Source organism: Benincasa hispida, chromosome 6 (assembly GCF_027475165.1).
Source record: "Benincasa hispida cultivar pf3 chromosome 6, pf3_genome.v1.1, whole genome shotgun sequence".
Classification (NCBI taxonomy): domain Eukaryota; kingdom Viridiplantae; phylum Streptophyta; class Magnoliopsida; order Cucurbitales; family Cucurbitaceae; genus Benincasa; species Benincasa hispida.
The window spans coordinates 19,933,676-20,005,764 of record NC_143483.1 but is presented as its reverse complement, the minus strand read 5'-3'; the positions used below and the strand labels follow the sequence as shown (position 1 = coordinate 20,005,764).

The 72,089-nt window shown below is 33.5% G+C and overlaps 1 protein-coding gene across 2 annotated transcripts; it reads left to right on the top strand.

Moving 5' to 3' along the window:
• The first annotated feature begins 13,210 nt into the window (after positions 1 to 13,210).
• On the top strand, positions 13,211 to 50,202 carry LOC120080037 (pentatricopeptide repeat-containing protein At2g20540-like). Of its 2 annotated transcripts, none has more exons than XM_090314517.1 (2): positions 13,211 to 14,946; positions 48,091 to 50,202. In XM_090314517.1, exons 1-2 carry the CDS (start codon positions 13,380 to 13,382, stop codon positions 48,174 to 48,176), a joined length of 1,653 nt encoding a protein of 550 aa, XP_090170643.1. In that variant the 5' UTR covers positions 13,211 to 13,379; the 3' UTR covers positions 48,177 to 50,202. The 2 variants fall into 2 exon arrangements, with proteins under 2 accessions (XP_090170643.1, XP_038890502.1); XM_039034574.2 differs by lacking the exon at positions 48,091 to 50,202 and adding an exon at positions 26,145 to 26,675.
• Positions 50,203 to 72,089: the final 21,887 nt, after the last annotated feature.

The window sequence follows — 72,089 nt, the reverse complement described above, 5'->3', positions numbered from 1 at the left end:
TTCTGTTCATATAAACCATAATCAGTAAGTCGATCATTCACAAGTTGTTCGTAATTACAGTTGGGTCAAAATTATCGTTTTACCCCTGTAAATACATCTCGTTCCTTAAGTTTCCACTGATCCTCTAATTAACAATTCGATTCATAATACTACCTATGAATCATGTCCTTTCTCTATCATGAGAAGGCGAGGCCCCGATTGTTCAAAACCTGGAATTAGTACTTAAGAGAACAACCTATCTATTTACCCTAAAATGGGTAGGAGTGAATTCCATCCTGCAGGGTTATATCCCTAGCTATTCATCCTGTCTTATCCCTAAAATGGAAGGCTTATTGAGCAACACTATTGGACTACTCTCACCCATGCAGATCAAAGGATAATTCCGAATAAACAGGAGTTCATAGCTAGCTCAAGATTAAGATTGAGTTATCCTAGGTTACCTTAGGTATGAAATAGTCAGTTTTAACAGAGTGACTATTTCATGGTCCATTCTATATGTAAACCCATTGCATAGGACGCCCCTACTCACATGTCTCTACGTGAATGATTTGTGGATCACATCATTTGTATTACCTATATAAAATTGACCGCATCCAATAGTATTACAAGGATGAGATACCTAATCTCATCCATATACTTATAGACCATTTAGGTTATATACTATTAAATTGATCCTATTTTTGTCACACATAAAGTTAAAGTATTATATAGTCATGGATATGTTTATTGGATTTTCATAATAGAATGCAAAGTCAACAACTTTATTGAATAAAATACTCAATAATATTGTATTGATAAATAGAATGTTTAACATAAAATTTACGAACTGCAAGTTCTAGGACATTCTCAACAATTTCAATAAGTGTTATGATTGTGTTGCATTCATATTATCTTAATAACCCTAAATCTAATAAACTAACATCCCAGATTGTTTTATGAGTCTTGAATTGTATGTGGTGACATACAAGGATCAATGTTCAAGATATAGTATAGGGATAAGGCTGGGTACCTTATCCTGGTGACACTTTGGATACAATCCACTTTATATATGATACAAATACAATGATCCAATGCGTTGGTATAGCTGACATGCGAGTGGGGATATCCTATGTAATAAGTTTGCACAAGACCATATCGTAAAATAATAATCACTAGACATAACACTGTTGACTAGTTAGGTTTCTATTTCAATAGGATGACCTAGGCAACTTAGTCTTAATCTTGAGTGTATTATGAACTCCTGTACATGAGAGATTGTCCTTTGATTTGTATGGATGAGAGTGACTAGTTCACCGACTGAATAAGCCTACCATTTTCGGTACAAGACTAAGTAGAGAGTTCGGAACATATTAATACAAGATGAATTACACTCCTTCTCGACTTTAAGGTAAGTAGATGAGTGTTTCCTTAAGTGTTACTCTGGGACTTGAACAAAGGGCTCTACCCTCTCACTGGCTCGAGAGGGGTGTCTGTTTAATGGTTGGTCCATAAACAAGTTGTTCATCAGAGGAACGCTGATACTAAAGGATACTAAGGTAACCCCAGGGGAAAACGGTAATTTGACCCAACTGGTGTTACGAACACTCGTGAAGGACTAACTTGTTGTCATTGGTTTATATCTGAGAACACAGAAATATATCTGTAGTGAGAAGAGTGTAGTTGTGGGTTTTAGTGGAGTGTACCCACAGTTAATGAATATTGATTAATTTGGTTAATGAGTTTAGTCAATTAATCTCATATCGTTGGAGCTTCTAATATGTAGGTCCACGAGGTCCTCTGCCTAACTCGTAAAGGAAACTGAGGTAACTATATCTTAAATTGAGTTTGAAATGTTCAAATTCACTTAGGAAAATAATATAATGTACATTGATATATTATAATATAAAGTTTATATTTTACTTAAACTTTATATTTTATAAATTTAATTTTGGATATGATTCAAAATTAACTTATGGGAGAATTAAATGTTTGAAGGAGTTCATTTAAATATGATCCATAATTAATATTAAAACTATAGGCTAAAATTAATGTGTATTAGATGCATAATTAAACTATAGGTTATGAGAAAAATACATTTGAATATGATCCAAATGTAGGCTAAATTAAATATTTGATATTTAGTTAGATAATTTAATTAGAGAATTAAATAATTATTTAATTTAATTTAATTTAATTTAATTAATTGAATTAAAACTAAAGGTTATGTGAGAGTTGTTTCATTTAAATATGATTTAAATGAAATCATTAATTAAATAAAATTTAATTAAATATTAAATATTAAATATTAATTTAATTTAGTTTAAAGTTAATTCCCATGTAGGGAGTTAACAAAAAAACGTGGGATGATTCCCACGTTTCACGCTCTCTCTCTTTGATAAAACTCCTGCAAAACATATGGTTGTTGTTGCAAGTTTTTTCTTTTGCATAGAAGAGTTATGTACACAAGACTCTCTCTCTCTAAAATTCTTCCTACTTCCCAATTAATTTTGGTTCCCACAAACCACATACCTTAATTCTCAAAGAATAGGATTGAAGCCTTGTGATTGTATTGATTTCAATCAATTGGAGAAATGGTGAATTTAATCGAGATTTCTACAAAGGTAAGATTTCTATCTATTATTCTATAGAATTATTGAATTGCATGCTTAACCAAAGATAATTTTACAATAGGCTGTTTAATTTTGGTTTCTGTATTATATCTAGCTTTTTCTAGTATATGGGTATTTTAGAATCCCTAAATTAAATAACGAGTAATGGTCATGTGTCTTTCCCTACATTAGGACTTTCATCCTGCAGTCCCTACATTCGATTAGGCTTAAGAAATAGTTAATCCAAGATTGTTTTCATAATCAATCGATGATCCGATTTATAGAAAACCCTATGATCTTTAAACCAGGGAAGATAATCTTGTGTTCAATCTCTCTATTTCCCAATCTATCTTACTTTTTCGCATTTAGTTTTTCTTGTCAACCATAGTCAAATTAAGCTTTAGAGAGATTTAATTCTTGGTCTCTTTGTGGTTTGACCCCGTACTTTCTGCTTGTGCTACCCAGTAATATAAGTAGTGGTTTCAGTGATTATAAATATATTTGTTTGATTAGAAGTCATAGGTGACGACAATTGTCTGTCCAACAGTGTATCATTGTAATTGTTGTTTATATAAAGATAAGTACAACATTGTAATTGCTTGACATTATATTAGTGAAGTTATCTTTCCTGAGTACACTACATATCAGACGTGGGTGGAATTGCACCGAACTGGGTTACCAAATCTTGTGTTTGGTCTTTTATTGTTTTTATCTATGCTTTACTGTATGTCAGTAAAAAATATTGTAACATTGAGTCTAACAAGTTATACTATGTGACATATTATCCTTCTTTCAATTGGTATTAGAACGAGTTCCATTAATTTTGACCTATTCGATCGATGGTTCTTCTAATGGAACCTATCAACGAAAATAGATCTATCACACGTCCCCCAATTCTGGAAGGAATAAACCACTTGTATTGGAAGGGACGAAAGGCCACCTTCTTAAAGTCTGTAGGTCACAAGATTTAGAAAGCAATTGTACTTTAGTATAATTATATTTATATATTTATACATACATACATATATATATATATATAAAAGAAGTATAAAAATGTAATCAAACTCTATTTAAATTAAAGTATAAAAAATGTAATTACAGAAAAAAGATTTCAACTTTTACATTTTTTTTAGCATAGTTATAACTAAATGAAGCAACTTTAACATTTTTTTTAGTTTTAGTATAGTTATAACAAAATGAAGCATAAAAATGTAACCAAACTTATTCTTTCTTGAATTAAAGTATTAAAAATGTAACTACAAAAAAATATTAAAGAAGTTTCAGCTTAGACATTTTTTTTTTAGCTTTAGTATAGTTAAAAAAAAATGAAGATAAATCAAATGTAACCTAATTTATTTCTTAAAATGAAGTATAAAAGATATAATTACAAAAAAAAAAAAAAAATGAAAAATGTAAATTTTTAACTTTTTATGTAGCTTTAGTATGGTTAAAAGAAATGAAGTATAAAAGAAAAATGTAATCAAATTCCTTTCTTAAATTAATATATAAAAATATGTAATTACCCAAAAAAAATTAACTTTGACTCTTTTTCTAAAGTTTTAGTATAGTTATAGAAAAATGAGCCATACATGTAATCAAACTCATTTCTTAAAATTAAAGAGAAAAATGAAATTATAACCATGTAATTAAATTCCTTTCTTAAATTAAAATACAAAGAGATGTGAAAAGTTTAAAATTTGGATTTTTTTTATTTAGTATAGAAAAATGAAGCATGCATAAAAGATGTAATCAAACTCATTTCTTACATTAAAAAATGTAATTACAAAAAGTTGAAAGAATTTCAATTTGGACATTTTTTAGCTCTAGTATAGTTATAAAAAATGAAATATAAATTTTTTTTATCAAATTTCTTTCTTAAGTATAAAACAAACAATTATAAAAAAAATTGAAAAAGTTTCAACTTTGATTTTTTTTTTTTTTTTTTTTTAGTTTTAGTATAATTATAAAAAATGAAGTCTTAAAAAAATATATAATCAAACTTTTTTCTTAAAGGGCTAGTTATATAAATAGAATTCAAACCCAAAATAATAGAATATGTAGTACAAGGATAAAATAATTGCATACAAAAAATGATAAAAGACTAAAAATTATGTCTAGTCACCATTTTGCTCGCTTCTTCCCAGTTTTCTCAAATTAAAAGCTATCATTGATAGCAACTATCAGTGATAGCCATTGTTAACTGCTATCTACTGCTATCACTGATAGCAACTATCAGTGATAACCATTGTTAGCTGCTATCTACTACTATCGGTGATAGCTTCTATCAATTGCTATCGATGATAGTTGCTATCAGCGATAGCTTTCAATTTGAGAAAAATTAATACAATCTTGAAATATTAGCTTTTAATTTGCTATCAATTATCAGTAGCTATCATTGATACACTTTCATCAATTGGAATCAACATTGAAATATTAATACTTAAGGCTATTAGTGGCTATCAATGATAGATTTATAAATAGTAATCAACTTTGAAAGAAAACCAACAACTTTGATTACCACAGTAGCTATCACTAATAATATCTTTTATCATGACTATCACTGATAGAATCTACCAATCGCTATCACTGATAGACTTTCATCAATTAGAATCAACCTTGAAATATTAACACTTAAGGCTATCAATGATAGACTTCTATAACTGGTTATCACCTTTGAAAGAAAACTCGATATATAGGTATCACATAAGTTCTATCATCGATATCGCTAATATCACTCATATTGTGGTTATCAGTGATAGCTTCTTTCACTGATAGCATCACAGATAAGATGCTATCAATGATCTCACTGATATCATGTTATCAGCGATAGTTTTCTATTATCGATAACGTACTATCAGTGATAGCTTCTATCGGGTAGCTTCTATCACCGATGACGTGTTATCGAGTAGCTTCTATCATTGATAACATGCTATTAGTATAAGCTTCTATCATTAGTAACATGTTATCAGTAGTAGTTTCTATCAATCATAGCCACTGAACACCTTTTTGCCCCTTTCTTGTTCTTCCCAAACATTTATAAGTCTCTTTTCTTTTCGATGATAGCTTCTATCATTGATAAACATGCTATTAGTTATAACTTCTAGGAATTTCACTTACATTTTAGTTTGAGATTCAACTTTATTAATTAAATTCGCTAAGTTGGCTATTAATGATAGGTTTTTATAAGTGGCTATTAACTATGAAAATATAATCAAAGATTAAGTTATCAATGATAGACATTCATTTGCTATTTATATTTATTATTTGTTATAATAATCAAACTTGATGATTGACTTGTTGGGGTTAAGTCATTTATGAATTGAGTACTTTCAAGTCTTGGGTAGAAAAGAAAATAAAAAATGAGAAAAGGGGGGATAGAGTGATGTGTGTTTAAAGTGATGAAATAATGGTGTAGAATGCGGTGGTGGAATATGCGTTGTGCATGCAAGTTCTCTCAACAAGATCCAAGTATAAACCCTACTGAGTTACCTGGTAAGCCCAAGGTCGAACACAGGGAATAAGGAAATAGTATGTGATGGTAATTTTCGATTACTTTGCGGTAACAAATAAATCAATGCGTTGGTTGTTTTGTTGTTTGAAGTATAAAGTTTATGCGGCGGAATTGAGAAAAGAGTTAATAATACGAAAGATGCGATGAGTATGCGGGGGAACGGATTGAGAAGAGATTTAGCTAACACTTCCTAAGATTGCGTTCATGTTATGCGATCATGCTACATACATACAACAGGGAGTCATCTCTCAATGCAAATGCTATGACTTCTAGTTTTAGAATGCATGTGATGTATACGATGATGTCTATAGGACTTACACCTAAGCCTCTATTCTTGACTATGCGATGACGAATGACACACACATACACAAGGCAACCGCATACTACCATAACCTATCTCTAGGGTGCATGCTATACATATTGGCAAACAAAGCTTATCGCTAAGTCTCTATCTCTTGCTTATACAGATCTAATCTTGCTTTCTCAACTCTAGATTCTAATCTAGCTCTCTCAAGTCTTAGGTTCTTTCTTTAGACTCTTTCTCGAGTAGCTCTAAAGGGGTGATGGACGCAACATAAGACAAGATGATCGCATGCAATGAAGATCCTAGGTCATGCTAGCTAAGTACTTTTCAACCCATTCGAAAGTTTAGTTACTCATGCGTATTGTAAAGAGAGTGAACAGATGTAGAAATACAACTTCCATTCTATATATGAAATCAAAATACAGAATGACAATGTGAAATAAGATAAAGGGTCTGGTAGCAATTCCTTGCTTTCCAAGGCTTTTACACTGTTCTTCTTCACTCTGCTCAAAAGATATTCTTGCTCTCGCAAGAGTCGGCCCTCTCTCTGTTTTCCACGTTCCCTGGCACTCTCTTGAGCTGACCAGGACGATCTTCCAACGTATTTTTCCTTCTTTCGCTTCTGCTTTCTAAGTATAAGAAAACTACGAGACAACGATGGGTTCTCTGGCCCTGCGGGGATGGAGCGACAGAAGAACAAAGGCTAACTTTCTTCTATATGGCTCAGCTGGAATGAAAAACTAAACTAAGCGAACTCCTTCAATGAAGGTGGCCTTCGGTATTTATAGAGCTTCAAGGTGAAGAACTTTTTCTCTCGAATGATTACACTGATGGGATGTAATTAATTCTTCGTCTGATGCACCGAATAATTTTTACCAAAAAGTTGAGTGTACTTGCTATAGTGTCGTTAACGGCTTGTCAACTTAATTCGGAATCGACTGTCATCAGCTTTCTGTCCCATTGTTATTTATTAAGCTTTCACCTTGATGCGCCAGCTTTCTGTGGCCACCTTCTTGAGTAGATTTTCATGAACGCAAACGATCGCATAGCCTTGCGGTCGCAATCTCTTAACCCGCCTGAATGTTAATTTCTTTGGATCGCAATTCCGCCTCACGCCAACGCATTTTCTACACAAAATACATAAGTTAACTGTTTTTAATGCGATGGACGCATGCGATCGCAATGTTATAAACTTAATGCTTTTGCATTTCTGCCCGTTATCACACCCCCAAATTTAAAACAATGCTTGTCCTCAAGCATAAGCTAAAGTTTTTCTCTAGCAAGTCGACCGTCTTCTTCTTTCTTAGATTTCTCAAGGTTGCCTTATTTAAATCTTATGTACTAAAATCTCCTTAATTCTTATTCAGGTCTCTTCTTAAAATATTTTTGAAATTTAGGGACCGCAACAAAAAGGCTTTACTTGTTTCCAGGGCATCACATGAGTTATTTCATATAAAAAAAAAAAAATACTTTTTTCAACTGGGGTATTTTCAAATGATTTTTATCCTTGCATATTTTAGACATATATATTTTTTCTATGACCTTGCGCTGATCCGAGTGCCTAGCCTTCGTTTTGGCTTGCCCCCATAGGTGTCATGCGGACAACCAACTACGAGCAAGGCGCTCATTCTCAGTCTAAACTCATGCCCATTTGGCTGTGGAATTGCGGTCATTTATTTATGCGTTGATCACGATTCCTACCTTCGTTTGGGCTTGCCCCTACAGGTGTCATGCAGACATCCAACTACGAATAGGATCCGATTGCAACGTTATGATATATTTTTCTTTCTTTTTTGTTTTGTAATTCCTAAAAATAGCAAGGTTGAAAATGAATATCGCACCCCCAAATTTAAACACAGCAATGTCCTCATTGCTGAAAGATTGAAAGAAGTCATACGATGCTCTTAGGGAGTTTCATAAAAAATCAGTTTGAAAGAAACCTGACAGACCACTAACTTCTAGAAATATTTCATGAGTGACTGTCCTAAAATTAAGTTGACTCTAGTATATACGAAAAAATAGAGGCATGTGTTTCATCATTGAAATCATAATTGGCAAAGAGAAATAATGCGGTGACTTACTAAATTAATCAATGTTAAATGATGGTGCCAACTAAAGAGGATGCGATGATAAAATTTTCAAAGTTAAAATACGATGCGAGAGTGCAAAATTTGAAATAGAAAAAGTCAAGGAAAGATACAACGCCCACGGTCGCCCGCATTGGTTGTGATCGCATTCTTCCTTGCGATGAATTGCTTTCTTTGATTGCGGTGGCAGAATAAAGTAGTTGCGTCTTTCGTGTAGCTCCTCCGCAATCGTTTATCACGATCGTTGCAAAGAAAACATCGAGAGGTTCAAATAAAAAGACAAAGTTGACAAAAAAATTTTTGAAATAAAAAGACAAATATACGATAACAGATAAAAGAAGGTTAACAAAATTTCATGAATCATTGATAGGAAAAAGGATATTCCAAAAGAATTGCATCCCTGAGGAGTTTGAGTTGCATAGTAATGCAGGGACTGCTTATTTCAATCTGGACTTTTTACGTCCAAGGCGACTTTCTCTTCTTTTCTCAGTCTTTTGGGATCTTGATTGCCTTAATTCGGAGCTTTTCCCCATTGACGTTCATTACGATTTCTCCCTTGTGCACATCAATTTGAGCGCGACCAATCGAGAGGAATGATCGTCCCAATATGATGGGCGCATCTTTGTCCGCTTTATAGTCAAGAATGATGAAATTTGCTGGTAAGATGAATTTGTTAATTGAGACTGCGACATCTTTCAACTCTCCCTCAGGATGTATTCGGGATCTGTCTACAAGTAGAAGAGTCTCCTCGTGGGCATTAGTGTTCCCATATTCAATCGTTTGAAGATTGATAGCGGTATTATGTTTATACTTGCCCCAAGACCGCATAGTACTTGATCAATGTAGACCCCTCCATTGAGCGTGTTCTAGAGACTTGAAGGTGAACGCAACTTCTGGGTTCATCTTCTTGGGCTCTTCTTAATCATATGTCAACGGGTCCTCGGTTGTCACCGCATTCGGGTTAGTCCTGGTGGGCGCTTCCCTTTCTTCTGTTGTCATTTTTTTCGCTTAACAAGGAGACTGCTAGGCATTATTCCTTTCCTATACCCCCAGAGTTGCGAGGGAGCTCAGTTGAGCTCGGCAACGCTTCTTGCGGTCTACTTTTGAGTTCACCCGCAATCTGTCCCATATGAATTTCAAGATTGTGGATGGACGTCGCTTGATTCTGAAGCATTATTTCATTCTTTTAAATATATTGCTTCAGAAAACTCTCCAAAGATGAAGATTGTGGTGCCTGCGAACTACTAGCTTGATTTTGCAGTTGATCGTTTGTTCGCGGGAAAAATCGGTGGCCTTCCTTTTGCGCCATAGGTTGATAGCTTTATTGTTGATTTTTCTTTCGAAATTGGGATGGTTTCTCCATCCAGGGTTGTACGTATCAGAGAAAGGGTTATTCTTTATGAAGCATATTGACTGCAGATCCCATGGGCATTCTTCAATCGGATGTGCTTCTCCACAGGTGACACAACTCGTGGTCGTTTGAGTGATTGCGTTGACCTGCCCTTTTTGCATTCCCGTGCTATTGATTGCGATGTCTTGTATCAGATTCATCATTGCATTCATTTGGGTTTGTAGGGATGTGATGGCCCCATTATTTGCGTCACTATCTTTAATTCTTAATCGTTGATCGCTTTCTCTCCAGTTCTCGTGATTTTTTTAAATGCGATCAAGTATATTTTTCACCTTGTCATATGTCTTATCGAGCAAACCACCAGTTGTTGATGCATTGGCAGCCGTCTGCGATGCAAATTTAATCCGTGGTAGAAAATTTCCATCTGTAAACAATCTGGTAAGCCGTTATGCAGGCAATCTCTTACCAGCATCTTAAACCTCGCTCAGGCATCACTAAGCAATTCATCAATATCCTGTTCAAAATTGTTAATCAACTTCCTCCTTCTGGTGTTCTCCGTCAGAGGGAAATACTTCTTCATGAACTTCTCCACTACTTGTTCCCATGATGTAATCTCCCCTAGTTCGAGAGAATAAGCCGATTTTCGTGCTTGGTCACACAACGAAAAAGGAAACAATGTTAATCGAACCTCCTCAGTGGAGATGTTTGGGAACACGAACGTGTTGCAGATCTCGATGAAATTTCAGAGGTGGGCGTGCGGATCCTTGCCACGCCTATCACTAAACTATCCGGCAGTTTGGATCATTTGCAGCATTACCAATTTCATTTCGAACCTCGATCCGTCAAGAGCTGTCCTCATGATTCCTGGTGAGAAATCATAAAGGTTGGGCGACGCATAGTCTCGGATGGGTCTGTTGCGGTCGTTCGCCAATAGGATGGGATTCGCCATGATATTATTTGCATTTGGTGCTCCATTTTCTGATTGCTCCGCCATGTTTGGATCTTTCTCTTGTTGTTGTTGTTGTTGGTGGTGGCTGCTTCTTCGTCTTCGTAGGAAGGTTCTCTCAATCTCTGGGTCGTAATCGGGCTTAGGATTTTGTCAATTGCTCATACGACGCCTTCTTCTTCTCTTACTTAAGGAAAAGCAGTGCACAGAGACGAAGAGTCTGCAAAGAAAATAAAAAAGTTACCGTTAGCACAATGTATTTCTGTAATCCCCGGCAACGGCGCAAAAAACTTGATGCGTGTTTAATGCGATGAAATAATGGTGTAGAATGTGGTTGTGGAATATGCGTTGTGCATGCAAGTTTTCTTAGCAAGATCCAAGTATAAACCCTACTGAATTGCTTGGTAAGCCAGGGTCGAACACAGGGACTAAGTAAACAATATGCAATGGTAATTTTTTATTACTTTGCGGTAACAAATAAATCAATGTGTTGGTTGGTATATTGTTTGAAGTATAAAGTTTATACGGCGGAATTGAGAAAAGAGTTAATAATACGAAAGATGCGATGAGTATGCGGGGGAACGGGTTGAGAAAGGATTTAGCTAACACTTCCTAAGATTGTATTCATGTTATACGATCATGCTACATACATACAACAACAAGTCATCTCTCAATGCAAAATCTATGGCTTCTAGTTTTAGAACGCATGTGATGTATGCAATGATGTCTATAGGACTTACATCTAAGCCTTTATTCTTGTCTATTCGATGACGAATGACACACACATACACAAGGCGACCGCATACTACCATAACCTATCTCTAGGGTGCATGTGATGCATGTTGGCAACCAGAGCTTATCTCTAAGTCTCTATCTCTTGCTTATGCAGATCTAATCTTACTTTCTCAAGTCTAGATTCTAACCGAGCTCTCTCAAGTCTTAGGTTCTTTCTTTAGACTCTTTCTCAAGTTCTCTAAAGGGGTGATGGACGCAACATAAGACAAGATGATCGCATGCAATGAAGATCCTAGGTCGTGCTAGCTAAGTACTTCTTAACCCATTTGAAAGTTTAGTTAATCATGCGTATTGTAAAGAGAGTGAACAGATGTAGAAATGCAAGCTCCATTCTATATATGAAATCAAAATTCAAAATGACAAATTTGAAATAAGATAAAGGGTCTGGTAGCAATTTCTTGCTTCCCAAGGCTTTTACACTGTTCTTCTTTACTCTGCTCAAAAGATATTCTTGCTCTCGCAAAGGTCGGCCCTCTCTCTGTTTTCCACGTTCCCTAGCACTCTCTCGAGATGATCAGGACAATCTTCCAGCGTCTTTTCCCTTCTTTCGCTTCCGCCTTCTAAGTATAAGGAAACTAAGAACAAAGGCTAACTTTCTTCTATATGGCTTAGCTGGAATGAAAAACCGAATTGAGCGAACTCCTTCAATGAAGATGGCCTTCGGTATTTATAGAGCTTCAAGGTGAAGAACTTTTTTCTCTCGAATGATTGCACTAATGGGATGTCATTAATTCTCTATCTGATGCGCCGAATAATTGTCACCGAAAAGTTAAGTGTACTTGCTACAGTGTCGTTAATGACTTGTCAACTCATACATATTTACAAATATTTTAAAGATGTAATATATTTTTAGATTTTTTCTCTTATTCTACTCTCTATTACAAATATCTTTTCTTAAATTTTAAGTAAACAAAATGCAATTACAATAAAAATTGAAAATGTTTCTAACTTTGCCTTTTATTTTATGATTATTATTTTTTTTAATGAAACATAGAAAAAATATAATAAAATTTCATTCTTAAATTAAAGTATAAGAAATGTATCACAAAAAAAAAAAGTTTGAAAAGATAGTAGAAAAACTAAACTAAATTTCTCTCGAACATATACTATTATAGTCGATGCTATTTTAGTCCCAAATACAAATTATTATAATCCACAAACATAACCCACTAACCACTAATTATATAATAGACCAATTTAGTGTATCAAATAGAAAAACAATCTCTTCTTACTCCTGGATATAACCCAGGCTATTTATTAATAGATAATTGAATCCTTAGTCAAATTCTAAAAAGAAAAACAATTTTTTAAAATATGGACAATGGGTGCAAGTAGTTTTTATAGGTTTAATTTTCAAAAACCAATATCATAACATTGTTTTAAAAAATCAAGCCAATTTTTAGAAATTTAGTCTATAAATACTTTTATCATCTCAATTTCTTACTCTGTATTCTACTTGCTACCATTATTTTAAAAAACCGAGTTAATTTTTTGAAAACTGAAAAAAATAGTTGTTAAAAACTTATTTTGGAAATTTAACTACGAATTCAACCTTTTTATTGAAAAAATAAAAACCATCATTAGAAAGTAAGAGAAAATTGTTTTCTACTTCCATTTTTCTTTCTTTTACTTGCATTATTTCAGTGTCTATACACGTATGGTTGATAGTACAAATTGCAAAAATATAAAACGTGGAAGATCTCGGCGAGTTTTTGTTCGTCTTTGGCAGAGTGTTATTAATCGATCTTTACATTTCAAAATGATTTAAGAAAAAATAAGATCAGATAGTTCCTCCCCATGTCAATTAGTTCTAAGAGATGTCTCTTACTGCTCCAAAAATGCATAAATATGAAGCAGCTAAAGCAAGCTCATGCACAGGTTCTTACATCTGGCCTCCATAATAGCAACTTCGTGTTGAGCAGATTGTTGAATTTTTGTGCAGACCCCCACAATGGCAGTCTTTCTCATGCATTCAAGCTCTTCCAACACATTCAACACCCCAGCATTTGCATCTGCAACATCATGATCAAAGCCCTTCTGCTTCGAGGTGAATTTCTTGACGCCGTTGTTGTTTTCTCTGCGATGTTAAGAAATGGGATCCACCCCGACGCTTATACTCTTCCTTACGTTCTAAAAGCTTCTGCGAGGATGACAAATTTTCACCTTGGAGAGTCTGTTCATGCTTGTTCTATCAAATTGGGTTTTGTACTGGATGAATTTGTGGGCAATTCTTTGCTTGTCATGTACTGCGCGTTCGGTAACATGAGAAATGCAGGACAAGTGTTTGATGAAATGCCTGAGATGAGTTCTGTGTCATGGACGGTTATGATTTATGGGTATGCAAAAATGGGTGATGTTGACACTGCAAGAGGGTTGTTTGATATGGCTACGGATAAAGATAGAGGAATATGGGGCGCTATGATATCTGGGTATGTGCAGAACAATTGCTTTAAGGAGGGGCTTCACATGTTCCGTCTGATGCAGCAGACTGAAATAGAGCCTGATGAAGCCATAATTGTGACAATCCTTAGTGCTTGTGCTCATATGGGAGCTCTTGATACTGGAATTTGGATTCATAGGTATTTGGGTCAGCTGGGATTGCCATTAACTCTGCGAGTGAGCACTGGGCTGATAGATATGTATGCAAAATGTGGGCATTTGAACCTCGCCAAGTACCTGTTCGATGAAATGTCACAGAGAGATACTATTTGTTGGAACGTAATGATTTCAGGAATGGCAATGCATGGAGATGGAGAAGGCGCACTCAAACTCTTCATGGAGATGGAAAAAGCTAGAATGAAGCCGGATGACATTACTTTCATAGCCGTGTTGGCTGCTTGTAGTAACTCAGGTATGATCGATGAAGGTCTAAGGATATGGAATAAAATGTCTACAATACACAAAATTGAGCCAAAGAGTGAACATTACGGGTGTGTAATCGACCTGCTGAGTCGAGTTGGGAGGTTCCAGGAAGCAGAGGGAGTGATTCAAAGGCTTCCGAAAACAGCCAGCCCTTCAGAGGAAGCAGTGGCTTGGAGGGCATTTCTAAGCGCCTGCTGCAAGCATGGGCGAACGCAGCAGGCTGAGGTTGCTGCTGAGAGGCTGTTCCAATTGGAAAGACATAGTGGGGCTTATGTTTTGCTCTCAAATATGTATGCTGCTTTGGGGAAGCATGGGGAGGCTAAAAGAGTGAGGGAGATGATGAAGCTGAAAGGGGTTGAGAAGGTACCAGGTTGCAGCTCCATCAAAGTGAATGGGGTTGTCAATGAATTCATTGCAGGGGAAAAAACACACCACCAAATTGGTAATATACACTTGGTTTTGGAAGGGTTGGATAAACAAATTGTTCAAGCTGATCTTGAAGGTATAATAACATCAATTTCTGCCACTGGATATTGTTGAAATGTTTATATTTACCATGACCCGTTACCTTTAGCTTTTGAGTCAATCGATGATTTAGCTGATATTAGCGAGTGAAAAATGAATCTCGTTTAATCGAGATAACGAAAGAGAGAATTGGTCTTTATACCTACAAAAACCATAAAATTCAATGACAAAGTCATGGTATATGTCCCTCACCATTGCCGACCCAATTCTAAAAAGTGACAAAGTTCCAAGTTTGATGGACTTAAAAACAATTTGGGTATAGGCGAGGCTGTTCCAAACTTTCAATAGGCAAGACTATCGTCCATCTCTTGAACTTGGTTCATTGGATCAAACATCAAAGTTTGGCCCGAAACGGAATCATGCTCGAATCCGTCCAATGAGTTATACTCTGGTTTAAAGCTTCCATGGAAATCTCGAAATTTCGATCGAAATTTTGCGATTTCGATGGCCTTGAAATTTTAATTGGGTGAGATTTTATTTTCTCCCCAAATGTTGACAAAATTTCGAGATTTTTCGAAATTTCTTTAAATTTCGTATTCTGATTCTTCCCATTTCGACAAAATTTTAAGAGTTTGATGAATTTTTCAAGAAATTTCGACATTTCAAGAAAATTTTGATTTTTTTTCTAATTAACAGCGGTAGTTCAATTTAAGTTTTTCAATTTTATGGTCCGATTACACAATTTGATAATTTCACACGCAAGTGTCATTTTCGACAAAGGATTAAGCCTTTTTTATGTGTTACTTTCTTTAGTTTCCAATTTTTCTCCATTTTTAGCTTTATTTTCAACCAAAAACTTTCATTTCTAAAGAAATTGAATTAAAAAAAACTACAAGAAATAACATATATTTATTTTTAACCTCATTCAAACTTTTTTCATTAAATTTTCACATCATTTCACCTCAAAATTGAATTGATGTGAGTTTTTTTCTTTAACAATCCAAAACATTCATAATTTTCACATCATTTTACTTCAAAATATTCCTAAACTTCATATTATTTTGTGATTACTTTTTATTTATGGTTTAAATTTTTGTCCTTATGTCAACATTTATACAAACATTTACAATAGACATTTAAATATTGTCTTACTTTATAGAAATTGTGATTAAAATGGTCAATTATAATTTAATTAAGCCACAATCAAAGTTTCATTGACTAATTATAAAAATTTCCACCAATTTTCATATTTTTTTTCGAAATTTTCATTGATATTTTCATAAAATTGAGACCTCAATACTTCCATCAATATCTATATTTTCAACTTTGGTTATACTAAATATATAATAATTTTTAATATATATTTTGTAGAGTTTATTGATTAAGGGTTATTAAAATTTATTGAATTTATGTTTTGTACTCAATTTTATCTTAAGATTTCAGGTGTATTTTTTTTTGGTATCATAAAGTTTCATGAAAATGCTAATGCTACAAAATTTGAAGGGACAGTTGCAAGAATGATAAAAAAAAACTATTATTAAAAATTGTAAATTTAGGTTTTTAGAAATTTATAAATATAGTAAAAAAAATATTATATTTGATTTTTTATTTTTATTATTCCAGTTTTACCCTCTTTGGTGTATCAAACTTTATATCAATAGTATATCTGATATACTCTATGTTTGGTATGTTCGTTAACGAATATGTTTTATATTTGGTGTATCAGTCAATTGATATATTTTATATTTAGTATATGAGTCAGTTATACAATTGATATACATTAAGTTTACCATTTGTTGTACCAAATTTATCGGTCAATAAGTGCCCATGCCCATATTATTATTCGTAGATTTAATTTGAATCTTTATTCATTTGTTTTAAAGTATTAATTTTCTAGTACATCATCCTCCACTTACTATGACACCTCGCCCCAAGTTACCCTACCAAACTTAGGATGTGACATGATAACAATAGATTTCAATTAAACTATGAAATCCATCGTTAAACTCTAAAATATTTTTCAAAATAGGTGGCTAGCAAATACTTTCTTTATAAAATTTATAAAAATGCGAGTAGAGTTTTCCCTAAAAATTGGATAAACCACACGGTAAGAAAACTCTATAAACGCTCCCATAATATTTATTTTAAATAACTCTCACCACACACTCTTTAATAGAAAATTCAAATCATAACATTCTAACCACATCATGAAAACTTGGTAAGAAAAATTATCCACGTTTTGGTTTACAAACAATTTGAAACTAGAGCTAGCCACTCTAGTTACAAGCCCAAACGACAAAAACAAAATATATTTATAATAATATGAAATCTAGATAAAACTGGTGGCAGATCTCTACTCTTGTAGGCCATTGAAAACTCAAATGCAACATCATGGAAATTTAAGAAAAAGAATGGGCTAAAATGACCAGTGAGTGGTAGGAGTTTATAAGAAAATAATTTTAAATGAAAATTTTCACATTTTCATTACAAATTTAAAACTCTGTAAAATATCGAAATCATGGGCAATTTCAATGGTAGAGATAACTAAACACCATAGAAATTCAGTAAAAGTGGCTATTGAAAACATAGCCATAACTGGATAAAAATCGTCATCAAATTTATACCAAAATCTCTATCATATTAGTATAGAGTAATCTCAATATGCACAGTAAAGTCATCTCTGTCATACCATGTACCCAGTAATCTCTAAGTATACCTAGTATTCTCAAGGTATATAGTAGAGCAAATCTCTATCAAAATACCCCAACACACGACCCAAAGCTTATGTGTGTGCCGAAGTGGGTCCTAAAGACCATCTCTTTCTCTTTCTGATATACTATAGAAACCCATTCATGTAGCATATGGGTAACCACCATGGGTACAAAGATCTAGTGGTTTGAAAACCACTTCTATCATAAAACTTTCAATTCTCAAATCATTCTGAAAAAACCGTACCCTCTCTAGAATAATATTTCAAAATCACAATTTCTCACATATCTCTTAAAACATTAAAGTCATGCTCTTTTTGAGATAATATCTCAGAAATCTCAAATCTTCTTAATAAAAATACTACTAATAATAATGTTACATATATAAATTCTCTAACATACCGTAAAACATTCTTCTCAAATAATCAAAGAATGTCAAGAGCATTTCTAAAATAATCCTAACTAAAATTATAAGGGGTTGTTTAGCGTGCTGAGTTGAGTTCATATGTCTGTGGAGCTTGAAGGAAATTTTCATAAAAGATCCTTTGAGCGGAAGCCAAGATCATCCCAAATTCCATTTTTTTTTATTAAATATAAAGTTTTACAGTAAAACAACTACAAGATATGCATTACTTAAAATTATAGCATGCTTTAAAACAAATATTTAGGGTTTTAGAAATCCTTACCTTTGAAGGCCCTTTCTTCAAGAACTCCCTCGTACAAGACACAAACATAACTCTTTCTCCACGCAGATCTCCTTATTCAAGAACGGACACCACCACTCGAGAACCCTCTGTATTCTCTTGAGATAAAGGATTCAAGCCAGAGTTTTGGGTTTTGCTTGAATCCTTGAAAGAGGAAAAGAAGATGGAGAGGAGGAGATAAAAGAGAAGAACTTTTCTTCTCTGTTAACTTTTTTAAGAGAGAACTCTTATCCCAGAGTGAATTGAGGAAGAAGATGATTAATTCAACTTCTTGAATCCCATGTAAGTTAACTTGAGAGAATGGAGGGAGGGAGTTGTAACTCCTTCCCTTTTTATTAATTTCAATTTAATTAATATATATATATATATATATATATATATGACAACTACTTTATTATATATATATACACTATATGTTATATTAAATATAACATATAATCTATAGTTTTATATTGCATCAAATACAACATAAACTATAGATTTTATTTTCTCTCAACTATACATGGCATTTCATATAAATCACATTTATACTAAATCCACTTATATGAATCTCATCCATATAAATGATATTTAGATCATATCCAAATTTTTAATTCCTCTCAAAATAAATTATATTTATATTAAATTTAATTACATGAATCTCATTCAGATAATTAGTATTTGAATAATATTCAAATTTCTGTCATATTATAATGTATCAAATACATTATATTAATTATATCATATATATAATTAATTTAATTATATCGTATATAATTGATTCCCTTAATTAATTTGAACACTTCAAATTAAACCAAAAATAATTCTCAATTAAATCCTTGTTTAGCTACAGATGGGACCTTATGGACCTGTAGATTGAAGTTCCAATGGTACTTGGATAATTAATTAAACTCTTTAATTAAATTACCTAACATATGTTAACTGCCGATCACTCTACTAAAGATCGTCAACTGCAATCTTCATACTACAAATAAATTTATGTATCCATTGGATATAACCAATCAACAATGCGATGATCCTTTACAAATTGCTCGTAAGTACAACTGGGACAAAATACTGTTTTTCCCCTATAGTTACATCTAACTCCTTAAGTACCACTGATTTCTCTAAGGAATAATAAATCATAGTCCAACTATGACTAAGTCCCTCTCGGGCCAGGAGAGGGTATGACCACTAAGTTCAAGACTCGGAATCAACCCTTAAGGGAGCAATTAATCTACTTGCCCCTGCATCGGGAAAGGGGTGAATTCCATCATGTGTAATTGTGTTCCCAGCTCCTCAGTTAGACAAATCCCTAAAATGGTAGGCTTGCTGAGTTGGCAATTTACCACTCTCACTCATACAAATCGAAGGACCGCCTTCATGAGCAGGAGTTCGCAACTCACTCAGGATTCAGGTCATGTCATCTATAGTCATCCTAGTGAAATGTAAGTCTCTATTATTAATGACGTTATATAAAGAGACTAATCATTTCGTGGTCCGATCTTGTACAAACTCTTTATATAGGATACCCCCGCTTTCATGTCTCTATATGAATGATCAGGATCAAATCATTTGTAGCACTTTACAACACTTGTAACACCTACAGAGTGGGCCCTATCTGTAATATCACCAAGATAAGATACCCAGCCTTATCCATCTACTACAGACTGTTTAGATAATTATTTAAACAAGATCCACTTGTATATCGCTACATACTTGTTTAAATTACATGAAATAACCTCAGATCTTAGTTTATTGGAGTGAGTATATGCTTATAAAATAACACTTATTTTATTAACAACAATATATTTATACAAAGTTTACAAACTACGAGATTACAAGAAGATGTAAGACCCCATTCTCAACAATCTCCCACTTGTCCTAAAGCTTAGGGAGACTAATGTACAATACAGATAAAGTACAAAAATACAATAAACTAGGACATACATTATACCCCAGTAACATCTCCCACTTGCCTTAGAAAATATGCCGCATATTCTATAGATCCAGACTTTCTAGATAACCTTCAAACACTTTAGCTGTGAGAGCTTTTGTAAACGGATTAGAAACATTGTGCTTCGAAGCAATCTTCGTGACAATCACATCACCTTAATGCACAATCTCCCGAATCAAATGATATTTCCGCTCTATGTGCTTGCCTCTTCGGTGACACCTAGGTTCCTTAGAATTTGCCACAGCACCACTGTTATCACAATAAAGTGTGATGGGAAAAGACAAATTTGGAACAACTTCCAAATCAGTAAGGAACTTCTTAAGCAAAACAGCCTCTTTAGCAGCTACATACTCAGCTTCCATAGTGGAGTCTGCGATGCATCTTTGCTTGATGCTTCGTCATACTATAGCTCCTCTATTCAGAGTAAACACTGACCCTGATGTAAATTTTCGAGAATCCCGATCTTTATCTCCATACACAAGCATATAGTCCCTCGTTCTCTGAAGATACTTGAATATCATTTTGACCACCATCCAGTGATCTAATCCTCGATTGGATTGATAATGACTGACAATCCCTACTATATAGCAAATGTCAGGTCTAGTACATAACATTGCATATATAAATAAGGCTACCAATAGTCGATGCATAGGGAATTCATCTCATTTCCTCAACCTCTTGAGGAGTCTTAGGACATTGTTCCTTAGACAATACAATTCCATGCTTGAAAGGTAATAAACCCTTCTTGGAATTGTGCATCGAATATCTGACAAGTATCTTATCAATATACAATGCCTGAGACAAGGCCAACCTTTTGTTCTTACGATCTCTTATAATCTGGATCTCTGGAACAAACTGTGCCTCTCCCAAATCTTTCATTTGGAATTGAGCGGCTAGCCATTTCTTTACATCAATCAGTAAACCTACATTATTTCCAATGAGTAGGATATCATCCACATACAACATGAGGAAAACTACTAAGCTGTTGATTATTTTCTTTTAAACACAAGGCTTATCAACATTCTGATCCAAAGCCATAAGATTTTTCGCAGTATCAAATCTTATATTCTAAGATCGAGATGCTTATTTCAGTCCATAAATGGACCGATTAAGTTTGCAAAACTTCTGCTCTTGATCTTGTTCAATGAATCCTTTTGGTTGATTCATGTAGATGGTCTTTTCAAGATTACCATTCAAAAAGGTAGTCTTGCCATCCATTTTCCATATTTCATAGTCATAATATTATCTATGGATAAGAGAATCCTGATAGACTTTAACATGACAACTGGTGAGAAAGTTTCTTCATAGTCCACTCCCTCAACCTAGGTATAACCCTCTGCCACAAGTCTAGCTTTAAAGGTCTATATCTTTTCATCTACACCTCTTTTCCTCTGGTAGATCCATTTACAACCTATAAGTTTTGCCCCATCAGGTTGATCTACAAGCTCTCAAACAGAATTGAAGTACATGGACTCCGTTTCTTGATTCACGACTTTAATCCATTCATCTTTGTTAATATCTTCCATTGCTTGCTTATAAGACAATGGATTCTCAACACCATCATCAGTTATGATGTTTTGGGCTTCTGTTAAATCCTGGATTAGACTAATATCTACATACTATCCCCACCGTATAATAAATGTTAGGTTGAGTACACAACATCACATACATTAGGATGCTAACAGCCGCTGCATAGGGGATCCGTCTCATTTCCTCAACCTCTTGAGGTGTCTTAGGACACTGTTCCTTAGACAATATAACTCCATGCCAAAAAGTAATACACCTCTCTTGGAGTTCCGCATCGAATACTTGACAAGCACCTTGTAAATGTATGATGCTTGAGACAAAGGTAGGTTTTGTTCTTTCGATCTCTAAAGATCTGAATTCCTAGAACAAACTGAGTCTCTCCCAAATCATTAAGTTGGAATTGGATCGCTAGCCAGTTCTTAACTTTATTTAGTAGACCTACATCATTCCCAATAGGTAGAATATCGTCTAAATATAACAGTAGGAAAGCTACTGAACTGTTAATGATCCTCTTGTATACACAAGGCTCATCACCATTCTGATCAAAGTTATAAGATTTGATCGCAGTATCAAACCTTATGTTCAAAGATCGAGAAACTTGCTTCTGTTCATAAATGGATCGATTAAGCCTGCAAACCTTTTGCTCTTGACCTTGGGTTATGAATCCCTCGGGCTGCTTGATAACGGGTAGAAATTCACGTCACTACAATGCATAGATATAAAACAATGTAGGATTGCGATGGTAAAAATATATAAAATCGTGTCCAAAAGCAATCAGTTGAGAACATTGCGATCGCATGCGTCCATCGCATTAAAGCAGCTAATTTACGTATTTTGTACAGAAAAATGCGTTGGCGCAAGGTAGAGTTGTGATCCAAGGAATTCAGCGTCCGAGTGCATTAAAAGATTGCGACCGTAAGACTATGCGATCGTATGCGTTCGCGAAGATTTGCCCAAAAAGGTGGCAGCATAGAGACAGCGCATCGAGGTGAAAGATTAATAAATCACGATGGGACAGAAAGCTGATGACGGTTGAATTCGAATTTAGTTGACAAGCCGGTAACAACACACTGTAGCAAGTACACTCAACTTTTCGGTGACAATTATCCGACGCATCAAACAAAAAATTAATGACATCACATCAATACAATCATTTGAGAGAAAAAGCTCTTCACCCTAAAGCTCTATATATACCAAAGGCCACCTTCGTTAAAGGGGTTTGGTTCGGTTCTATTCTAGCTGAGCCGTATAGAGAGTTCACCATATAGAAGATAGTGAGCCTTTGTTCATAGTGTTCTTACACTTAGAAGGCAGAGGCGAGAGAAGAAAGAAGAAGCCGAAAGATCGTTCTTGGTCAGCTCGAGGGAGTGCCAAAAAGCGTTGAGAATGGAGAGAGGGTCGACTCTTGCGAAAGCAAGAATATTCTTTAGGCAGAGTAGAGAAAAACAGTGTAAAAGCCTTGGGAAGCAAGAAATTACTACCAAGCTCTCTATCTTTATTTCCCATTGTCATTCTGTATTTTGATTTCATTTATAGAATGGAACTTGCATCTCTACATCTGTTCACTATCTTTACATTACACATGAGTAACTAAACTTTCGAATGGGTTAAGAAATACCTAGCTAGCATGACCTAAGATCTTCATTGTATGTGATCATCTTGTTTTATGTTGCGTTCATGACCCCTTTAGAGCTACTCGAGAGAGAGTCTAAAGAAAGAACCTAGACTTGAGAGAGTTAGGTAAGAATCTAGACTTGAGAAAGGAAGATTAGATTCGTATAAGGAAGAGATAGAGAATTAGAGATAAGCTCTGTTTGTTAACATGCATCGCATGCACCCTTGAAATAGGTTATGGTAGTATGCGGTAGCCTTGTGTATGTGTGTGTCATTCATCATCGCATAGACAAGAATAGAGGCTTAGACATAAGTCCTATAGACACCATCACATATATCGCATGCGTTCTAAAACTAGGAGCTATAGCATTTGTATTGAGAGATGACTTGCTGTTGTATGTATATAGCATGATTGCATAACGTGAATGCAATCTTAGGAAGTGTTAGCTAAAACCTTTCTCAACCCATTCCCCTCACATACTCATTGTCACTTTCGTTGTTATTAACTCTTTTCTCAAGTCCGCCGCATAGAATATATACCTTAAACAAACATACCAACCAACTCATTGTGTTATTTGTCACCGTAAAGAAATTTGAAATCACCATCGCATACTGTCTCCTTAGTCCCTGTGTTCGACCCTGGGCTTACTAGGCAACTTAGTAGGATTTATACTTGGATCTTGCTAGGAAAACTTGCATGCACAACGCATCAACCACCATCGAATTATACACCTTAATTTCATCGCATTAACCACGCATCATTGGTCCATATAAATGGTCTCTTCAAGATTGCCATACAGAAAGGCAGTCTTAACTTCCATTTGTCAAATCTCATAGTCATGATATGAGGCAATGGACAGGAGAATTCTGATCGAATTTAGCATGGCAACATGTGAGAAAGTCTCCTCATAGTCGACTCCCTCAAGTTGGGTATAACCCTTTGCCACTAGTCTAGCCTTGAAGGTTTGCACCTTTCCATCAGCACCGCATCTTCTATTGTTGATTCATTTGCAACCTATAGGTTTAACCACATCAGGTTGTTTAGAAGATCCCAAATCCAATTAAAGTACAATGACTCCATTTTGAGATCAATAGCTTTGATCCACTAATCTTTGTCAACATTCAATAGCTTTGATCCACTAATCTTTGTCAACATTCTCCATTACCTTTTTATAAGACAATGGATCCTCAACATCTTCGTCAACTACATAGCTAGAATTTTTGTTAAAACCATGTAATGGATAGGTAGGTTTGCAACCCTCCCACTACGTCGAGGTTCCCTCAACATATGAGGAGGATTTGACCTATTAGGTGATCCAACTTCAACAACTCTTGTTGAGGTGTTGGTTTCTTCAACAATTCTTGTTGAAGGTTCAGTAGTTTGATTGGAGAGTTCATTCAACACAATCTTACCACGAGGCTTGTGCTCCCTTATGTGATCTTCTTCCAGAAAAATAGCATTTGTCGATATAAACACTTTATTTTCTTTAGGGTGAAAAAAGTAACCACCCCTCGTTCCTTTAAGGTAGCCTACAAATAGGCATAAATTTGAACAATGTTCCAATTTCTTAGGATTTGCCTTAAGCACATGTGTTGGACAACCCCAGATTCTGAAATGATGTAAACTAGCTTTACGACCATTCCATAACTCCAAAGGTATTCTCATAACACTGTTGGATGGAACATAGTTCAAAATATACGGTCCAGTCTGTACTACAATACCCCAAAACGAATCAGGTAAGGAAGCATAACTCATCATAGACCGAACCATGTCCAATAGCTTTCTGATACACCATTATGTTAAGGTGTACCAGGTGCTGAGAGTTGGGATACATTTCCATGCTTTATCAAATAATTCTGGAATGTTAGATAAAAAAAATTCTCTACCTCGATCAGATCGAAATGTCTTAATTATTCTATTTAATGCATTTTCAACTTTAGCCTTGAATTCTTTGAACTTTTCAAAAGATTCAGACTTATGTTGCATTAAATGAACATACCCATATCTTGAATAATCATCATAAAGGTGATGAAATACTCAAAATCTCCCCTTGCTTTGACATTCATCGAACCACAGAGATCTGAATGTACCAGCTCTAGAGGTTCTTTGGCTCTATGACATTTTCCAGTAAAAAGTCTTTTAGTCATTTTTCCTTCAAAGCATGACTCATACACAAGTAAAGAATTTTCTTTTAACTCGCTTAGAAGTCCATTTTTTACCAATCTCTCAATCCTATTGAGATTGATGTGTCCTAATCTAAGGTGCCAAAGTTAGGCATTTGCTTCAGGAGAAATTTTAAGTCTTTTATGTTGAGTAACCACAGTTTTAAACATTGCAGTGTTATGGAGGGCCTTAGTTGCTAACGGTCTTGGCACAAATAAATTATTTTCCAATTCAGCTGAATAAATATTGATACAATTCTTAGAAATAAACACTTTATTTACAAAGAACTTTATACAATATGATTGTTCAAGTAAACACTTTGCAAAAATTAAGTTCCTCTTCAAACCAGGAACTACATATACATTTTCTAACAAAATATATCTATTATGTAAGTTAACTAGAGACCTGATAAATTGTAGAAATACAAGTTATTGTGGCTCAAAAGTTGGAACAATTAGGGTCTTTAATGATAAAATCTCATCATTTTTAAAAGAAACGCATGGAATTACTCGAACACTATCAAACTCATGCAAAAGAATGTTTATTGCTAAAACACTACGGCACTAACGTATGATATTGCAGGATCTCAACAAGAGGCTAATGCATGATTAAGAAAAGTGTCGCAGGCAAAGTCTAACGCATGGGGCATGCGTCGTAGGGATTCAACGCAAGGAAGATTCATTGAATCAGGTTGTTTGTGTCAAATCACCACTTGCAAGCATGGGCACCTGCAGTAGGCGGTGTCTGAAAAGCATCTGAGTGTTAGGCGGCTGACTAGGGTATGGAATTTAATGCTGCCCATCATCAAGTTGGAGAAGACCAATGCCTATAAATAGAGGAAATCCCACCAGATGAGAGAGTTCGAAGTTCCAAATTCTCAACTCTCAGTTTTTAGTCTCAGTTTTAGCTTAGTCTTAGTTTTAGATCTTTAGAGCTGTGCTGTGGTGCCGAGAAGAACAAGAGGGAAGATAACCACCACCATCGCCGATCAAGGAGCTAAGGAAGCCGAGCTTGAGAGAGACACTTCTTCCAATTCTTCCACAAGTGGTTGTACACGACTAGAATTGAGTCAAAGAGGACAAGAGATTGTACTCTGCAGCTTGACTCCTTCCATTTCATCTTACTTATCGCTTTCATATTTTCATTTGATTAAGTATTGGTTTTGTAAAGACAATCAGTTTCTTTATAAATTCATATATTTGATCTATCATACTTTGCCATTGTTTATTTCTTGTTTATGTTGGATGGATCTATAGTTCATGCAAAATTCCATTTCGAACGCTTAAGCCAACTAAATCAATTGGTTAAAGCATCTTTAGCTTAAACTATTCGAGAGAACAAGTAAGCCAGCATCAAGTTAGGACGCCTAGTACATCTAGAGATAGACACACTGGTGTTTTATTGCATCCTGTGTTTGACGAATACATCCTAGAGATAGGTATTGTATGATATTCGCATTGAGAAGTGTCGAATAGCGTTTAACACATAAATGAAGATAAACAAGTCATCTCATTCGCATCATATTCTTATTCATGTACATCCATCTTAGATCGACGTATATCACTTGCATCAAACTCCATTTTCACACGACCCATCATTCTCTACTCGACCCTTTTGTATCTTCTTGCATACACACACAGCAGCTTAGTGTAAATAACTCATTTCTCCATACACTTAGGATATCCCTACAACAGTTACAACGAAAGGTCTACATTAGCTTTAATATGAATCCCTGAGTTTGAACCTGGACTTATGAGGAATCTGGTTGGATTTATACTTGGATCTGATTCAGAAAAACTTGAACGTCAATAGATGAGTGTCATGCGTCCTGTTGCACATCACTAACGCATCAACGCGTTACTAACGCATAATAAACGCATCAATGAATCATTCATATTTACACTTATTTTTCCAATTATTTTATACAATACACTTCTAAGCTCGAATCACGAAATCAACGAACAAGACCTCCTACTGCCACAGCCAAGACGACGTGCGTAGTTCTAACTTGCATCATCATCTCTCCAGCTTTCAGTTTCGTCAGGAACTAATTCCCTAAAATGAAGAACAAATGTGGTTAGTGATGCCCGAATCAATTATCCAGGCCAAATCATTATTCTCTATTAAACAAGTTTCCAAAACAAGCAAATCATATTTACCTTGCTTGGCCTTCTTCTTTTCCGCCAAGTATTTGGGACAGTTGCTCTTCCAATATCCCTCCTGGATGTAGTGGAAACAAATTCCCTTTGCAACCTTGGCTTTCTTGCCCTTTTGGGCAGCAACTGAGGGTTAGCTTTCCCTTTTCCACCTTTCTTCTTCTTTCGCTTTTTGGTGCTGGAAGAATAAGGCACAAACCTCCTTCTAGAGGTCGAACCTTTGCAGAACTTTTTAGAGGATGTAGCAACATTTGCTTCACCCTTATATTACTTAGTTTTCATCAAGGACTGGAAGGTCTATAGTTCATTGAGCAAGGTGGTCAGGTTGTAGTCAATCCTATTCATAACAGCATTGCTACGGAACTATAGAAAATTTTCAAGTAAAGATTCGAAAATGAAGCTAATTTGACTGGCTTCATCGATGATAGACCCATTCATCTCCACCACATTGAAGTTGATCATCATGTTGAGAAAATTTTCTCGAACATATGCCCCTTCTTGTATACGGACATTGAAGATGTGTTTGAGAGCATCGTGGCTGAGTTGTGCAGACGGTTGTCCAAACATTCCCCTCAAGGACTTCATAATCTCACTAGCCTTGAGTATGGGCTCATGCTTCTTGGCCAAGACTTTGGAAAGGAATTCCAAGATGTATGCTCGGGCCTTCTCGTTTGCCCGTGTCCATCGCTCGTATGCTTCTCGAACATTTCGAGCAACATTAAGAGCTGGAATAAGAGGACAGTCCTCCATAAGGACAAAATGAAGGTCATCAATGATAAGGATTGTGCTCATCGTATATTTCCATGAAGTGTAAGTTTCGCCTGTTAGTTTTTCAGTGGCAGGTAAATTTAGGGTAGCAGAAGTCATATTGAAAGATTGCTGAAACCATATAAATTATTTATAATTAGTCTAATTGCATTAAACCATCAAGACAACTAATCAATTTTTAGCAAAATAGTCTAATGTACACTAAGTGACATCCATTTTGCATGATGTTTCAGTGAGGCAGGACAAAAGTCACCATAAGGTGATCAAGTGCCCCTTCACTGAAATGAGACAATCTTAACTAATAGACAAAACAATTCCTTGTTACTATCACTATTAGTCACCATTGTTCGGTCCAAAATTTGTTAAACTTGTTTAACAATTCTTGTAAATGTAACCCTTTATTTTAGGTCTTAGAGTTCTGCCTCATCGAGCTTGCCATAGAGAAAAACCAACTGGGATATGAAACTAAAGTAACCTTATCTATTCCTTGAGTTTGAATAAAGCGTCATGCAAAAATGCCATCCTTTCAAGGGACACTCAAGGTGCCACGAGACCGCATGAAACTTTACTTCAAACTAATGAGAGAGACCGAGGGATATGTTGTCACACGTCCCGCTCCTACTTACTATAAACACTCTATCCATTCACCTTGATATTGATTTATACAAATGTCATCCATAGGGAGACACTTAAGGTGCTTGAGGCTGAGTATAGATATCACGGTGTGGACTTTTAGAGAGAAATGTGAAGAGGAAAAATGAAGTATCATATACCTCATTTTTCTCCCACTAAATGTTTTACCTAGGGTTAATTAACTTTGGAAAATCTGGCTACTGATTTTAACTAAGTGATTGTTTAATTTGCCCAAAAACAATACTTGCCTTTAAATAGTTAAACTATTTTGATTATGGTAGTTAAATTCTTTAACAAACTTTAATCAAACTTGCATGCTTGTAACAAATCTATCTAATTCATCTTTCCACGTAAGTTCTCAGGTAGGGATGTTACGTTTTCGTCAACTTAAATACCCCAACCTAGACAAAACTCGCCTTAGACAAAAGGTACCTTATAGATACATTTGTTACAAAGTTAATCTTTTATTATGAATCAATTTAATCTTATTAAACCGATTAAAAGATTAAATTTAAATTTCTATTCTCATTAGAAATGTGATCTTAGATCTATCTGAATCGTGTTTTAAAATAATTTTAAAAGATGGTTTTAACCTCAGGTTTGCATGCAACTCAGAATTATTGATTTTAATTTCTAATTTTATTTTTTTTATAATAATTATAAAAAAAAATGAAATAAATTAAAACATACATTGCATGCTTTGACATACTTTAGTAAATTATAACATTTATAAATTATCTAAGGTAGTGTCATGATTCATGCAATTTCATTCCATTACTAACATATATAACATTTATATAATAAGGTAATGAAACATACTATAGCATACATCCATATATTCATTGAACCATATATTATAACAATTATAATATAAATGATGCATGGATATGCTATTACTGCATGCATATATTATAATATTTATACTATCTGATGCATGGGCATGCTATATTAATTAAATCATGCATATACATATGTTATAACACTTATAATATAAATGATGCATGATATTAAATGCATAACCAACAGTGGGATTTAATACTATATGACATATATATATATATATAAAAATCATACATCAAATGCATAATTAATAAAAAAAAAATTATTGAACTGGAATTGGACATTAAACACATTAATTAAATTAATATAATTCTTATATTAATTTAATTAGTCAAAGAATCTAACTATTACAAGAAATTTATCCATCCAGTTCGAAACAGGTGAACCGGGCCTTAAACCGCTCGAATCAAACCAAGAACCGGTCTAGATGGACCCAAATAGCTTGAACCAGATAACCCACAAAACGAATCAGATTAGCAGACAACAAAACACGCGTGAACCGGAGTTGAATCGTGTGAAAACTCTATCTCAGAACGTTGCAATGCCGTGCCTTAGCATCGTGACGCTACGAAGTTTTCCTTTGTTCGCCACATCGCAACGTCGCGTCATGTTCGCCACAGTCGCCCACTGTATAGTTTCAAACTCCTTCAAAACTCTTCCATTTTTTGCCTCAAAATCTCCAGAAAATGTCGTGAACAACTACGAATGACTTAAGGACAATCAATATAGACTCGATAGCAAATTTATGCCTAAAAAACATTGCCTTTACATACCAAAAGTAAATTCAAAGCAATAAAAAAAGTGCAAATCTTGAAATTATCCAATAATTTCAAACACAACCATCAAAATAAACATCACATGAATAATTTGACATTTGTTTAAATCCCACCATTAATTGTAAAAATTATTCCAAAATTTTGGGGAAAAAATTGGGCCATAAACGCTGCTCTGATATCAATTGAAGGATCCAATTAAGAGTCCTCGAGCGGAAGTGGATCGTTCTAAATTTCCCAAATTTCACAGAACGTAAATTTTATAGAGAACATAAATTATGCATTTAATTAAGAACTACAACATACTTATAATAAAAAATACAAAAGAAAAAGAAATTGGGTTCAGAACCCTTACCTTTGAAGAAACCAATCTTCACGTGAATGTCCTCGAACTCCAATTGGGCACTACCACAAAGGTGATCTCGATATTCTCTATATGAGAATCCAGGAGGAGTGGGGCTTTAGTTATCTTGGATAAGGAGACAGAGAAGAGCAGGAAGAGGAAGATCGTGAGAATTACAGAAAACTCATTTGTAAAACACACCCAGAAAAAGAGAAAAATAATCACTCCCTTTGAAAAAAAATGACCACTACTTAAGTGGGGGGAGGGGGGGGGGGGTAAAATAAAATCTAAAAAAACTTAATTTATTTTAATAAATAATTTAATATATTTATATTTATTTGATAAACACTTTTTCATATATTTTATATTAAACTATATGTTATATCAAATATAACATATAACCTATAGTTTATATATTGAATCAAATACAATATAACCTATAGTTTCTTTTCTCTCACCAATGTCATTTAGTATAAATCACATTTACATTAAATTTAACAATATGAATCAAATTCATATAGTTAATATTTGAATCATATTCAAATATTTATTTCATCTCATTAATATTATAATGTATCAAATACATTAAATCCTGTTGAGCTACTGAGGGGACCTTATTTACCTATAGCTTGAAGCCCCAACGGTTCGTGAATAATATCTTTATTTAAATTATTCACCATCTGTTAACTGTCGGACACTCAACTAAAGATCGACAGTTGCACTCTTCGCACTACATATATATTTCTATGTCAATTGGATATAACCAATCAACAGTACAATAACCCTTCACAAATTATTCGTAAGTATAGGCTGGGCCAAAATTATCATTCTGCCCCTATATTTATACCTAACTCCTTAAGTACTATTGATAGCTTGTAGAAATACAAGCTATTGTAGCCTTTTACTTAGAATTATGACCGTTGATGAGAAGAATATGCGTTGATGTTAATAAGAATTCATGTGAAAAAGTAAGCTTGCGTCGATCAGCACTGAAAATCCCCACTAACACTATATCATGTGTTATTATCCGTCAAAATGTCTATTTCTTGTAGTTCTTATAGGAATCGATCACATGCGTTGATCCCAGATCATTGCAAAGTTGATCGCATGCGTTGGCCTTCATAAAGACCAATTTGTCACTGAAGGAACTCTTACGAAAGAGTACCTCTGAGCAGAAGTGGATCGTTCCAAATACATTGTGATAGAATTACCGCATTTACATTCTAACAGAATAGATATGCAATTAACAACAAATTACCAGCATGCTTTTAGAACTAAATAACAAGAGAACAAGAAAACATACCAGTTGAAGAACCTTTCTTCACAGAAATCTCGCTCTTGAATAGTGGACAGCTCCTTTCACTCTCGCTAGAACGTCCAAGCAATCGTTCTCCAAATCACTGGTCGTCTACTCACGAACAGCTTCCACACGAACACAACAATGGGGATGACACCACCACCTAGAACCCTCGGTATTCTCGGTGTGAGAATCCTGGAGATGTGGGGTCTGTTGGATTTGGTACAGGGAAGGAGGAAAAGAAGATCGTATACAACGACCAAGCAAGTGGGAGAAGGTAGGGTCTATTGTATAAACAATGCTTGATCGTTTAGAAGAAGGTACATGATCTTTTAGTAAATAGGTTGGATCGTATAGACGATTGTTTAGTAAATGCTCGGGCACACGATCGTTTAGGAAAGAGTTAGACGATCATTTAGCAAATCCTATGCGATCGTTTAGAAAGAAGAATGCGTGTATACGATCGTGTAGAAACTTTGAGCTATCGTGGAGTTTCTCGGTTTGCTATATGATAGGTTGTATACACAATGTGTGAGCGAATGATCGATCTCTTTGCAAAATGAAAAAAAATTTCATTTTATTCTTCAGTTAAAACTATCACACGGGTATGGAGAAAACGCTGGCACAATTATCCTATAATAGTCCAATTAAAATAAATAAATATAATCATATTATATTTATTAACCTATGGTTTAATATCACATATAAACCATAGTGTTTTTTTCCTTTACTAGATATAAATCATATTTATATTCATTTTCCTCCAAATAATATATCTCATACATAAAGTCAATCATATCATATATAATTAACCAGTTCAATCATATCATATATAATTGAACTACCTCTTGTCAATTTGAACACTTCAAACTAACCCAAAAACTAATTCTCAACTTAAATTCATTGAGCTACTAAGGGGACCTTATGGACCTATGGCTCGCAGCTCCAACGTTACGTGAATAGCTAACAAAACTCTTTAGCAACGAGATCCACCATCGATTAACTGTCAGGCATTCCACTAAAGACCGATAGCTGAACTCTTCTCACCACAGATATATTTTTGTGTCCATCAGATATAACCAATCAACAGTTCGATAACCCTTCACAGATGTTCGTAAGTACAGCTAGGCCAGTTTACCATTTTGCCCCTATAGTTACATCTAACTCCTTTAGTACCATGATCTCTCTAATGAACAATACAACATAGTTCTACTATGTGTGGACACCTTTCGAGCTATGAGAAGGTGTGTGGCGCCACATCGTTTAAGCCTCGGGATCAGCCCTTGAGGGAACAATCTATCTACTTATCCATGCTTCGGGGAAGGAGTGAATTGCATCTTGTGTAGCTAAGTTCTCAACTCTCAAATTAAATGAATCTCCAAAGTGGTAGGTTTGAGTCGGCGATCTGGCCACTCGCACCCATGCAAATCAAACGACCATCGTCAAAAGCAGGAGTTCCCAACTCACTTAGGATTGAGGTCATGTTACCTATGGTCATCCTAGTGAAATGAAGTCTCTGTCATGAACGTCGTTATATAACGAGACGTTAACACTTTGTGGTCCGGTCTTATACAAACTTCTTTGTATAGGATGCCCCCGCTTGCATGTCCCCATATGAATGATTAGCATCAGACTATCTGTAGCAAGTCACAACACTTGTAAATATTCTACAAAGTGGGCCACATTCGTAGCGTCACCAAGATAAGGTTTCCCTCCTATATTCATATACTACAGATCATTTTGGTTATCATTTAAGACATGATCCACTTGTATGTCTCTACATACATGCTTAAGTTACAAATGACAACAAGGGATTTTAGTTTATTAGTTTGTGGTAAACAAATAAAATATCCAATGTTCATAGACAATAAGTGAAGAAAATATCATATATTATACATCACAAGCGTTTGTTCAAAATTGTGTTTACAAACTACAGAACACGAGAGTTTAGGGCATCATTCCCAACAATCTCCCACTTATCCTAAACTGAGTGGGTTGTACAAAACAATAAACTAGGGCACTAAGGCCCAGTACAAAAATATCTCCTACTTGCCCTAGTCCAGCCGCGGGCGGTCCCGTAGACCCATGCTTTGAAGTTGACCCTCAAACACTGTAGTGGTGAGAGCCTTCGTAAACGGGTCAGCAACATTGTGCTCTGAAGCGATCTTCGTGACAATCACGTCCCCTCGATGCACTATCTCGCGAATGAGATGATACTTCCAATTTATGTGTTTGTTGCGCCTCTGACTCTTGGACTGCTTGGAATTTGCCACAGTACCACTATTGTCACAATAGATGGTGATGGGCCTAGACATGTCTGGAACAACTTCTAGACCTATCAGGAACTTCCTGAGCCAAACGGTCTCCTTAGCTGCTTCACAAGTCGCTACCTACTCGGCCTCCATCGTGGAGTCAGGGATGCACCTCTACTTAGTGCTTCGCCACACTACTGCTCATCCGTTAAGAGTAAAAAGTGACCCTGAAGTGGTCTTCCTAGAGTTCTTATTAGTCTGAAAGTCAGAATCTATGTATCCAATATGGATCCGTGGAGGTTCCCTCAACTCTTGAGGTGGAATCGACCTACCAAATGAACTTCATCAACAACTCATGCTGATGAAGCAGACCCTTTAACAACTCTTGTTGAAGTTTTAGTAGTTTTGTTGGAAAGCCACGTAACATGACCTTACTACGTGGACTGTGCTCCTTAATATGATCCTCCCCAGCGTTCGTGGAAAAAACACTCCATTTTCTGAGGGATCATAAAAGTAACCCCCTCGTGTACCTTTGGAGTAACCTACAAAGAGGCACAATCTCGACCGTGGTTCCAACTTCTTTGGACTAGCCTCAAGCACATGTGCTTGGTAACCCCATATGCAAAAGTGATGTAAACTAGTTTTACGCCCATTCCACAACTCCAAAGGTGTTCTCGCAACACTCTTGAAAGGAACACAATTGAGGATATACACTACAGTCTCCCCTGCAAAACCCCAAAATGAGTCTGGTAAGGAAGCGTAACTCATTATCGAAGAAACCATGTCCAGTAAGGTTCTATTTCTCCTCTCCACTATACCATCCTGCTGAGGTGTAACCGGTGCTGAGAGTTGGGAAACGATTCCATGTTCTATCAAATAGTCCTGGAACCCCAAATTCAAAAACTCTTCACCTCAATCTGATCGAAGTATCTTAATTCGTCTTCAATGCATTTTCAACTTTAGCCTTGAACTCTCTAAACTTTTCAAAAGATACAGACTTCTGTTGCAACAAATAAACATACCCATATTTAGAGTAATCATCAGTGAAACTGATAAAATACTTCTAGCCTCCCCTAGCTCGAACATTCATAAGACCACAGAGGTCAGAATGTACTAACTCTAAAGGCTCTTTGGCTCGCTAACCTTTTCCAGTAAAAGGTCTTTTAGTCATCTTACCCTCAAGGAAAGATTTGCACATCGGTAAAGAATTTTCCTCTAACTCATTTAGAAGTCCATTCTTCACCAACCTCTCAATCATATTGAGATTAATGTGCCCTAATCAAAGGTGCCAAAGTTGGGCATTTTCTTTTGGAGAAACCCGTTGACGTTTATTTTGAGTTACGACAGTTTTAAACATCTCTATGTTATGGAGGGAACTTAATGCTAACGATCTTAGCACATGCAAGTTATTTTCCAGTTTTGCTGTACAAATTTCTACTCCATATTTATGAATAAACACTTTATCCACATTAAACTGAAGAGTATATTTACATTGTAACAAGCACTTTACAGAAATTAAGTTCCTTTTCAACTCAGGAACAACAAATACATCTTGTAAAATAAGAAATTTATTCTGTAAAGTCAACTGTACTCCTCCCACTGCCACAGCTAAGAAGACGTGCCTGGTACGTACTCGCATCGTCATCTCACCAGCCTCCAAATGCCACCAGGATTTAATCCCCTGAAAAGAAGAACAAACATAATTAGTGGCGCTCGAATCAATAATCCAGACAGAATCATCATTCTCCACTAAGCAAGTTTCTAACACCAGTAAATCATATTTACCTTTGTTTGCTTTGGCCTTAGTCTTGGCTGCCTTCTTTTCCTCAAGCTAACTAGGACAATTCCTCTTCCAATGTTTGTCCTGGTTGTAGTGGAACACTTTCCCTTGTCAACCAGCATCGAATGCCTATTTCGCTAGGCAACAGGTGGCGGGTAAGCAGGCGCCTTCCCCTTCCCCTTACCACCTTTCTTCTTCTTCCACTTTCTAGTGTTAGAAAGAGAAGATGCAGACTTCGTCCTTGAAGTCAAACCTCGATGGAATTGCTTTGATAACAAAGCAACATTTGTCTCACCTCCCTTCTTCTCCTTACTTTTCAGCAAGGTTTGCTATGTCTGCAACTCGTTGAGGAGAGTTGTAAGGGTATAGTCCACTTTGTTCAGAATTGTATTGCTAACAAAGTGTATGGTGCTTTCTGTCAAGAATGTAGGATAATACTAACCTGACTGCCCTCATTGATCCTAGACCCATTCATCTCCGCCACATTGAAGTGGACCATCATATTAAGCATGTGTTCACGAACAGAGGTGCCTTCCTCCATTTTGGAGTTGAAGATGTTTTTCAGAGCCTCATGCTTGAGCTTTCCAGATGGTTGTCTGAACATCCCCTGTAGGGACATCATGATCTCACGCGTTGAGACCATGAGCTCATGCTTCTTGGCCAACACATCGCTAAGACTGGCCAAGATATAGGCTCGGGCATTCTCCTTCACCCGTGTCCAATGCTCGTATGCCTCCCGAACATTTCGAGTAGCATTAGGAGCTGGAATAGGAGGACGCTCCTTCGTAAGGACAAACATAAGATCCTCGATGATTAGTATAGTCGTGATCATTTGTTTCCAACTAGTGTAATTGTTACCAGTTAGCCTATTGACGCTAAGCAAAGCAATTGTGGTTATAGCCATTTTAAAAACCGTTGCTGAAAAACGAACAAATTTCTATAAGTCTTTTGCTAAATCACATTTTAACACCAATTAATTTTAGCAAAATAGTTTCCAAGTACCTTAAGTGATAAAGATTCCTATTTCGCAATGATTCCCCAGTGAGGCAGGACAAACATCACCGGTGGGGTGATCAGATGCCTCTTCATTGGGATGAGACACTCATAATCATTAGGCAAAACCAACTCTTGGAATTGAACCTAATAGTCACCATTTTTTCGGTCCAGAACTATTAACCCTTAACAATTTTGCATAAGTATAACTCTTCGTTTTCGTCCCTAGAGTCCCGCCCTAATGCACCCACTGTAGGGAAAAAGTAGATTAGGACAAGTTACTAAGTAACCTTATCCTATACAAGAGATCAAATAAAGAAACGTGTAAAACTGCCATCCTATAGGGGGACACTCCTATGATGCCTCGAGGCGATGCACAGAAACTTTACTCAACCTAACGAGAGAGACCGTGGGATATGCTATCGCACGTTGACCTATGTTACGTTTTAAGCAAATACCCATTGTAAAATAAACAACATCCAATAAGGTTTTAGAAAAACTAATATGAACCCTGTGTGACATCTAGTTTCGCAATGATGCTTCAAAGGTTTAGGACAATAGCCACCGAAGGGAGATCAATTATCCTTCCTTTGAATTGAGAAGTTCTCAATCAATCATTAATACCAGAACAACTCTTACTCCTATACAACTAGCCATCATTGATTTGATCAAGAGATCATTAACTTACTTAACAATCTCCCTTAAGCGTGACCCGCCATTTTAGGCTCTAGAGATCCGCCTCAAGTAGCCAATCCGAAGGGAAAAAATGTGATTGGGGCAAAACCTAAAGCGACCCTATCCATTTCTGGAGTTCATCTTAATCTTGACCAACTGCACAAAACCCATCCGAGGGGGGATGCTCCTAGGCGCCATGAGGGAGTATAGAATGATCTCATGGTGTGAACCAATGACAGAGACCATAGGACGTGTTGACAAATACCCTTCACCCAATTACTATAAACATTCTCTCTGTCCACCTTGATATTGACTCATGCAAACACCATTTGAAGGGGGATGCTTCCAAGGAACCACGAGGCCAAGCATGAGTCTCACAGTGTGAACAAACAGGGAGAAACGTGAGTGGAATCATAGACATATCAGATACATCTCTTCCTCCCACTGAGTATTTTATAACCTAGGGTTTAGTTTACTTAGAAAAAAACACGGCTAAGGATTTTATCTAAGTGGCTTTTAGGTTTGCTCAAGAGTAACGTTTACCTTGGATAGTTAAACAACTTTTTGTCATCATCCATTAAACTCTTTAACGGAGTCTTTGACCAATTGTCGCATGCTTGTAGAAAATCTATCTAATTCACCATTCCAGGTAGGTTCCCAGGTAGGGGTGTTCCATTTCCGTCAGCTTAAGAACCCCAGCCTAGACAAAACCCACCTTAGACAAAAGGTCCCTTATAGATATATTTAAAACAAATTTAATCTTTTATGCCAATCACTTTAATCCTATTAAACCGATTTTAGAAGATTAATCTAGGTTACTAAACTCTTTAGAACCATTTGAACTTAGGTCTATCTCAATTCAAATTTTAAAACCCTTTTAAAAAACTTGAGTTCACTTTAAGTCTACATGCAACTCTTTCTTATCAATTTTAGTTCTAATTTCCTTTATAACGCTTATAAACGGAAACAACCAAAACCACAATGCAAAGCTAAACACATGCAAGGCATTCATAATGATTATAAACAGCCTAAGTGTCATGCTCAATGCATTGTTCATTCATTGCTACTTCTTTTATATAACACTTATACAAAACAGCAACGAAACAAGCACAACATGCTTCCACCCTTAGACTATAACACTTATAATAAAAGGATGATGCATGAATATACTCACTGCATGCAAAGAATAACTCTTGTATTTCATTATGCATACGCATGCTTTCATGTAATTTCTTCATGCTAGATTATAATTTATAATACATGATGCATGAATAATTGCACAATCTAAAGTGGGTTTTAAACTATATGTCAAACACTTTGCCATATGAACACCATATATCATATGTGTAATAAGAAAATGTCGATGAACTGGGTAAAATTGCCTTAAATTCACAAAAATAAAGCTAACTATTACAAAACAAGGAGTCTCTGATTCAAACAGGCGAACTGGGTCATGAACCGTCCGAGCGAAGCAATGCGTATCCAACCATCATGTACCAAACTCCCCACGATCATCTACACGAAAGAACAAAACGTTTTGCTCTATCGTTTACCAACGCTCCTAGAGCTAAGCGATCGTTTAGCAATGATCGTGTACCTTTTACTAAGCGATAAAGCATGAGGTACGCAATCGTCTAGCGGGCTACGCACAACTCAAACCTTACACGATCATCTAAATGGCTACGATATGACGAAGCATCATCATCTAAATGATCGCTGGACAAACGCCTTCGTATCATATACCATGTGATCGTGTAGGTAGTAACTAAGCGATGAGGCATGCTAACTACACGATCATTTAACGCGCGCCTTTAACTAAATAATGAGCATCATATGCTCCCACTACGATCGTCTACCTCTAACGTCTACGCGATCGGGCAACCAACTCTACGCGATAGACTAAACAATTTACCCCATCGTTTAGTAAATACTATACGATTGTATAGAAAAATCTACACAATCATTTAGATAAATCCCAACGATCATTTACCTGAGGCTACACGATACGACCAACTCTTGATCTTCTTCTTCGCTGAGAACCGCATCTCCATGCTTCAAAACTTCATCATGAACGACTTGACTAACCCAAACACTTTGAATTACAGACTCGATTGCATGTTAATTATGCCTAAAAACACAGGAGCCCTTAGAAATTAACATTTTGTAGTTAAAAGAAAGCTTTAAACAAAGGAAATTAAACCCGTAAACATCCATCAACGCTATCCCACAAATGCACTTAACAATTAAACACAAATGTAGAAAACCCACCAAGACTGTAAAAGAAGTTCAAAACAGAATTGAAATTTGGAATATCAGAACAACCTGGCTCTGATACTAATTGAAGGAAATCGAACACGAGGATTTCCATGAGCAGCAGAAGGATCTTACCAAATTTCAATAGTATATGAACATTACAATTACAATCACAAATGGAAACATACGGTTATGCATAAAACAGAAACTACAACATGCTTTATTACAAGATCAAGGGAAGGAATTAACAAACTTTTGAAGACTTATCTTCAAGTTCCTTGATCACAAACGCTCGATCATAGCAACATAACAACACACGAATGTTCGTTCAACATGATCGCTACACTGCATGATCATAGCGAACTCAAACTAAGCGATTGCCAAGTTCATGAACACCCCCAAACACCACGAACGACCTCCACAGAACCTCAACTATGTCGATTTGAGTATGACACCACCAAGAAGGTTACCTTGATATTTTTGGTGTGAGAATCCAGAGGGTGGGCTCTTTGTGGACTTGGTTAGAGGCAAAAAATAGGAGGAAGAACAATCGTGTAAACAATTGAGCAAGTAGGAGATGAAACAACCTATCGTATAGGTTAATGCCCAATCGTTTAGTAAAAGCTATGCGATCGTTTAGCTCATCGTCTAGCTGAGTGTCTATCATGTAAGAACACTCCACGATCGTTTAGCTAACTCCAAGCTGTCACTTAGTAAATTTGATTTACTTGGCAACTATCAGTGAGTAATTTCCAAGATTGAAAATCTTACATTAACAATTTTGCAAAAACTTTCTAAAATTAGGAAAACGTTTTTCTTTTTATCTCACGATTACCATGAAACCATCAATAACCTCCCACTCAATTAATTATTAGAGAAAAAGAGATAATTATCCTATAATTAATATTATTATAAATATAAATGATAATCAATTTATCATATTATATTTATAACCTATAGTTTTTAATATTTCATCTCATGAAACATACAAACCATAACTCTTTTTCTATTCCAAGGATCTTAATGTAAATCTCATTTACATTAATCCTCCATTAGATGTATCTCATACATCATACCGATCATATAATATATAATCGAATTACCTCTTGTCAATTTCAACAATTCAAATCAATACCAAGAACTGATCCTCAACTTGAAGCCATTAAGCTACCAAGGGGACCTTATGGACCTGTAGCTCGAAGCTCCAACGGTACATGAATAACTAACTAGACTCCTTAGTCACGGGATCTACCATCTCTTACTGCAAGGCACTTCACTAAAGACCGACAGCTGAACTCTTCTTACTATAGATATATTATGTGTCCATCTAACCAATCAACAGTGCGATAACCTTTCACAGATCGCTCGTAAGTACAGCTCGGCCAATAACCGTTATGCCCTTGTGGTTACATCTAACTCCTTAAGTACCACTGATCCCTCTAATGAACATAAGTCATAGTTCTACTATGACTGAGTTTTATCTTCCAAAAAGAAGCTGTGGCTACTATGTTCAAGCCCTATAATCAACTCTTACGGGAGCAATCTATCTACTTACCCCTACTTTGGGGAATGAGTGAATTCCATCTTGTGAATTGAGTTCTCAACTCCAGAATCAGACAAGTCCTAAAAAAGGTAGGCATGTTGAGTTGGCAATCTAGCCACTCTCATTCATACTAATCAAAGGAGTGCCCTCAAAGGCAGGAGTTCCCAAAACACTTAGGATTGAGGTCGTGTCACCTATGGTCGTTTAGGTGAGATATAAGTCTCTAGTATTAATGGCGTTATATACAAAGTCTAGTCATCTCGTGGTCCGATCTTATACAAATTCTTTGTATAGGACAATCCCGCTCGTATGTGTCCACATGAATGGTCAGGATCTACCATCTGTAGTAGTTTATAACACTTGCAAATCCCTACAAAGCGGGTCGTATCGTGGTGTCACAAGAATCAGGAATCCCTTCTTAATCTTTATACTACAGACTTATTTAGTTTATCACTTAAGACATGATCCACTTGTATACCTCACATACATGTGTAAGTTTACATAAGATAACCATGGATCTTTGTTTATTGGATATGAGTAAATGCCAAAATGAAATAATAATTATTTTATTCGTAAACAATGTGTATAATTACAAACAACAAGACTCCAGGAGAACTAGGACACCAATCCAAACAGAGGATATATCTCACAGTGTGGACAATAAAGGGAGAAATGCAAGAGGTTTAAATGAAGCATTAGATGCCCCAAGTACCTCTCATCGAATGCTTTACCTAGAAGTTCATTAACTTAGACCATCCGGCTACTGATTTTAATCTAAGTCATTTTAATCCGCTCAAAAACAACTTTTGTCTTTGAAATTAAACAAGTTCAAGTAGTCACATTAAACTCTTTAATGGATTATCCTCAATCTTGCATGCACTCATCAAATCTATCTAATTCACCTTTCCATGTAGGTTCCTAGGTAAGGGTGTTTTGTTTCCGTCATCTTAGATACCCCAGCCTAGACAGAACCCGCCTTAGACAAAAGGTCCCTTATAGATAGATTTGCTACACTTTATTCTTTTATTAGTCAATCTAATCCTATTAAACTAATTAAAAGATTAAAGCCTATAGTTTTTAATCATATTAGAGCCGTGATCTTAGGTCTATCTCCACCAAGTTTTAAAACATTTTTAAAACCATGATTCAAACCTACGTTGGCATGCATGTCTTTCTTATAGATTTTAGTTCTAATTTCCTTATAACCTTTATAAAAGAAACAACTAAAACCACATTACTACACAACTAGGTAAACGCTTATAAATTTAACCTATGTGTCATGCTTCATGCAATGTCTGTTCATTACCATACATAACTTTTATATACAAGAAACGAACCAAGCACACATGCTCCATACACCTTTACACTATAACACTTATAATATAAAGATGTTATATGTCAATGCCTTTATGTATGCATAAATATAACTCTTATATTATATAATGCATGAGCATGCACTTACATAATTTAAATCATGCTTCTCTAAATCATAACACTTATAATAAATAGAAATGCATGACCAATGCATAACCTAAGGTGAGATTTCTTCTATATGGCATACTATATGATATATAAATAAACATATATCTTGTGTACATTCACAAAGATTAATGGACCAGGATGAACCACTTCAAAACCAGAAAGAAAACTCTATCTATTACATTTTTCATCGAGCAAACCGGTTCACAGATGAGCTGAGCCTTGAACGTCTCGGCCGAAGCTCCCCATCGTTTAGTAAACACGACCAATATACGATCGTTTAGCTACGATCGAGTATCATAACTATGCGATGAAGCATGAGGTATCTGATCGTTTAATGCACAAGAAAAAACACGCGAGTTCTAAACAATCGTTTAGACGACAACAAAGCTACAAAGGTCGATCATGTAGACGATCACTTAACAAGCAATTAAGTAAACGATTTACTCTGCGATCCTGTAGGCAAGAACTAAACGATGAAGCTTATTGAGCTACACAATCGTCTAGTGCATGCACATCAACCAACTCCCAAGTATCCGATGCTTTACGATCGTCTACCCCATCGTTTACACGACTCGATCAACACTTAGTCATCTTCATCCTCGAAGAATAGCAACCCTTGCTATGAAGCTTCTTCACGAACGACTCACAGACTCAAACAACTTTGAAATTACAGACTCGATAACAATTAATATGCCCAAAAACGCTAGGGCCCTTACAATTAACTTTGAAATGTAAAAGAGTTTAAATGACCAGAGGCTTCATCCCAAAAAATCCATTAATCCCACATCCACAAACTATTTAATGCTTAAACAGAGAGCAACTGTGCTTTTACCCACCTAGAATGTAAATGCAATTCTTTGCATCAATAAATTTGGAATATCAGAACTTGGCTCGATACCAATTGAAGGAACTCTTATGCAAGAGTACCTCTGAGTGGAAGTGGATCGTTCCAAATACATTGTGACAGAATTACCGCATTTACATTCTAACAGATTAGATATGTAATTAACAAAAAATTACCAGCATAACAAGAGAACAAGAAAACATACCAGTTGAAGAACCTTTCTTCACAGAAATATCGCTCTCGAACAGTGGACTGCTCCTCTCGCTCTCGCTAGAATGTCCAAGCAATCGTTCACCAAATCACCGGTCGTCTACTCACGAATGACCTCCATACGAACACAACAATGGGGATGACACCACCACTTAGAGCCCTCGGTATTCTCAGTGTAAGAATCTAGAAGGTGTGGGCTCTGTTGGATTTGGTAGAAGGAAGAAGGAAAGGAATATCGTATACAACGACCAAGCAAGTGGGAGAAGGTAGGGTCTATCGTATAGACAATGCTTGATTGTTTAAAAGAAGGTACACTATCGTTTAGTAAATAGGTTGCGATCATATAGACAATCGTTTAGTAAATGCTCGGGCGTACGATCGTTTAGGAAAGAGCTAGACGATCATTTAACAAATCCTATGCGATCATTTAGAAAGAAGCACGCGTCTATGCGATCGTGTAAAAACTTTGAGCTTTCGTGTAGTCTCTCGGTTTGCTATGCGATAGGCTGTATACACAATGCGTAAGCAAATGACCAATCTCTTTGCAAAATAAAAAAGATTTTCATTTTATTCTTCAGTTAGAAAAACTGAATGAAACCTCCCACTATCACACCATTATGGAGAAAACGCCGGCACAGTTATGTTATAATTGTCCAATTAAAAATAATAAATATAATCATATCATATTCATTAACCTATGGTTTAATATCACATATAAACCATAGTGTTTTCTCTTTCACTAGATATAAATCATATTTATATTCGTTTTCCTCCAAATAATGTATCTCATACATAAAGTCAATCATATCATATATAATTAACCAGTTCAATCATATCATATATAATCGAACTCCCTCTTGTCAATTTGAACACTTCAAACTGACCCAAAAACTGATTCTTAACTTGAATCCATTGAGCTACCAAGGGGACCTTATGAACCTATGGCTCGAAGCTCCAACCATACGTGAATAGCCGACTAAACTCTTTAGCCACGAGATCCACCATCAGTTAATTGTCAGGCATTCCACTAAAGACTGACAACTGAACTCTTCTCACCACGGATATATTTCTGCATCCATTGGATATAACCAATCAACAGTACGATAACCCTTCACAGGTGCTCGTATGTACAGTTGGGCCAATTTACCGTTTTTCTCCTTTAGTTACATTAACTTCTCAAGTACCACTAATCTCTCTAATGAACAATACAACATAGTCCTACTATGTGTGGACACCTCTCAAGCCATGAGAAGGTGTGTGACGCCACATCGTTCCAGCCCCGGGATCAGCCCTTAATGGAGCACTCTATCTACTTACCACTACTTTAGGGATGAAGTGAATTCTATCTTGTGTAGCTGAGTTCCCATCTGCCAAATCAGACGAATCCCTAAAGTGGTAGGTTTGATTCAGCGATCTGGCCACTCACACCTATGCAAATCAAGGGACCGCCCTCAAAGGCAGGAGTTCCCATCTCACTCAGGATTGAGGTCATGTTACCTATCGTTATCCTAGTGAAGTGAAGTCTCTATCATGAATGGTGTTATATAACGAGACGTTAAAACTTCGTGGTCTAGTCTTATACAAATTTCTTTGTATAGGACACCCCCACTCGCGTGTCCCCACATGATCAGGATCAGACCATCTGTAGCAAGTCACAACACTTGTAGCTATTCTACAAAGCGGGTCGCATTCGTAGCATTACCAGGATAAGGTTTCCCTCCTATATCTGTATACTATAGACCATTTTGGTTATCACTTAAGACATGATCCACTTGTATGTCTCCACATACATGCTTAAGTTACAAACGACAACAAGGGATTTTAGTTTATTAGTTTGTGATAAAGCAAATAAAACATCCAATGTTCATAGACAATAAGTGAAGAAAATATCATATATTATACATCACAAGCTTTTGTTCAAAACTGTGTTTATAAACTACAAGACACGAGAGTTTAGGGTATCATTCCCAACAGTTGCATGGAATGCTGCAACTACAAAGTGATAATCGTGATAGAAGGTCGATCGTAAAGTGGGTGGAATGCGTTGATACTTCAAGAAGAAACAATCAGGAATGCATACTTTAGGAGTATCAAAGAGATAAGATGATGCTGACATTTCACCTATTGCGTCAGAAGTGGCAATGATTCAGAGCGGGACTACCAATGTTGTCGGTCTTTGAGCTCTATAAATAGAGCCTTTGAGCTCAAATTCAAGCCATCCGAGTCTCTATCTTAGGCAGATTATTGTGATAGAGCTTTTGGGATAGAGCTTTGAGAGTTCTTCATTCTCACAACCCTTCTGAGTGACGACCGAAGCTTCTCTAGAGATAGAGCTCGAGAGAGACTACTCTACCACCTATCCATGGCACCACCAGCAACTTTGACGTACTTTTGATGGAAGAAAGAGATTGCTTACATCTAGCCCTCCACCTCTCCTCTTACCTCGGTATTGTATTACATTTTGGCTTAAGACATTAATACATTTTGTAATCAATGCATCTCTATTGCTTCTTCAGCATCATCTTCATCATCTTCTTCTTCTTACTCATCTTTTACTTTCATTGCAATGAGTTATGTGTAGATTGCAAGAGTTATCGCATACTCAATCATGCGGCATAGAGATATGATGCATGTAGCAAACCACCAAGAGGTGTGTGTTGCGCGAATATAGTGAGTTAATCCTCTTTACTTATTGCGAGGCTATCGCAATGCTTGTCTATAAGCTGAGTAGCTATAGCCAACTGCCCGAAAGGGTAACTAATGGAACTCACTAAGCAAAGTAAGCAGTGTTCCTAGAGATAGGAATAATCTTATGCTCAACGCAACCATGTGTTAGAGAGATATAAGCATGTGGCTGACCACTGAGAGATGTGTGATGCATTGGTGTGGCGAGTTGGGATTAACCTTGTGACCAAGCTTAATGATGCAGTGAATTTATCCCCTTCACAATTCTACTTCTCCACGCATCTTATTACGCGTTAACAGTTGTTGCATCTCTACCAATTCTCATAATCAAACTTCTATTGCTCAGTCTGTTTAGCTAGGAGTAGGGCGCATAGTCCATTAACTTCTTTCTTTTTATTTTTATTCACCACCAGAAACGCATTACTTCACAAACATCATTTAGTTATAATTCCCTGTGTTCGACCTTGGATCATCCCGAGAAACTTATGTTCTCGTTATACTTGGCGAGAGAGCAAGAAAACTTGTGACAGGAACGCATGGTCATCGCATACATGATTAATGCATATTGAATATTCTTCAGTTTAACGCATGACCATTAACACATAGAAATCAACGCATATCAAAAGAGACTACAGTTTCCTTTCACCAATTACTGATCTCTCTAATGAATAATAAATCATAGTCCAACTATGACCAAACCCCTCTCAGGCCAAGAGAGGATATGATGTCACATTGTTCAAGTCTCAGAATTAACCCTTAAGGGAGCAATCTATCTACTTACCCCGACATCGGGGAAGGAGTGAATTCCTTCTTGCATAGTTGTGTTCTCAGCTCCTCAATCAGACGAATCCCCCAAAATGGTATGCTTGTTGAATTGGCAATCTGACCACTCTCACCCATACAAATAAAAGGATTGTTGATACCACCGAAAATATGTTATTTTCCTCTTCTTAATTCTAGGCCGTTACTATGTTTAATGTGTTTATTTTATGATTTTGTAGGTATTGAGCATCTGGGAGGTAGAATCAGTCATTACGAGCTATTCTGGGTTAATTTGAAGCAATTAGGAACTAATTTGAGCAACTAGACTTCAAAAGAACGTGAACGAACGAAAACACCCCTGGACGGAGCATTGCAATGCTCAAACGAGTGAAGTGCAATGCTATAAGGTAGTAGCTACCTATTTTGCGCACTTCCCTAAGGTTTAACCCCAGACTTGCCGCTTGTACTACCTGTTAGTATAAGTAATTCGTTTGGTGATTTATAAATTTTATTTGTGTAGCAAGGTTTTACGGGCGATGGTAAACTCGACCCTACCAAACTGGCATTGCTACCGTGGAAGCCAATTAGTTCTTTTTAGTTAAAGTTTCTTTTGCTTTGATTTGTTTTCTTTTTGTGCCAGTTAAGCATGATGGGATTTTCGAATCAATCTTGGACGTTCGAAAGTCTAGTTACAGATTTTGATGACGAGGTAAATGGCCTTAGATGCCACATTGCTGAGTTGACTTCCGTAGGTGGCCACTATGTGGAAAGGAGTTCATAGCAGGTAGAGGTGTGCGAGAGTTGCCTACTAGAGGGGCATCCCACGCAAGCATGCTCGAGGTTGCAGTGGATGGCAACACCATGTGGATTCGTTGGGGAGGGGTCTTATGGTCATATGGACAACGAGTCTCATCATCCTAAGATTTCACAACACCACACCAATCGACTTATTCTTAATCTTCAGGGTCAGGTAAGTCTTTAGAGGCTTTGGTTATGGAATTTGCTAACAGTTCTTTTGAGTTTCAACAGGACAACCTTCGTAGGTAGCAGGTGTTTGAGTGCATCCAATAGGAGAATCTTTGCCCCGAGGCAGAGGCTAAAACTAACTTGCAGAGTCTGAGTGACCTTGTTGCTCGACTTGCAGCTTCAGTTGGGAGGCCAGACGAGCCGTTGCCAGACCATTTCTTTGATTTTCTAGAGATCTGGAGGCATGAGGTAGTCCATGTCGTTGCGATGGAGAAGTAAGAACCACTTCTTAGAGATCACCCAGGTATGACTTTGGAGTTTTTAATTTCTGAACTTGCTAACAGTGCTTTTGAGTTTCAACAGGGTGTTCAAGCTCGACTGTAAGGATTGATCACCCATGTTGCCCAGCCGACAGAGACCATGCAAAGACTGGACAACGTGCCAAAGCAACCCATCGTCTGTACCTCGGAGGCAGAGTCCCTTGTGGAGTGCTACTACTTCAGTAATGATGAGGACATCACTCCATGCTTGCCAATTTGTGAGGTTAAGGAGAATACAGAGCTTAAATCCGATGAGATCCAGGTGATAGAGTTAGAGGTCAAACGACCTCGCCCTATTCTGACTCCTAGTATTTCGTATATATTTGAGTTTTGTTCCCTGGTCCTCACGAGTCTGTTGCGTCTTTTCTTTCTGTTGACTCCTTAGAGTCATTTGAGTTTTTTTATTCTTTATTTTTACCTTTTTTGCCATATTCTAGAAAACCCAAATTCGACCTATCTAGTTCTCTTCAGAAGATGAGAAGTCTTATAGTCTTACCGGGGTATATTGACTCATCCAAGAAAGGATTAGAGAAATAAGAGAATTTCTTTGTACTTGACAAGGGACAGGCCACGTCGAGAAATAATAATATTCTTCCTCTCGCAAGAGTCGACCCTCTCTCTGTTTTCCACGCTCCCTGGCACTCTCTCGAGCGGACCAGGACGATCTTCCAATGTCTCTTCCCTTCTCTCACTTCTGCCTTCTAAGTATAAGGAAACTAAGAATAAAGGCTAACTATCTTCTATATGGCTCAGTTGGAATGAAAAAACCGAAACTGGCTCAATGAAGGTGGCCTTCGGTATTTATAGAGCTTCAAGGTGGAGAGCTTTTTCTCTCGAATGATTGCACTGATGGGATGCCATTAATTCTCTATCTGATGCACCGAATAATTGTCACCGAAAAGTTGAGTGTACTTGCTACAGTGTCATTAACGGCTTGTCAACTTAATTCGCATCGACTGTCATCAGCTTTCTGTCCCATCGTGATTTATTAAGCTTTCACCTTGATGCGCCGGCTTTATGCGGCCACCTTCTTGAGCAGATTTTCACGAACACAAACGATCACATAGCCTTGCCTTAGCCTTGCCTTCACAATCTCTTAATATGCTCGGATGTTAATTTCTTTGGATCGCTTCCGCCTTGCGCCAATGCATTTTCTACACAAAATACATAAGTTAATTGTGTTTAACGCGATGGACGCATGCAATCGCAATGTTATAAACTTAATGCTTTTGGGTGCAATTTTATATATTTTGACTATCGCGATGCTTCATTGTTTTATAACTTTGTGTTGTAATAACGTGCATTTCTTCCCGTTATCAATAGACTTGTCTATGGGTTTTAATCAGAATTTACATTTATGAATTGCATGATTTTAATTGTTGATTGACGCTCAATAATTTTGTTGTGTGATTCTAATGCTTTGTGATTGGCTTGTAATATGTGACATATAATTATAAGTTAATCCCATTGGAAGCAATAGGTTAGTTAGGCAAAAAGGACTGCTCCTATCAACTTAGAGAAAAATCATATTGATTGTTTGATTAGATAACTAGGACCATTGGTTGAGATTCCAATCAATTGAGCTGAGCATAAACAAGAATTTTAAGTCATATATTGGTTCAATGAACTAAATTATATTGGGTGAATCCATTCCTCTAAGCTAAGACATCTCAATAAATTGCACTTCTATCTTTACTTTTCTTGCATTTTATTTTATGTAATTTCATTTATCAATCGACACCAAAGCCCTCCCTCTCTCCCATTTATCTCTTTAACTGAAAATGAGCTTTGATGAACTAATCTTTCCTGAGGTTCGACCCCAAACTTGCTGCTTGTACTACCAGTTTGTATAAGTAGTTCATTCGGTGATTTATAAATTTTATTTATGTATACGGGCGATAATAAACTCGACCCTACCAATCGTATTGATAGGCAAAAATTCACAACTCACTCAGGATTCAGATCATGTTACTTATGGTCATCCTGGTGAAATGTGACTCTCTATTATGAACGACGTTATATAATAAGACTAAACATTTCGTGGTTTGGTCTTATACAAAATCTTTTGTATAGAATATGTTCATTCACATGTCTCCACATGAATGATCAAGGTCATATCATTTGTAACACTTTACAACAATTGTAACATCTACAAAGTGGGCCATACTCGTAGTGTCACCAGGATAAGGTTATCATTTAAACATGATCCACTCGTATATCTCTACATACATGTTTAAGCTATAAGATAACCATGGATTTTAGTTTATTGGTTTGTGGTCAATGCAACAAAAAAATAAAATAGAACATCATATATTTGATTACATAAATAAAATATTTGTACAATACAATTACAAACTTTAGGACCCTACAAGATTTAGGGCATCAACCCGAACACGAAATTGTTCAAGGAGTTGATCGTGATCAAGATTGTTTTGAGATCCGTTCGTTGGAACTTTTAAGAGACTTGTTTGTGGCATTAAGGAATCTACAAAGGTAAAAATCGTTCTACTATTTTCTCTAATGCATGCTAATTTACATGGTTTAGTGTAACGATTTTGTTTATTATAAAAATCGATTTGCGAGATGCAACGCATTCCTCGCGAGACGCTTCCACTGCAGGATTCGATCCCTTCATCTATATGAATAATCAGGATTAGATCATTTGTAACACTTTACAACAATTATTACAATTATAAAGTGGGTCGTATCTGTAATGTTATCAGGGTAAGGTGCCTAGTCTTTCCATCTACTACATACAGTTTAGGTTATTACTTAAACATGATCCACCTGTATGTCACCACATGCATGTTTAATCTACATCGAATAACCTTGGATCTTAGTTTATTGGTTTTGTGTTAATACAACTAAATGTCAAATAAAATAACACTTATTTTATTAAATAAAATAATTTGTTTGTACGAATAAAGTATACAAACTAGAAGACAACGAGATTTAGGGCGCAATCTCCCACTTGTTTTAAAGCTAGTGGAGTGTACAAATACAAAGTACATAAGCTAAATAAACTAGGGCATACACTACACACCCCGTAAAATTTTCCACTTGCTTTAAACTAGATGAAGCATGTATCATCTACGTCAACGACAGGATCGAATGAAAACAAAAATGACAATGACGTCACTCAATAGAGATAGGATTTGAGTTAATGTGAGATGCTAAAATAGAAAGAAAAAAAAAACAGATGACACCTTGCAGATTGAAAAGGGGGGACTCAAAGATCATTGAACACATGAGAGTGGAGGAAGATGAAAGGGTTTGAGCATCTAGGGTTCCCTTCTTTTTATTTTTGATAAAACGATACGATGAGTGTTGTGTAGATAGATTGAGTTGGTTTTTACTTAGGCCTTTTCTAATTTATATTAATAAAGGGAGGATTTTCAAAAATAGAAAAATAAAGAAAATTTTTTACACAAAATAATAAAATTTTAATTTTTTTTATAAAGGTTGATAGAAGTCTATCATGCCTAGCAAGCGATAGAAGCTTATAGAAGTTTATCACTTATGGGCACTGGTAGAACTCTATCAAATATATATATATATATTACTATTTCTATAAATAGTTTGACATTTTTTCATATGTAAAAATTTTTCATAATAAAACAATCTCCTTTTAACTGCAATTTTAATTCAAAATGTAGTGTTTTTATTTGATTTTTTATACCTCAATATTTTAATCTAATTTGAACAAATATTATATTTTGATCTTATATTAAAATATTTAACTTTCAGAATGAATACTCGCATTTACTCTTCTTCTCATATTTTTTTTTTCTAATATTGTTGTCGTATATTCATATTGCATAAATGATTTTTACAAACAACCATACACTTTATTTTAAAAGGTAATGGTTTCGTAAAGGAAATCGACACTTCATGTACAATTCTTTAACTATGATTCCTTTCAAATTCCATAACCCAATAACTCAATAACAAATTTTTTGAATTATTACTTTAATAAGTTTTAAATTCATGTTCATAATACCAAACAAGTGGTTTCAATTTTTTTATATATACCAGATTGAATTTGAAAGGTTTTTTTTTTCATTATTAAAATGTATATATTATTTTAATAGATTTATTAAGGCTTCCTTTAATAACAATTTGGTTTTTGGGTTTTGGTATTTGAAAATTTAGCCTATAGACATTAACTTTCAACTCCAAATTTTTTTTTTTTGTTTTTTGTACTTTTTACCAATTATTTAAAAATCAAATCAAATTTTCAATATTAAAAAAAGTAGCTTTTAAAAAATAGCACTTTGTTTTGAAATTTGGGTAAAAATTCAGCTATTATATTTAAGAAAGATGCAAATCATTATAAGAAATGAGCAAAAAATATGCTTAATTTTCAAAAATTAAAACAAAAAACGAAATGGTTACCAAACAGACTTAATATTTTTAAATTCGAAAAAAAAAAAATCTATTGATACAGTCTTACCCTTCCCCTATAACTAGTTTCATAGTCATGAATTTGTAAAGAATTCCATTTCAAAGCAAAGAAGAGTGGTTTAAATTTTGTACCAAGTTGATTGATTCAAGGTAAATGTCAATCTTTTAATTTTACTTTTTACCTTTATATTTTATTTAAAAAGTTAAATTGATACATTGCATTTTGCAAAATCATGTCTTAAATTTTTTTAGGCTACAAGATAGATTTATAATTATTTATTTAAATTTCATTTCAAACTGCTGATCTTACTAATATATTGATGTAAAATTACAAACATACTAAAAAAAATGCTAATACGTGGTTTGAGTATATTGATGAAAAATTACGACATGCTAGAAAATATGTTAATACGTGATTTGGAGTCTAATTAAAATTTCAAATCAAGTATTAAGGTATCGAAACTCATTGTCGTAAATGAAGAGACGTTTTTACTTTTCTCAATTTTTTTTATAAAAAATGTTGACATAATGCTACTGTTTCCCTTTATATAACAAGGGTTGTATTGGTATTAATAAAAATATATGTGTATGTATCAAAAATTAATAAAATTAATTATGTCTTATTAAAAACTTATCAATGTTGCTCTATATACGAAAAACTTATCAATTTTTCCTATGAATTATTATATGTTTTACTTAATTACTTGCGTTTAAAAAAATTATATTTAAAAATAAAAAACCTACAATGTACTCTCTTTAAATTAGAGGTGTTCAAAAAACTCGATAACCCGAAAAAACCGATCAACCCAACTCAACCCGTGCGGTTTGGGTTGGGTTATCAACTCATTTGGGTTGAGTTAGGTTTGAATAAATGAAAACTTTATGGGTTTACCTAATATAACTTATACTAACCCGGATTTATTATTAACTTTCATATATATATATATATATATATATATATTGTTAATTATAACACAATTATTTATACATATATTGATTTTAATTTTATTTAATTCTAATTTTTTTTAATAATTTATTCTTCAACAACTCTTAAAAGTAGTTTCTTTGCACTTTAGAAAGAAAATTTTCACTATATAAATTGAAATTGAGTAGTTAATCTTAATTCAATATATGAAAATAATTCAATTAGATTTTTATATATTTATGTTTTGTTTCTTTTTTAAAAAAAAAAAATTAAATAAATGATTCGATTAACCCGAATCAAACCAACCCAAATATTTCATGGTTGGGTTGGGTTGGCTTGGGTTCATCTTTTAATAAGAATTATTTGGGTTGAAGAAATTTACAACCCGAACAATTGAGTTGGGTTTGAAAATTTTTTTGACCCAACCCATCCCAATCCATGAACACCCCTATTTTAAATTTCTACAATAATATGCAAATAATTTGATTTTCATTCATATTTGAGTTGATATAATGAAAACTATTCAATAAAGTAATGGGCCATTAAATTCAATTCTAACTGTTTTTTAGTTAAACAACAAAACAATAATTTAATTTAGGGTAATTGTAATTGGTAACATTTTTAAGAATAATAACCAAGTGTATAACATCATTTAAAAAAATTACAAATATAAACAAGTCTATTAGCGATAGACTTCTATAGATGATAGACTTTTACCAGCGATATGGTCTATCACTGATAGACTCCTACCAATAATATGGTCTATATAGACTATTTAAATTTGGTCATATTCGTAATTTTGTTATATTATGTTATATATGTTAATACTTTTTGTCTAATGTCTATATTTGCAACTATCTCTTTAATTTATATTACTCTTAATTACATGTTATAACGTTGAAGTAGTGATTTAATTATTTAAGCTAACAAAACTTTTATACTCCTTTAAACTTTGTTTAGTATTTGGTCTCTTTACAAAGAGGTCAATTGCTAAACAAAGAATAATTAATTTATTTTATTATTATTTACTAAATTTTTTTATTTAATAGATATCTCAATCTTATAATTTGATAATCATTTTGAATATATATAAAATAAAACTTGTTGTTGAAGATAAAATAAATTTCATTTCAAATTTACGTTAATCATTTTAAACATTTGTCTTACTTCAAAAACAAAATATATATATATATTTGAAATACTAGGCTATTTGATAACTTCATTCCTTAAATTAAAAGAATAAACTTATAATACATCTTTCACACGTTAATGTTATCTATGATAGACATTGATTGACATTGATAGACAATTATTAGTGTTAATGATAGATACCGATAAATGTTTATCAATGTCTATCACTATCTATCACTGATAGATGTGACATTTTGCTATATTTATAAATAAGTTGATTCATTTTTCTATATTTGAAAAATCATCCATTTTAAAGTTAATTGTTTGTTTAGAAATTAAAAAAAATTGTCAATAAGATTGCAAAACTATCTTTAGTTTTTAAAATAAGTTCATTAAAAAATATAAACAGAAAACAAATACCTCCATAAAATGTATTTGCTTGAATGATTTTTCTTCGTTTTTTTTTTTTCCCAACTACGAGGATTAATATATGTCAATCTAGCTAGCCAATTTTAAATTCTTCAACTTTTCATGATGAAACTTTTTCAAAGTTAACTAATTAATTAGAAAGAGTGTTAATTTAATTGACCACCAAAACATCAAAAGATGATCAAGATAAAGTGATTGCTAGGAATACATTTGACAAAGCTAAAGTAGATATATACAATTGCGAATCAATTTAATATTTGAGAGTAGGAATTTGCTTTTTAGAAAGAGATTTGGTTGGAAGTTTAAGATATGTATACAAAGAGACCAATAAGTTCCGTTTGATAATCATTTCGTTTTCTATTTTTTATTTTTTAAAATCGAGCCTATAAACTCTTTTTTCAACTCTAAACCTCCTCCTTTGGTATCTACTTTTACCCATACTTTAAAAAGCTAAGTCAAAATTTAAAAACAAAAAAAAAAATGTAGTTTTTAAAAATTTGTTTTTATTCTTCGATTTTGGCTAAGAATGCAACTCTTCTACTTAAGATTGATACAAACCATCAAAAGAAAATGAAAGGAAATAGACTTGATTTTAAAAAATCAAAAACAAAAAATAAAATGGTTACTAAACAGGCCTAAAAATTTTTCTTTATTTATTTAGTATTAACCATTCAAGATTATTTTAATTTCGTTCTGCCAAAATAATATGTGATTTGAAAGACTATTGGGGATAATATTTGAATAAAGACTTTTTTTATTTCGTTAAAAAATAGGAAAATTCTTATAAATGGTACAAAAAATACTTTTAGAACTTTTTGTTATGAAGTGTAAATATTTTTAAATATTTATTAATATTTAGAAAGACCTCTTAAAAATGTCATTTTGGTCTTATACTTTGAACTTTGTTCAATTTTAGTTACTTTCAACTGTCCAATTTTAGTCTTTATATTTTCAACAAATCTTAAATATAGTTTCTAATGCTAGTTTATTGTTTTTTTTAAAAAAAAAAATACTTTTTTTATCTATATTATTTTTACAATAAATTTTTAAAAATATATTTACATATTTTATTTTTGTGTATAAAAATTATTATTATTGCTAATCAATTTAAATAAAAATTACCTTTAAGGGATTAAATTTAAGATTTATTGAAAATATGGGACTAAAATAGTACTTTAACAAAAAAAAAAAATAGTATAAATATTTAATTGTTCGTAGTCATATAATAATAATAAACACAAACTTCTTAATCATCTAAAATTTAGTATGACATATGCTTATAAATGGTTTTTTTTAACTCCTAGAGTTGTATCCAATCTAGAAAAGGTATCAATTACACTTTATTAGACTCAACAAACTCGTACACTCAAAGAATTATTCCCATCTAGAAAGGGTAATTAGAAATTTATTAAAGAAGGTTGGGGTGAAAGTGAAAACAAACAATTGTTCTACATTGCCCTATTTATATATATTAGTTAAAGAATGCGTGTGATGCATGTAGTGAAGAATCTATAGAACATAAATTTTGAAATAAATATACTTCAAATTAAATTTAAATAAAAATAAAATAAAATAGAACTATTTAGATATAAAACCATGTTTTTGTTAGAAAAAATTAAATGTTCATGAGATATTATAAAATAAGTTATTTTTTATTTTTTATTTTTTTGATGAAAATTCAAAAGGAGATTTTCAGAAGTAGAAAAATAAGAAAAAAAATATATTTACACAAATAGCAAAATTTAATTATAGTTGTGATAGTCACTGATAGACATTGTTATCTCATAGATAGATACTAATAGAAGTCTATTAATGTCTATCAATAGAAACTAATACAAGTTATTTATCACTGATAGATGCTTATAGAAGCCTATCATGCCTATTAGTAACAGAAACTGATAGAATCCATCATTGATACTATCAGTTATTAAAATTGATACCAGTTAGAGGTCGATAGAAGTCTATCGGTGTCTATCAACTTTTTTTTTTGTTATTTCTATAAACAATTTGACATTTTTCCTATGTGTGAAAATTTCTCTAAATATAACTCAAAAAAACAATTTGAAGTATTTTCTCAATAGATACTTGGGGACTTTTAGATATAAAAAATAGTTAAAAATATTTATATTTCATAGTAAAAAGTTCCAAAAGTACGAAACACTTTTGAAATTTTTTACTATAAAGTATAAATATTTTGGTCTCAATACTTTGAAGATTGTTCAATTTTAATCTTTGTACTTTCAATTGTCCAACTGTAGTCTCTATATTTTCAACAAATCTTAAATTTAGTTTCTAATGCTAGTTTATTGTTGATTTTCTTAAAAAAAAAAAATTATTATCTATAGTATTTTCACAATAAATTTTTTAAAACATATTCACATATTTTATTTTTGTGTATATAATTATTATTATTACTAATAAATTTAAATAAAAATAAACTCTAAGAGATTAAATTTAAGATTTATTAAAAGTATGAGACTAAAATAGTACTTAAACAAAAAAAAAAATATATAAATCTTTAAGTTTCATAGTCATATAACAATAATAAACACAAACTTCTTAAATCATCTAAAATTTAGTATGAAATATACTTACAAATGGTTTTTTTTTTTTTTCCTTGAACTCGTAGAGTTGTATCCAATCTAGAAAGGATATCAATTATACTTTATTAGAATCAACAAATACGTGCACTCATTGTGTCCCATCTAAAACGGATAAATTAGAAATTTATTGAAAAAAAAGTTTGGATGAAAGTGAAAACAAAACATTATTCTGCGTTGCCACATTTATATATATTAATTAAAGAATACGTGTGATTTACGTAGTTAAGAATCTATAGAACATAAATTTTGAAATAAATATCCTTCGAATTAAATTTAAATAAAAATAAAATAAAATAGAACTATTTAGATATAAAATCATGTTTTTGTTAGAAAAAATTAAATGTTCATGAGATATTATAAAATAAGTTATTTTCTATTTTTTGGATAAAATATTCAAAAAGGAGATTTTCAGAAGTAGAAAAATAAGGAAAATTATTTATACAAATAGCAAAATTTAAGTATAGTTATGATAGATATTGTTATATCACATATAGATGCTGATAGAAGTCTATTAACGTTTATAAATAGAAACTAATAAAAGTTATTTATCACTGATAGAAGCCTATCAGTACCTATCCTATTAACGTCTATAAATGCTTATCAATGATAGAAACGGATAGAAATCTGTCATTGATATTATTAGTTATCGAAACTAATACGAGTTAGAGGTTGAAAGAAGTCTATCAATGTTTATCATTTTTTTTTTGCTATTTCTGTAAATAATGACATTTTTCTTATTTGTGAAAATTTCTCTAAATATAACTCAAGAAAACAATTTGAAGTTTTTTCTCAATAGATACTTGGGGCCTTTTTAGATATAAAACATATTTAAAAATATTTACATTTCATAGCAAAAAGTTCCAAAAGCTTTTGAAACTTTTTGCTATGAAATGTAAATATTTTGGTCTCTATGCTTTGAAGATTGTTTAATTTTAGTCTCTTTTAATTTCAATTGTCCAATTTTAGTCCCTATATTTTTAAAAAATCTTAAATTTAGTCTCTAATACTAGTTTATTGTTGATTTTTTTTTTTAAAAAAAAACTTTTTGTTATCTATAGTTTTTTACAATAATTTTTTTAAAAAAACATATTCACATATTTTATTTTTGTGTATAAAAATTATTATTATTACTAATCAATCTAAATAAAAATTATCTTTGAGGAACTAAATTTAAGATTTATTGAAAATATGAGGGCTAAAATAGTATTTTAACAAAAAAAAAAAAGTATAAAGTTTTAAGTTTCATAGTCATATACAATAATAAACACAAACTTCTTAATCATCTAAAATTTATTATGAAATATACTTATAAATGGTTTTTTTTTTCCTTCAACTCCTAGAGTTGTATCAAATCTAGATATAGTATCAATTACACTCTATTAGACTCATTAAACATCTACTCTCGAAGAGTTGTGTTAGAAAAAGTAAATTTAAAAAACGTTGGGGTGAAAGTGAAAACAAAAAATTATCCTACATTGCCCCGTTTATATATATTAGTTAAAGAATACGGTGATGCACGTGGTTAAGAATCTATAGAACATAAATTTTGAAATAAATATACTTCGAATTAAATTTAAATAAAAATAAAATAAAATAGAACTATTTAGATATAAAATCAATGTTTTTGCTAGAAAAAATTAAATGTTCATGAGATATTATCAAATAAGTTATTTTCTATTTTTGGATGAAAATTCAAAATAGTTTATTCAATTATATTTATATGTGTTTGTAAATAAGTAATTAGTGACTAATTATATCATCTAGAAATTTAAAAATAAAACAAAATGAAATTGTTTAAATACAGAATCTTCATTTAGTTATAAAAATATCGAACATGTATATAATCTAACACTACACTATATCCCATAATTGAGGTTATTATTATATAAAGAAAAAATTAATAATAAACTCTCTGTTAAGGAAAAAACTTCAAATTGTTTTCTTGAGTTATATTTAGGGAAATTTTCACACATAAGAAAAATGTCAAATTATTTATAGAGAATAAAAAAAAAAAAAGAAAAAAAAATTGACAGACACTGATAGACTTTTATCAACCTCTATCAATGATAGACTTCTATTATTATTTTTTTTTTTTTATCATTGATAAACTTCTATCAGCGTCTATCAATGATAAATAACATGTATCGGTTTCTATTTTCGATAGACATTGATAGACTTCTCTCAGCTTCTACATTTAATAGCTATCACAGCTATAATTAAATTTTACTATTTGTGTAAACATTTTCTCTTATTTTTCTACTTTTGAAAATCTCTCTTATATTTATATGTTTTTTCAAATAAGTTATAACTTCGTAAGAAATTGTTTAGTTACAAAATAATGTTTCTATTTTAATAAAAATTGAGCGTTCGTAAAATAAAATTCTCTCAATCTGATAAAAAAAATCTAATTTCTTTCTAACATTTTGATGTCTCGTGGAAGAGTTTGAGAACAAAAACTTCTAATTTTCTTTATTCTACCTCGAAGATTTTGAGCACTCAAATAATAATAAAAAAAAAAACCATGCAAGAAATAGGAGTGTAGTTACTGTGTAAAAGAATTTGTATTTGTTTAAGGATGTGTATGTATGGTCTTTAATTAATTTTAATTTACTAATCCTTATATTAAAAGCATATAAAAATAAAACAGAAAGAAATAGAAGTACAAATAAAAGTATGAAATGATAGAAAGACAAAATAGAAATTAATGAAAAATCTAATGACGTAAAGAAAAAGTAACATATATGAAATTTACTTACAATATATAAAAGGATGAGATTGTGAGGACAATATAGGTATTATTGAAATATTTAAGGGTAAAAAGGGAAGTTGAAATTAAAGGTCTCCCCTTCCCTTATAAGCATCTTTCGTAGATTAGAGATGATTATAAATTAGAGACCTATTGAGTTCAATAATATGTAAGGTGACAGATTTGAACCTTACAGCTAATTTTTGTACTTTATGTATTATACATTTTTTTAGTACACTTTTACATGTACTATAGGCTCTTACTCTATATAAATTTCATGCCAATAATTCCACACGAATATTTTTCATATGCTGTTGTTTATATTGATAGTGGTGCAATTTTTCAACCTAGAAAACAAAATCCTTATAAGATTTTGGTGTTTATTATTGTTAAAAGATAGCCAAACTTTAAAATTTAAACTAGGAAGAAGATACATTTTTGTTCATAGGAATTTTTATTTAGTCTCTAGGTTTTAAATATTACACTTTTAGTTTTAAAATTTTGAGTTTTATTTTAGTGTAGCCATTAAGTTTCAAAGTGTTACAATTTTACCATTGAGAAATGAGTTTCCTTTTAATTTTGTTGTAACGACCTGACTTCCTAGGACTTATACTGGGTCATTACTACACGCATGCATACATTTCAAATTGACACTTTTCATGATTTGGTAAAAACCAACTAAATACTATGAAATAAATAACTTTATTAAGAGTAAATAACTGAAATTCATTTACAAGGTGCCCTTAAAACCATAAAACAAAACTACAAAATTCTCATAAAAAGTTTAAAAGCACAAATACCAAAACTTCCAGTTCAAACATCAAAACTAGAAATTTTAAAGCACAAAATCCTGAAAACATGAATGAAAGCATATGACTGGTCTCAATGGCTCGATCACAGATTTTGCTTGTCATTCGCTAGCATGTTTTTACCCTTACTTGAAAAAAATAAGCGTGAGAAAGAATAAGTATAAAATACTCAGTAAGTAACCCCACTACTGGGATTAGGCTAAGCATCTATGTCCTCTAGATACCATTCTCTAGTGGGACATGCATAAACTCTACTTTCCATGGACGACAATCTAATGGATAATTGAACTCGCCCAACCGTAGGTTAGATGTACCCTTAAACCTCTGGTGAAATCCCCTAGGAGATCACAAACCTCTAGTGAATTCCCAAAGAAAATCACAACCTCTAGTGAAATTCTAAAGGAGTTCACTAACCTTTGGTGAATTCCGAAAGAAACACAAACTTTTGATGAATTCCCGAAGGAGATCACCACCTTTGGTGGTTCTCGAAGGAAACACATAACTGGTGGACCTGAAGGTGCACATAATCTGGTGGACCCGAAGGCACACATAAACTGGTGGACTTGAAGGCGCACATAATTGAATTTAAGGTTACATAGCTATAGGTAGGAGGTAACTATGATTATCAAACATAACATGCATCATCAATATAGTCCCACAAACATGCAATTAATTCATACATATACAACCTCTTAGCAAAACATATAAGAATTTAATCCATACTCGTACTCATAACATGCTTCAAACACATATAAAATAAGCTTATTTATCTTCTGCATCTCGATGCTAATAGTCTTAGAATCCTCAAATTATTCTTAAATTTTTATCTTCTGGCACAAAGGTGGTTCCAGTAGTAAGATTACATACCTCGAATTTGGATTATTCGACGAAATTAATCTTCTTAAACCTTTGAAAGTCTTGAATCAACCTTATAACACAAGTTATCAATTTAATCTAGCAACCATGGCCAAATAATAATAATAAGTCCAAAATTTAAATCAAGTCTTTGGGTATAAATTCAATTAAACAAATTGGTCCAAAAAAAATCCAAAACCTAATTCTATTAGCCAACCAAATTTTAACAATTTTTCAAAATTAATAACTTAATTCTCCACAATTATTCTTAATCCAAAAGATAACCAAACAACAATCTACTAGAAACTTACCAAACTTTAACAATTTTCGGTTGAAAATTGGTCTCTTCCTTAATAGGCAAGGTTCCAAAATCTTCCAAATCTTTAATCTAAAGTTGAAACCAAAGAGAGATTAATAAATCTTAACACAAAACAAAATGGGTAAACAAACCCCTCAAAAAAATAAAAAAATAAAAAAATCTTACCCCAAAACTCAAACCTTACCCAAAATTCTGGCGAGACAACAGAAATGACGGCAGCAGAGATCTAAATGACGACGGCTATTGAAGATTGTGACTGCACAGAGTTAACGACGGACGGGACGAGCAGTAGCAGCTGAGTCTGGAGGAGTGGTGGTGACGTGCAGCGGCTTGACACAGTCGGTCACGATTGGTGAAGAAAAGGGGGAGCGACTCACGCATTAGGGCTCAGATCCGGGAGGATGTGGGCAGTGGCTCGAGTGATCAGACGGTTGGCTGACACGCGAACGAGAGGCGGGGTCTGGCGAAGAACGACTGAAGAAGCTGACAGCTGGGTGACGAACTCCAATCAATGGCGATGGACGTTGGTGGCGCGACTAGGGCGTGAACTAAGAAGGAATGCTGAGGGAGGGGGAAAATTTCATAAAATGACCCAAAACCCAAAAATTTTTCTACCAATGACCTTTTCCTAAAAACTTTTCTACCACTAACCTTTTCCCTATGCGAAATATCAAAATTACCCCTAATTTTAAAAAAGTCTTCAGACTGCTACATTTCTTCTTCCTTCTACGATTTTCTCAGCCCTTCATTCAATGTGCATTCAATACACCATCAACATTCCACCAAAACATTTATTCCCAATATTCTGAAGAGAATGGAACGTCTCTCTCATTATTCACTTTCTGTCGTCAAACTCCCCACGAAATTCAGCCCAACATCTTCGGATTCTCTGGTAGCTTTCTCTCGTAGCTTTCATCGTCAGATTCAGTCCACATTTCTTATTCCTTCAATGGTTTCTTCAGTCCTTCATTCAATGTACGATTTCTTCTCTCAAATTGCTTTCATAATAAGTGTCGTTTATTATTAAATTACTACATGATCGTTTATAATTTACTAAACCATCGAGTAGTAAATTATACACAATCTTTTAGTAAATTATAAATGATCGTGTAGTAATTTATACACGATCATTTAGTAAATTATAAAGGATCGTTTAGTAATATATGCAATGAGTAATTATACACGATCGTTTAGTAATTATACACGATCGTTTAGTAAATTAGAACGATCGTTTAGTAATTTATAAATGATCATTTAGTAATTTACTATGCGATCGTTTACTAAATTATGAAATATATCTCATTAAAACCTTACTAGGAAAACTCAATGGAAAAAAAAACCCTAGTGAAGGAAAAAAGTACGTATTTCATATAATACATACTCCTAAAAGAATACAATACATTTACTCCTCTCATGAAAACATCACTTAAGATCACTGAGTCGCCGCATTCCAATGTTGTGCACCAATTTTTCAAAAGTTGCGGTTGGTAATGCCTTTGTAAATAAGTTTGCTAGGTTTCGAACAAATTTATTGTACAATGATGTCGTCATTTTCTTCAAGATCATGTGTAAAAAAATTTCGGTGAAATATGCTTTGTTCTATCTCTTTTAATATATCATTCTATGATTTGGGCTATGCAACCTGTGTTGTTTTTGTATAATATTGTTGGAATATTTTTATTAGAAGATAAGCCACACATTTCACGAATATGTTAAGTCATTGACCTCAGCCATACATATTCTCGACTAGCCTCGTGAATTGCAAGAATTTCAGCATTATTTGAGGAAGTGACTGTTATGGTCTGTTTCACCGATCACCATGATATAGCAGTTCCTCTACATGTGAATAGATAACTTGTTTGAGATCTAGCTTTATATGGATCAAATAAATATCCAAAATCTGCATAACTAACTAGATCAAATTTTGATTTATTTGAATAAAAAAAACCCATACCGATTGTTCCTTGGAGATAACAGAGTATATGCTTAATTCTATTCCAATGTCTTTTTGTAGGAGAAGAACTATATCTAGCTAATAAATTTACTGAAAATGCAATATCTGGTCTTGCATTATTAGTAATATACATAAGTGCACCAATTGCACTAAGATATAGTACTTCAAGACCAAGTAGTTCTTCATTATTGTCTCGAGGTCGAAATATATCTTTTTTTATATCCAATGAACAAACTTCCATTGGAATATTTAATGGATGTGCTTTGTCCATATAAAATATTTTCAAAATTTTCCTGTATAAGTTGACTGATGAATAAATATTCAATCTACTAAATGCTCAATTTGCAAACCAAGGCAAAATTTTGTTTTTCCGAGATCTTTCATCTCAAATTCTTTCTTAAGATATTCTATTACCTTTGAAAGCTCTTTAGGAATTCCAATTATATTCAAGTCATCAACATATATTATAATAGCAAATCTTGATTGTGTTTTCTTTATAAAAATACACAGACATATTGGATTATTTTGATATCTTTTTTTCAATAAATATTCACTCAAGCGATTGTACCACATCCGTCCTGATTGTTTCAATCCATATAGTGATCTTTGTAACTTTATTGAATACCATTACCGAGAATTTGATGTATATTTTTCAAGTACTTTAAATCCTTCTAGAATTCTCATATAAATATCATTATCAAGAGATCCATATAAATATGTTGTGACTACATCCATAAGATGCATATCCAGACTTTCATACATAGTCAGACCAATTAAATATCTTAGTGTGATTGCATCCACCACTGGAGAATATGTCTCTTCATAATCAATATTAGGTCTTTGTGAAAAATCTTGTGCAACTAGTCTTGCTTTGTATCTTGTGACTTCATTATTTTAATTTCTTTTTTCTTACAAATAATCATTTGTATCCCACAGGTTTGACACCTTCTAGTGTTTGGACTACTGGTCCAAAAGCTTGTCTTTTTTAAAGTGAATTTAATTTTGTCTCGATTGCTTCTTTCCACTTAAGTCAATCTTTTCTATGTCGACATTCTTTTAATAGATTTTGGTTCAGGATCCTCATTTTCAAATATAATATAAGAGCAACTTTATATGCAAAAATATTGTCAATAACTACATTAGTTCGATTCCATCGTTTTCCTGACATGACATAGTTTATTGAATTCTCATTATTATCTTTAGGTATTTCACTTTCCTCACTAGTCATGTCGAGGATTTCTTCATGGATATTTACATCCTCAACCAAGTCTTTTTTACTATTAATTATTTTTTCGTTTTCAAGGATTTTTATCTTTACACTGGTCTACGATGCTTCAAGCATGTTCCAAACTCATTAACGATACTTGTTATGTTGGGATATTCTTTTATGGAATATTTGTAGCTGGTATATATGACTTTGTTGCTTTCTTTGCATCTATAAATTCATCTGGTAATTGATTTTCTATATTTTGCAAGTGAATTGTTTTCTGAACTTCAAGTTTACATTGATCTGTATGGGGATCTAAATGAGACAATAACAATGCATTCCATGTACTTTCTTTTTCCAATTTCTTAATTCCTCCCCCTAATGTTGAAAATTTTGTCTCATTAAAATGACAATCAACAAATCGTACAGTAAATACATCACCCGTATGGGGTTCAAGATATTTAATAATTGATGGGGAATCATATCTAACATATATTCCTTTTTTGATGACCCATCTTAGTGTGTTGTGGTGAAGCAATTGGAACATATACTACACACCAAAAAATTCTCAGATGGGAAATATTTGGCTCATGACCATAAACTAATTATAATAGCAAGTACTTATGATAAACTACTGGTCTAATGCGTACAAGTGACGTTGCATGCAAAATACCATGCCCCTATACAGATGAAGGAAGCTTAACTCTCATAAGTAATGATCTTGTAATTAATTGCAAACGTTTTATTAATGATTCTGCTAAACCATTTTGTGTATGAACATGAGTTACAGAAGGTTCAACACTTATCTCAATTGACATACAATAATTATCAAAAGCTTGGGATGTAAATTCACTAGCATTATTAAGACGAATAGTCTTAATTGTGTAATCAGGAAATTGTGCTCTTAACTTAATTATTTGAGCAAGTAATCTTGCAAATGCAAGGTTTCGACTTGATAATAAGCACACGTGTGACCATCTACTTAATGCATCTATTAATACCATAAAATATCTAAATGGTCTACTTGGTGGGTTAATAGGTCCACATATATCACCATGAATTCGTTCTAAAAATGCAGGTGATTCAATTCCCACTTTAGCTGGTGATGGTCTAATTATTAATTTGCCTTAAGAGCAAGCATCACATGATAATTCATTAGATTGGAGAATCTTTAGGCTCTTCAATGGGTGTCCACTTGAATTCTCAATAATTCTTCTTATCATTATAGACTCTGGAGACTTAATCTATCATGTCAAATAGCAAATATATTTGGATTCATGAACTTCAGGTTCATTGTCGCATATGTTTCAATTACTTGTATATGAGTATAATACAATCCAGAAGATAAAGTAGGCAACTTTTCCAATATACGTTTTCTATTTGAGACATTAGAGATAATATATAGATATTCCACATTATTCTTACGATCAGTCTCAATATGATAATCATTGCAATGTATATCTTTAAAATTTAGAAGATTTCTCTTTGATTGACTTGAGAATAATGCATTGTCAATTGTTAATTTTGTTCCTCTAGGAAAAATAATATTTGTTTTTCCAAAACCTTCGATTAAGTTTGCAAAACCTGATATTGTATTTAATTTTGCTTTTAGCATTGTCAATTTGGAAAATTATTTTTTATTTATAAGTATTGTGTGTGTAGTTGCACCGTCTGCCAGACATAGATCTTCTTTGTTTATTTTTGAAATACTCAACATATGAAAATAATCCATATTTCTTCATTAAAAGGAAATAATTACAATAAGAAAAATAAAACTTAAAAATATACAAAAGTTACTAAAAAAACATGAAGATAGATAAAAGAAAACAACAACATTAAGTCTAAATATTCTTAAAGTCAAAAGAAACACTTGATGTTCCACCAACTGTGCCAATCTTCACTTCAGAAGATTCAAAGAAGTCCGCCACATCCAAATTTGTCATGTGGGATGGGTCAAATATGTTATTATCCTGTATGCAACATTTGCTTCCATATATTTCTCTTTTTCCTTCAGAGAGGTTTGACAGGTACGTGATTAATACCCAGTCATTCCGCATCTGATGCATTTATTTTCAACACTCTTTGAACTCTTATCTTCTAAAACTTTTCCTTTGTGATCATCATTTTGTGTGGTTCTTTTGAAATTTAAATGATTAAAGCAACCACCACAAAAATAATAATTATTTATTTTTTTACCAGGGTCATGACCTCGACCACGACCACGACCATGACCTCGACCACGATTATTAACATTCACAACATTCACTTCAGAGAATGGTGTTGTTCTAGTTGGTCAAGATTCGTGGTTCTTCTTCAATAACTCGTTATTTTGTTCGGTCACGAGAAGACATGAAATTAGTTCAGAGTATTGTTTTAAACCTTTCTCTTGATATTGCTGCTGCAGAGCATATTCGAGACATAAAATGTAGAAAATGACTTCTCTAACATATCAACATCAATAAATTTTTCTCTGCATAACAACAATTTTGAGCTGATTTTAAATAATATGGAATTGTAATCATTTACTGATTTAAAATCTTGTAGCCTCAAATGCATTCACTCATAACAGGCTTTAGGAAGAATAACTGTCTTTTGATGATCATACCTTTCTTTCAAAAATTTTCACAAGATACAGAGATCTTTTATTGTACGATATTCCATTTTTAATCTCTCGTGGAGATGATGACAAAGAAAAATCATACCTTTTGCTTTGTCTTGACTGGATGTTGTATTTCCTTCTTTAATTGTTTCTCCCAAATTTATAGCATCCAGGTGAATTTCGGCATCGAGCATCCGTGACAAATAATTATTGTCATTAATGTTAAGGGCTGCAAATACTAATTTTATAAGGTTTGTTCTGGCAACACTATCACAAAATATTGTATTTATATTAGAAATTTAATATGTACTAAATATGCAAAATAATATTTAATTTATTAATTATAATAAAGAAGAAAAAAAAACCGACGTAGCTTCAACGAAGGGAGCAATAGGAGCTCATGCTAATAACGTGTTGTGAAATTGAGAAGCACGGCAGGAACATGGATATGAAGAAAATATAATATAATAATATATTTATATAATAATAATAAATATAAATATAATAATAATAAATATAATATAATATAAAATAACTAAAATTATAAAATTGGATATGAAAATTAATAAAATTTTGAAGTGAGTTTCTCACCAATTTTCATTATTTTCAGATCCACCAAATGACACAATTTATAGGCAAAGTGGCAAGTAGGATGTGGACATACATGAACACAAAAACATGAATTATTACAAGTTACATAGACAATATGAAAAATGACACATGATTTTTAGGACACTAAGCAATGAATATTTATTTTTATGATATTTATAATAATTTTTTTTTTCTTTTTTTCACCTTTTACTTAAATGAAACCTTAATCCCCTATTTATTAATCTATTCTTCGTCCTTTTCCTCCTCCAATTCCAAATCCGAAATCTTTTTTAACTTACACTGCCAAATCGCTTCAGAAATAAATTTAAATTAATTATCTTTAAAAAATTGGTTTAAATTAATTTACTTCTCCAAGATATAAAAAATTATAAATCTCTCAATTTTAATTCAAATTCCCAAATAAATTTAAAATTCAAAATAAAACCCAAATTCTACTCAAAATCAATTTCAATTTCCAAATCCTTCATTCCCAACAAAATAAATTGAATTATCTCCAAATTGATCAATCCACCTCAAATATAACTAAAATTCCAAATCTTCTCAAAATTAAAATAAATTCAAACCAATTGAATTTAAATTAAGTTATTGTTAACCCCAAATAATTCATTCTTAGCCTCAAAACTCAAAATACCACCTAAATTATTTAAGATAATCAAATTAAAAATCACCTAAAATTTTGGGTTGTTACATTTATCCTTAGGTTTTAATATTTACACTTTTAGTTAATTTTAATTTTTTATGAAATACTCACTTTCATTGTTTAGGATTAGTGTCTATAAATTAATTTCAAAAAATTAAAAGAATTATAATTAATTAGTTTTCACTATTTATTCTCACTACTAAAATTAATTTTAAAATATCACTTCATAATTATTTTAAATTAACTAATGAACATTAACACCAATGATTGATGTGAATATATATGACAACTCAAGATTAAAATTATAAATTTCCAAACCTAGAGATCAAATTCAAACAAAATTCAAATCTCATCGGCTGAAATCAAAATCAAAACTGATAGATTAACATTTTGAAACCTGAGGATTAAATGAAAACCAAACCCAAAACCTAGGACAAAAAAATATCTAATCTTTATCGATATAAATATATATATATATATATATATATGTGTGTGTGTGTAACATGATGCTCTTTCAGATCACATATTGATGTTTTAACTTGATAAATGCAAAACTAGAATTGTTAATTCTAAACAAAGAAATTAATGATCGATTTGTATCTAATACCTATCTTAAAATTCTTACTGATCTATATATATTTAAAATTCTTACTGATATATATATATATATATCTAAAATAGAAATTCCTTCTCATCCTAAAATTTTAATTTGATTCGCAAGAGTACATATTTAGTCTCTGTGAAAATATTCCTAACAATCACTTTTACTTGATCATCTTTTTTTGATGTTTAGTGGTCAATTAACTCACCTTAAGTAACACTCTTGCTAATTAATTAATCACTTTTGAAAAAAGTTTGATGATCAAAAGTTGAAATAAAAATTGGATAGATTATTAATCCTTGTAGTTGGACTTCTGTCCAACACCTACAACTATCTCATTGTTTTATACTCGAACTTAAAAAGAAAAACAAATTAAGTAGCTTTAATCATTGAAGCAAATACATTTTACGGAGGTATTTGTTTCCAATTTTTGTTTTAGATATTAATTAGTGTCTAAGAAGAATCGTAATTACAATGGATAACATTTTTAAGTTGAATGTTCTAAGGTAATTGTTGATGGACTCTTACTAGTTATATATGCTAATACTTTAAGTCTGATTGCTATATTTGCAACTATTCCAAAAAATGTTTGTTTGTATCACAAATGGTATCTCATATCACATAGTGTAATAGAGTGGTCCAAGTAGACTATTTTTTTTTAAAAATAATTATTATGACAGGTTGAGATAAATGAAAAGTCAAATTTCGATATTTAATTATAACAAAGTAAAATATAGAACTCACAGATAGTTCTAAATAGTAGAACTATGACGTGAAATAATTAAAAAGAACTAATTCGAAGCTATCTACTACGAGCACACCTAATGGCCCACAAACAATGTTCTATTATTTCAAGTACCACAAATTAGATTCGTAGGTATTAATCTCTAGGTTCAACAACAACTATAAATATCGAACTCCTTAACAATATTGAAAAGCATACCAGTCTTACAAAGTATATATCTATTCAAAAGGGTAATAGCAATGAGTGTTAAGGATGTTTCCAGCTTTGATCCAGTGCCAATTAAGGATATTGATAGCGAAGAGATTCAAGGATTTGGACGGTTTGCAGCAAGAGAAAGCGGTTTGGAGTTCATAAAAGTGCTGAACGGTTTGGA

Bases quoted from the DNA above. Each gene is read 5' to 3' on its own strand.
- LOC120080037 (XM_090314517.1), top strand. From the start codon at position 13,380: ATGTCAATTAGTTCTAAGAGATGTCTCTTACTGCTCCAAAAATGCATA. The intron at 14,947-48,090 runs GTATAATAACAT...ATGATTTTGTAG, and splicing joins TGTTCAAGCTGATCTTGAAG to GTATTGAGCATCTGGGAGGT.